Here is a 72089-nt window from a genome sequence, read left to right on the forward strand (position 1 = left end):
AAATTAAGGTGTATCGATACTCCTACTTCAAAAATCTTTAAATTAACTACTATTTTTATGGAATAAAGAGCTATTTGTTGATATTTATATTTTAGAAAATGTCATTTCATAAGAAAAACATCATTTCATTGTTTATAAAAATCATACTATTTTTTTTTACATTTTATTGTAAAAAATAATTAAAAATTCTCTATTATGAGTACTAAAAATTCAGAAAAATTAAATTTTATTTCGTCGACGTTTTTGGTTAATAAGATTTAATTATTATAATTATAGGTGATAGAAAACAATTTTTCTCTTCAAAAAATAACATATTTAACTATTAATTTATTGATTTGGTGTACCAATACACTCAGGCTTTGTCTGGGAGTTTGGAGGGGAGGGGAGGGGAGGGTTTTGGAAAAAAGGAAGGAGCAAGTGGAAGAAATAGAAGACATTGGAAGGAGAGGGCTTTGGAGGTTAATTTTTTACTCATAATAAAAAATCTCCCTCATTTGGGGGAACTCAAAAATTGTATTGGGGGAGGGTTTTGGGGGGTTATGGAGGTTTTATATGAATTTTTCAAATCCAATCTATGTTTTTTTTTTGAAGGAAAATCCAATCTATGTTGTTATTATATTCTTAAAATTAAAAGTATATTAATCATAAGTATTAGTTTATCATTCTCTAAAAAACTGTTCTTTCAAAAAATGTGAATTTTTTGTCCATTTTTCTATATATTTCCAACCTCCCAAAACCCTCCCCCCCCTTCCCCTCCAAACTCCCAAACAAAGCCTCAAATTTTTGGGTGTACCATAGAATTTACCAAAACATAAACTATTACGGCCTAAAAAAACACACACACACACACACACACACACACACACATATATATATATATATATATATATATATATATTGACAAATCCTAAAACTTATTTAAATCATTAGAAAGAGTAAAATATATGATTTAAGAATGTTTAAATCGGTACTTAAAAAAAAAAAAGAATGTGTAAATCGGTAGGGTCAAAAACTTAGCCTTACAATTTAAAGTATAAATTCCACTAGAATATACCCAACTCAATAGGTTAGTCTCTGCCGCCGTTACACAGAGGATATATGTTCATTAAAAAAAATTAATTTTTAAAATTGATACTAGTAAGTCATATGTACATATGATTGTTCCACTAGCAGAGGGCGGCAATGGCATATAAAAATGCGTTTATCTTACACTTTTAAACATTGCATCACGACCAAGCATTATTCGAACCTAGACTAACTTGTCTATGTTGTTGTCATCACTTTCCTTGAACTTAGCCTATGTTGATTTTTAATTAAAATATCACAACACAACTTGCATGTTTCAACTTACTTACAACTCTCCCCTTAACTAAAACCTGACTACGACTTTCTTGCAGCCCCCTGATTACAACTTGTCCAAATGGATCAAAAATCATTTTTTAAATTTGAAATAATAAATAAGATCAATCCTTGTATAAAGAAAGAGTATGGGAAGGAGAAATGATATGATTGGAGGAGATGCAATGCAAATGCAAATGCACCGGAATGGGTTTCATGACTTGGCTTGAGGTTCTAAACCCAATAAGGTGGGACCCAAATAACAACCAACCATTAAACGGATAATACTTGGGTGACATTGTGGTTGGTGACATTACCAACCACAATGTTACAAGTGTATAAAACAACAAAAAAACTTTGTGAAAGAAAAAGAAGAAAGCCACATGTGACATTGTGGTTGGCCAATGTCACCAATGTCACCAACCACAATGTCATCCAAGTGCTACCCCCATTAAACTTGCATGGATTGATACTCCATCCGCCTCAAATTATTATAGTTATAATGAAGGAAATTGTTGGTTTTAGCGAAAAGTAACCAAGTGAAATTTTCACGAGGCATATTAAAGTTAATATTTGCCCTAAATTACACCCATGATATCCCTTGTTTTCCGGTCATGATGCAATTGTATTGGCTAAATTAGTTGTCGTGATCTGCACGGGACAAATTCCCTCGGGAGAAATAGCAATGCTCTATAATCAATCCCTTCATTTTTTTTTGAAGGAATCCCTTCATTTTTTTTTTAAAATTATTATTGATGTCTATAGATCAATGTCTATTGTTGTATGTGTCGGTGTATGATTTGTACTTTGTAGAGTAAGACCCATAAAATTATAATAACCAAAACAAAAATCCCACTCCCACCCACGATGAAGCCAGCAAACCAGAAACGTTGGTGTTGGGGCAAAGTGATTGGAGAGCTAAAATTAGAGGGTCATACTCATATTTCATGAATCTGAATCAAATTTTCATGAATGCAAATAACTGGGTCCCTATTTCTCTAAAACTTTGATATTTTAACAAATTTTAGCCTATCATTGTCCATAATCTACTGGGCCCACTAATAATAGAGGAATGAATACAATGCAACAAACTTGAAAGAACCTTGAAAATGTGCAAAATTGACTACAAATGAAATCAGCCCCCTAACTTTGTTTGTTGCATTGCACCAACAGGAAAAATGACAAAATTCACTCATGTGACCTTAACTTCAGTACCCTTCACATCAATCTAGAGCCGTCAAAGGATTGTTACATACAGAAAAATTCACTATCATATCATTTGCGGGTCCGTCTCCAATTGCCACCGTCGGCCAAGAAACTTAAGGAATTATAAACTAATTTCATGATCAACCATCTAAACAGGCTATTCATCCAAATAGTATTGAACCAATGATGTCTTAACTATTTTATTATCATGGTGTCGGTGATTTTTTTTTATCAAACTATAATTTTTTTTTTAAAAATATTGTATTTAAGATACGTCGTAACTGTCAAAAGGAAGTGGTATCCACTGTGACAATCCGACTTGACTTTACTTACTAGGTCGTGAATGAGAACAACAACTTTACTTTTTAAAAAAAGGAAATCGTTAATATTTACATCCATTTTTTATATTTCTTTCAAAAATAATAAAATACATCTAATATCTACGATTGCATGGGATTAACCAAAATTTTACGGTCTCAAATCAGCATCATAGGCAAATGCATACACGAGACAACTACAACAATGACAATCGCTGTATTTTTAGCATGGTTATATCACAACGACATTTTTGTATGGTCTATATTGCATCAACTGCTTTGTATGGTTTAGATTTGAATAGACAATTTACATAATCTAGATTGCACCGATAAATTGTAGGAAAATTCTATGGTGAAATCATGAAAATGACTTTTTTAGTAAAGTTAAATAGCAAATTATTGAACGTTTGTGTATTTAATCCATGTCACACCAGATTATATTGTGTACTGCACATTTGCCCATAAGGTGTGTCATTATATATTTACTTATTGCAATTGTGTCCCTGATTAAATCAAAATTAAACATAGATTCCCATTTGTGCACTAAGATTGAAATTCCCCTTAATATTTTGTATGAGGATTGATTTGTATAATAAGATAAATTTAGTTTTAAAGTGGTCAACGGCAGGACACTAGCTAACATGACATCGGTTGTTATACTATTGACTAAACAAAATAACTTTTCCAAAACTGCACCGTAGAAGCCCCTAATTTGTATCATCTAGATTGCATTGATAGTTTCCATGGTCTAGAATGCATTTTATAAATTGTAGTTTCATTCATTATGCTATTCACAAATATTCATGTTAAAATGGGTCTAAACTACTTTTTTTTACTATAACGATGGGAGTCCAAAATCATTTAAGATCAACCATAATATCTCAACTTTCTGATTTTGAAGAGAAAATTAATTTATGTGTTCAAATTTGGTGGTACAAGAAGGGTGGTGTCCGTATTGACTATCATTTTTTTTTTAATTTTGCTTAAAATTATGTCAACAATTAGAGTTTTGCCTAAAAAAATGTAATTGGGCACTTATATCAAATGAGCGCTTATAAATTTTATAGAACTTTCTGAATACATGTGGAAAAGTTTGTCGTCTATTGCGATTTTATCTTGCTCTATACACCATATTTATTAATTAAGGAATCAAAAATAAATAAATTTTGTATTGAAAAAAAATATTTTTGATCTTTTGAGTTCGTTTGAAAATAATTTTTTTTACACTTATAAAAAATTGACTACAGTCTACACATAAAATGAAATCATTGTAGTCCAACCTCTCCCTATCCTAGACTGATCTTTCGAGTTCATTTGCTGGAAGAAAAGATTTACATCCTCCTATTCTAACACCTCATTTTCTTTGTATCACTACTTTCTCATCACTTCACTAATATCCTACATCACCCTCTTTCTTCATTTTTATTTTATGGGTTAATTATGTTTTTGGTCCCTACAAAATGGCGACCTTATAAGTTTAGTCCTTACTTAATTTTAATAGCATTTTTAATCCCTACAAAAAATTTCTGCACTCAATATTAGTCCTTATTCAATCCAAATTTGTTTAATTTATGCTTAAACTCTTAAGTTTTTCAACAATTTTTTATAGGCGTGTTAAGAACGTTATTAAAAGGTCCTCCGAAAAAAATATCGCAAAAATTTGATTTCTACGTCCATATTTTTGTTACTTATATCTTAAACTTTTGTCGTTTTAAAAAATTCATATTTAATTTATTTCATGTTAAAAAATTATAGATTTTAGTAAATGAACCTTTCATAATGTTCTAAACTTGTATAAAAAGAATCGTTAAAAAATTTAAGAGTTTAAGGATAATTAAACAAAATTTATTTTAGCAGGGACTAAAATTATAAGTAAATTTTTTTTTGTAGGGATTAAAAAAGCTATTAAAATTAAGTAAAGACTAAACTTAGAAGGTCGCCATTTTATAGGGATCAAAAATATATTTAACCCTTATTTTATTAGTGTTTATATTTTCCTAGTACTTTATTTGGAGTATACAACTTGTTTATGAAAGAATGAATAAAATAATGCACACAACTTGGTGGAATAAAATGTGCATTGGGATTGCAGAAATTAGAGGAAACATAAATGCGTACAATCCAATCCAATATAGGGTTAGGGTTACTTGATAGCACGTGATTGAGGTTTGGTACATGGAATCAGGATATACTTATTAGTTATTTATTACAACATAGAACTATGCTTTCTTCTAATAGATAGATCTTAGGGAGAAACAATCCATCGTTTCTTTCATATGTTAATTACACACATGAAATTAAATCATGAAAAGGCAAATCCAACCAACAATGCATGTACATTTTTTATAAAGAGGTTGAAAATTCCAAGTTTGTGTAAAGTTGAAACTCAACAAGATTGCGGTGCCAACAGAATTCGCCTGCCTTTATGTAACATTTTTTTTTTGAAGGAAGGATTTATGTAACATAGTAATTCTTTCATTTAACGAATTTTTTTAATTAAACCATATAAAAAATAGTTCATCCCATTTAGTTGATCGAAATCTAATAAAAAACTATGTTTATAGTGTAAACTATTCTTCATGTCTAATAAATTAGAGAAAATTTGGTTGAGGCGAGATAACTCACCTTACGTGTCTGACATGTTTCGATGGAGATTGATCAACCATTAAATAACGGTGAAAATTTCGTACCAATAATACGGTAAAGAAAACCATCCACAATGGTGAATGTACTAATTATACGACAATTATTTATAATATAATTTTCTATTCGTAAAATTCCAGAGCATGTTATATGGTGCTTGATTTGCAAGCAAGTTTGGTATGTGAATAACCGTAACTTTTATCAACATGCAAATTGACTATACTCTCTGTTTTGTGCAACTAGCTAGCGCCGCAAATCTAAATCTATTTCCAACTTCCAAGGCACCATTAATTTATAATACTCCTTTAATTTTGTGCAGTTAAATTATTCTTGATTTGGCCTATGTAGTAAACCAAAGCTGTCCAAGCATGACAATGTTCCCTTTTAACAGCAAAAATATGAAGTATGCATGACAGTGTCAGCGCATTATAAGGTTAATTAGAATTTTGGTGGAATTTGCCCATGTAATTGATTTATGATAGTAAGATAGAGTGAAGAAATTGAAAGGAAAAAAAATAGAAGAAGAGAGAAATAATAGAAAATAAGAGGATTGTTTTTGGTACATAAGGAAAAATGAAAATAAAGAGTGAGAAGAAAAAAAAAGTATAAAATGACTTAAATATCTCTAAATAAAGTCAATTTGAAAAAGATAATAATAATAATATATTCTTGAACTCAAAAAAAAAAAAAATTCTTAATAATGAAACCAAACAACACACCACCCATTTTAAAAAAACGTCAATATATTATTATTATTATTATTATTATTATTATTATTATTATTATTATTATTATTATTATTTTATTAATATATTCCTTTTTAATAAATTTATTTTATATATTAAATCTATTTTAATTAAATATTTTAGCATTTGATAAGCTTAAATTAACAATAAAAAATCAACTTGATTGACTCTTCTTATTTAGAAGAATATTATTGTAATTTCCTTTATTTTTATGGTCTCCCATGCCTTTCTTTGGAATGAGTGGGAAGATATTTGGTGCAAGACTTACTATTGTATCGTAATTTCTTCGATGCTTGCAAGTTGCAATGCTTGAACTTTCACATGACTTCAAAGCAGGGTAGTAGGATATGCTAAAGATATGTCTTCAACTAGATGTTCGAGATTCTTCTTACCTTCATGTGGTTGCCTTATAGAAATTAAGGTGATCAAGTTTCCTTCTTCTCCCAAAATTTATTAATACATCTATCTCTAAATAATGGGTCTCATTAAATAAATTATAAAAATTAAAAAAAGTCGATAGTTGTATTAAAAAAAAATTGTGAAGGAAGTTGTATGAAATTTTTTAACAATTAGCATTTTTTCTAAGTCTGTACTTAAGAGAGAAATTTGAATTATCTTTCAATCGTATAGTATTTATTTTTAAGAAAATGTTAACTAGTGCTAAAGGTAGTTTATGCACAACAATATCACACTCCTCCACCTATCGTGACCCTTTTAACTAAGGACTAACCCGTGTGAAGGTTTACACAAAAGATCCAGATAACAACATCAAAAAAGTGGTGTGGCGAACTTGCCATAACATTGGCGCTAAATGTGGAAGCCGAGAGTCTAGCCACACACGAGGGGTGACAGACTCTTTAGCGCCTTAGCCTTGATTGAGGGGTTATTGTTCCAGTGCACCAACAAGTATCACATGTTGCTTGGGATCGAAACTAATGTAAGTTTTAAAGTTTATAAACAACACTCACATTCCCATACATACCAATGTGCTTTTTAACTGTGAACAAAATGTAAGTCATACACACAAAATCTAAAACGAATAACATATTGAAAGAGTGTGTGGGGGACTTGAGGTTCAAACGTTAATAATGTGATCTTAACTTTTCACACTAATATTTCAACTATAAAAATTCGAACTAAACAAATGGTAAGGGTGTGTTTGGATTGAGGGTTTAGGAGGGGAAGAGAGGGGAGAATTTACTTTTTTTTTTTAAAAAAAATTACGGACTATATAACATATTTTTTTAAAATAAATAAGTGTGATTAAAGTATTATATGATCATTTATCATGTTAATACGTTAATTATTTAAAAAACATTTCATAATGTGTTTAATTTAAAAATGAAAAATAAACTCACCCCTCTCTTCCTCTCCTAAATCCACCATCCAATACACACTTGTTTCTAGTATTATTTATTAATAATAATAGTTAACTTTGTTTTGGTAAAAAAAAAATAAAAATACACCCTTAGGGCTTGTTTGTTTTGAGTGAAAGTGAAAGGAAAGATTGAGGTAGGATAGAAAGTAGAAGGATTGGGAATCTTTCCATAGTTTGGATCAACCTTAAAAAGAGTGGAAAGGATTCTGATAGCTGGGTCCCACAATAAAAATCTTTCCACTCTATTATGGACGGAAAGTATAAGGAAGACACTATTTTGAATAAAATTACATAAAAAGCCCTCATTCTCATGTTCAATCTACTCAAAAAAAGTAAGCTAATTTTTTTTTTCTATTTCCTTTTTCGGATGTTGGTGTGCTTCGCTCTCTGTTATGCCAATGTATTCTTAACATATATATAAAAAAACTATGAATCCTTTTCAGTGTGATATTAAAATATATTAAATAAAAAATTTGAATATAAATATTGAAAGTAAATTTTGACAGTTATAACAGTTCAACAAAAAAACAAGGCTAAAATATGGTTTTAGTCCCTGCAAATATGTTTCGTTTTGGTTTTGGTCCTTGGTAAAAAAAAAATTTGTTTTTGGTTCCTACCAAATTTTTTGTTTTTGAAAATAGTCCCTGGAGGGACTATTTTCAAAAACAAAAAATTTTGCAGGGACCTTTTTAAAAAACAAAATATTTTGCAGGGACCAAAAACTACAAAATGGGTTCACTCATCATGTGCCACGTATGTAAGTCATCACAAAAATGGGGTCAGGGACTATTTTCAAAAACAAAAAATTTTGCAGGGACCAAAAACAATTTTTTTTTTTTACCAGGGACTAAAACCAAAACGAGGCATATTTGCAGGGACTAAAACCATATTTTAGCCAAAAAACAATTACATATTTGTTTTTTTTATCTCCTTTCTATTAATTTTGTGTGACATGAATGTCTCTTCAATTTTTATTTTTTTTTAATAAGCCTCTTCAACTTTCTATATATAGAGTTATCGTAAATTTAATATTTGTTAGGCATGTGTGTGTGTATATATCAACGTAGGTTCTAAAAAAAAAATACCAATCTAGGGATATTTATGTCATTTAATAAAAATAGATCTATCTTTCCTTCAACTTTCTTTCCACTTTCTTTGATACCAAACAACTAAATAATCATCTCACTTTCCATTCACTTTCTACTCTCTTTCATTCCTTTAACAATCTTTCCTCTTACTATCTTCCCTTTTACTTTCTTTGATCATCCAAACATACCCTAAGTATCTCGACTTTATATAGCCGTAGTGGATTGATAAGTTTGAACACCCATATAACACATTTATTATTACTGATTCTTTACCTTGTTACCCTAATTTCTTCAAATAGCTTTGTTGCAGTTGTCGGTGTCCTTGTGAGTTTGATTATCTTGCAAGTGATGATAATCTAATTAATTAAGTGAAAGTCAACATCTTGAATTAATATTCCTTTTTCTAGTGTACTCAAATCCAACAAATGCGCATGCACGTTACAGTTCAAGCCAAGCAAACCGAAACCAATTCACTGCTGGTTTCACACCAGACATGCATCTTTCGATGCTAACCTTCTTTTTTAGAAAAAAACTGAATTTAGGCAAGAGTATATTGCACTGTCTGTTGGTGACCAACTTCCTTTCAATTCATACCTAGAGTTAGCTTGAATTTATCATACCCCAAAAAAGAAGAATCACATTGAAATATTGGAAGGAATTTCCCATAACATTTATATCTATACCTAATATAAAAGCGATGCTAATATGTGTCCCAAAGTTACATGTTAAGAAATTTAAAATAGAAATAGTTGTCTTAAAAGTTATGCATTCAACTTTTATAGAAAGACCCAAATTTAAAATGAATCATTGGTGTAAACCCGAGTTCAAAATCTCAACTGAGTAATCAATATTGACTAGATTTAAGTTACCTGTGACTGAGCTATAAATTACTAGGGCTTCATTTCCTTAAAATTTAAAGAGTTAAAGACAAAAAAATGGCAAAATTACGTTTTTAATCTCTTAACTTAATATGAGATAACAATTTGGTCATTTATCTTTTTTTCATTTCAAATTTATCCTTTTGGTCCATTTTTATATGAATTTTCAAGCTTCAGATCTAATGTTTTTATGCAAATATAGATGAAACCCATACATATGAAGATTGAAAGGCCATAAGAAAATAAAATCATGAATTTGAAGCTTGAAAATTCATATACAAATCGATCAAAATTACAAAATAAGGATAAAAGACCAAACCGTTACCTAAAATTAAGTTAAGGGACTAAAATGCAATTTTGCCATTTTTTTAAAAAAGAAAACCTATCATTGTGATTACATAACCTATAACATTGATTCATTTTGTATTTTTTTGTTTACTATATTTTTAAATTGAATTATGATAATTTGTTAACATTCATTTAAGGGTATCTAAGTAAATTTTATAGAGTAATGATTTTTTTTTTCTTCCATTGAAAGAACTAATTTTTGAAGGGCTTATTGAAGGAACTTGACGTGACAAAATGTGTTACATAAAATTGTAGAAGCTGTTTAAATAAGATATGATATCATCATTCACGTTTGGTTCTGCAAATAATATCAACAACTGAATTTGGTTTATAATTTTGGAGTGTGCTCCTCTCACTATCTCATGTTCGATTTCTTCCTAATATGAATTTTGGTGAGCTAAGTTCATTCAGAGTAGTTTGACTTTAAATGGAACTCACAAATAGACGAGATGATCGGCCCCTTAATACTAATCGGCCCTTGAACGAGATACCAATATCTGAATAACAATAATCTCTTTTCTTGGAAAAAAGATACAAATGCACGTTTTTTTTTCTTAAAAAAGAAAATAGCACACGTTTATAATATATCAATCAGATTAGTCCGCAAAAAATACAAACTTTTTCAAGTGTCGGTTGCTGATTTTAAAAATTCAGTTATTCAGCCGTATAATTCCTCGGTCAATGACTTTTACAACTAAATAAATTTCTCGGTCAAAAAAATAAAATAAAAATTCCAGCATACTTTAAACGCCCCTAAAATAGTTGTTGCATTTAATCGTCTGAATAAAACATTTTATACAAGCTTAAATTAACTTTTTTACAAAGTTCAAAATTGTTTTTATTGTTTTTTTTTAACAAGCTAAAATGAAGTCATGCATTAATCAACCGATTTTCTCCGGGCATAAGGAGTGCACAAAGAAAAACCGAAAACAAAGTATACAGAGTACAAACCAGTTACATCATAAACAAAAACAAAAAAACTAAAAACAAACAACAAACAACAGATTAACCGTAACACAACAACAGATTAATAATATACTAATTATGAATATCAAAATCAATAATATTATGATCAATAATATTGTAAAATACTAATAATTTATCTTATCTACAAAATAAAGTACTACTATATTTTTTAATATGTGTGAAATAATATTGTGGCATATAAAGCAAAATACGCTACTTTCTCTTTTGATTACCATTTTTTGTAGCTTAACCTAATTTTGTGTTTGGGAGCTATCACTTAGTATGTAATTTTCATTTTCTCTTTGTTGCATGTTCTATTACCATGACTTTCTAACATTTTGATTTAGCATTTTCTTCCTAGCACACCTTGTTCTGAGAAGTGTTTGCTTCTTCAAAAAAAAAAAAATATTGTAAACATATATTTGTTTTTTTGTCATAATCCTCCGATTTTTAGAAAAAAGAAATGATCATTTCTCTTTCACGTACAAAATTAACTATATTTCGTAATATGTATGAAAATAATAATGTGACATATATATTTTGTCATAACCCCTCGATTTCTAAAAAAAATGAGTAAGTTAAATTTCGTCCAAAAAGTAAGTAAAACACGTCCAAAATTCAATATGACATATAAAAAAATACCGGAGTGAGTAATTTTTTTTTGAAGAAACTAAAATGAAATATATTACTGTAGACTGGAAATTTCAGCACAAGTAGTGCAAAAACCCCAGCTGAAAGAGTATCAAATTACAACCACATAACAAAGGGTAACAAAAAAACAAGATCAAATGACAAAACCCCCCATTACAGATAAATACCCAGACAAGGTAAAGGGTTCAACCACCACAAATGATAGGAAAAAGCAAAGCTAGGACGGTTCGCTTTCAGCCACCAGTATGATTGAAGTTTAATTTTATCTAATAATTGATGTAACGGGACCTCTTTTTGATGAAAGACCCGAGCGTTTCTTTCTATCCAAATTACCCACACACAAGAAAGCCATATGAGATTAAAAGCTGAGCGGTTGCTTTTGGAAAACCCGCCTAAGGTGCCAAATTGATACAAATTGGAAAGCCATATGAGATTACCGGAGTGAGTAATTCTCTGTAACTTCTTAGCAAATCGTTGAATCGATCAGATTGAGTTGGAAGCATGAATGGTGTGAAGATCATGGTCAAAATTTATCCCTAAAATTAACAGATTTTTTTTGAGGGAATCCCTAAAATTAACAGATGATAAATGCAAAATACACTTTCGCATAAATTAACATTTACTAGGACTTTATGCAAGTGCGTGTGAAAGTTCACCAACGACCAAATATATTTTGTTTGCTAAGATACGCTGATATGACCCCAAATGCATAAAAACAACTTTATTACTCAAATAAGGATTCATACGAACCACCACCAATACCAATCCAATTTACCATATATTAGGAAACACAATGAAATGAATAGAAATGATTCTTATTGATGAAATGAGAGCTTACAACATGTTTATATAGTAAAATCTGGGCACATTCTAAGCTACCATGCGCTAGCTTTATGTAAGTAAAACCCTAGGGCACAGTTACTTGCGCAGCAAGTAACAGCTCTCTAAGTAATATTATCATCAGATATATCACTATGTAATATCCCCCCCACAAGTTGGAGGCTGATAAATGTTGATCAGACCCAACTTGGATATAAGAACATTAAAAGTCTTGGGAAGCAATGCCTTGGTAAAGAAATCTGCAACTTGGTCTTGAGAAGAAATAGGAAGCAGTTTAAGGATCCCAGCTTGTAACTTTTCTCTTATCAAGTGACAATCAATCTCCAAGTGTTTGGTGCGTTCATGAAATACAGGATTGGAAGCAATGTGAATAGCACTCTGATTGTCACAATAGAGGACAGGTAACTTGGAGCATGAAATGTGTAAATCTCTGAGAAGATATAGGATCCACTGCAGCTCACAAGTTGCTGAAGCTAAAGCCCTATATTCAGCCTCTGAGGAAGATCTGGACACTGTGATTTGTTTCTTAGTTCTCCATGAAATCATGGAGCTGCCCAAGAAGAAGCATTGACCAGAAATGGACCTTCTTGTATCAAGGCAACCAGCCCAGTCTGCATCAGTAAACCCTTGCAAAGTGAGAGAAGATTTTCTGGGAAAGAACAAACCCTTGCCTGGACAACCTTTAAGATATTTCAATACTCTTAAGGCTGCATGATGATGAGTTTGTGTAGGTTTAGATAGGAATTGACTCAGTTGCTGGGTGATGAAGGTAATGTCAGGCCTTGTGGTATTAAGGTAAAGAAGCCTCCCTACAAGTCTCCTATATGCAGCAATATCATCAAAAGGAGGACTTGAATCATGATAAAGTTTGATGGAGGGGTCAGAAGGAGTAGAAACTGGTTTGGAACTGACAGTGCCTGAATCATTGAGCAAATCCAAACAATACTTCCTTTGACATAATGAAATACCCAGTTTTGAATGAGCAACCTCAATCCCTAAAAAATATTTCAGCTTCCCTAAGTCTTTGATTTTGAATAAAGAATCCAAAACTGACTTGATATGATCAAATTCACTAAGAGAGTTTCCTGCAAGGATAATATCATCAACATAAACCAGAAGGATGGTGAATGATGATGAAGTTTTCTTGACAAACAAGGAATGATCAGAAGCTGCTTGGGAGTAGTCTTGAGCTAAAAGTGTAGAGGTTAATCTTTCATACCACTTTCTGCTGGCCTGTTTCAGACCATACAATGACTTTTGTAACTTGCACACTTGATTTTGCTTGTCAGTTTTAATACCAGGAGGAATCTGCATGTAAACATCTTCCTGAAGCTCTCCATGAAGAAAAGCATTGTTAACATCAAGTTGATGCACATGCCAACTATGAATAGAAGACAAAGCAATCACAAGTCTGACAGTGGTGAGCTTGGCAACTGGAGAATATGTATCAAAATAATCTAAGCCTTCAACTTGATTATATCCTTTGGCAACCAATCTTGCCTTATATCTCTCAATAGTGCCATCAGCATGGTATTTAACTTTGTAAATCCATCTGCATCCAATTGGTTTGACATTGGGTGGTAAATCCACAAGCTTCCAAGTGCCAGTTTTCTCAAGAGCCTGAAGTTCAACTTGCATAGCATGCTTCCAACAATCATATTTACTTGCTTCAGCATATGTGGTAGGCTCAGGATGAGAATGCAAAGACACAACAAAGGAAGAATGATTAGTAGAGAGTTTATGATGTGAAAGATAATGAGAAAGAGGATATGTAGATGCATGAACATTATTGCAGATGTAATCATTAAGGTAAGAAGGTGTAGTGGTGTTTCTGGTGGAATGTCTATGAATGACAGGTGGTGCAATATCTGTAACAATGGGAGGTTGTGAGGAAGGGATGGAAGGAACAAGAGGAGAGACAATATCATCAATGATAGGAGGTTGAGTAGTTGAAGGAGTATGTTCAATAATATCTGAAGGTGGAGAATGAGAGAAATACTCCCAATCAGGAGAAGTAGATGATGAAGAATGAGGATAGGGTAAATAATTTTCATGAAAATTGACATGTCTAGACACAAAAAGCTCTCTTGATTGAAGATCATAGAGAACAAAACCCTTATATCCAGACTTGTATCCCAAGAAAAGAGACTTCCTGGCTCTAGGTTGGAGTTTGGTTCTGTGAGAATGCAAGGTTGAAGCATAACACAAGCAACCAAAAACTTTGAAAAGGGCAATGTCAGGAAGTTTATTGTAAAGAAGAAAATAGGGAGATTGGTTTTGAAGTAAAGGTGTAGGTACTCTATTTATGAGAAAGACAGCATGAAGAATGGCATAAGACCAATATGAAGGAGGAAGCTTTGACTGATAAAGCAAAGCTCTACCAACATTCAGTATGTGTTGGTGCTTTCTTTCAACTCTCCCATTTTGTTGGGGAGTTTCAACACAAGACATTTGGTGAACTATACCATGTGAAGCATAAAAGGAAGGTAACATGAATTCAGGGCCATTATCAGTTCTTAGGAACTTAGGTGTAGTGTGAAAATGATTTTGAATCATGGTAATGAAATTCTTAACATGGGATGACACTTCAGCTTTGGTTTTTAGAAGTATGACCCAGAGAAATCTGCTGTGATCATCTAAGATAGTAAGAAAATATCTATGACCATGAACTGAAGTAATTGAGAGAGGACCCCAAATGTCTAAATGGAGAAGTTCAAAATTAGCATCAGCATAAGAAGAACTAGAAGTAAAAGGCAAATGTTTGTGCTTGGCAAAGTGACAAAGATCACAAGCATCTTTATTATTATTAAGAGTAATAGAAGGATACAAATTTGACATTACATGAAGTCTCTGATGAGACAAATGACCAAGTCTAAAATGCCAAAGGTCATGATTAGGTACATGATGAGTAGCTTTATTACAAGGAGGATTTAAAACTGCATTACAAGAAGATTGGAACAAATTAAGAGACTCAAAATTAGAAGTTTTGCATGATGGATAAAATTTGTATAGTCCATCTATCTGCTCAGCCAAACCAATCATCTTCAAAGATTGTTGGTCCTGTATAAGACATTTTTCAAGGGAAAAGTGAAAGAAACATGTTAAAGATTCACAACATTTAGCAACAGATATAAGATTGAGAGTGAAATGGGGTGAATAAAGAACATGACTCAAATGAAACTTTGAATTGAAAGATATGTTACCAGCAAAATGAGCTAACACAGAGTTACCATTGGGTAAAGAGACATAAACAGGTTTGATTCTATAGAATGAACTAAAAAATGCAATGTCACAACAAATATGTTCATTAGCACCAGAATCAACAAGCCAAAATGAAGGTTTGCTTGTTAAAGAAGAAACAGAAGCAGATATACCTGCTGAAGGATCAGGAGTGGAAATGCTGGCAGATGCAATGTGGTTTGATGTGGCTGGAGGAGAAGAAGATGCTGAAACAACCAAATTTGATTGTTGTAACATGGATACAAGTTGAGCTAATTGTTCTTGAGAAAAACTAGCAGAAGAAGAGCTTGCAGATGCACCCAAACCAGAAGAAGACATTGCACCAGTTTCAGAGTCTTCTTGAGAAACAGCATTCACTCTTGGTGAAGATTTGTTGTTGACATTAGGGTAACCATGTTTCAGATAGCAAAAATCCACAGTATGATTTGTACGGTTACAGAAAGTACAAAGTCTAGAAGGTTTATTGGATGGAAAACCTTTACCACGTCCTTGAGGCTTTCTATTGGAGTTGTCAACAGCATTGATTTGTATTGAAGTGTCTTCAGTTACACTCAAAGAAGTAAGAGCAGCATGATTACTCTCTTCCTGAACAACTAAAGAGTAGACTTTGTTCAATGAAGGAAGAGGATCAAGGAGAAGAATTTGAGTTCTCACAATGGAGAAATGATCATTCAACCCTGTAAGAAACTGCATGATCTGGTCCTCATTTCTGTGAACCTTAGCAACTCTAGATGCAGCACAACGACAAGGATGAATACATGAACAATTAGGAATAGGTCTATGTGAAGACAATTCTTCCCACAACGTCTTCATTTCAGTAAAATAATCCAAAACAGATTTTGATCCTTGTTTCAAGTTGTTGATATTAGAGCGCAAATTTGCAATGCGAATACGATCAATTTTAGAGAACCTTTCCTTTAGATCAAGCCAAACCTCAATTGCAGAATTGCAAAAAACGATAGTTTGAGCAATTGATTCAGAAACAGAGTTGATAAGCCATGATTGCACCAAATGATTGCACCGTTCCCATGCTGCACGATTCAAATCATCTTCGTCAGGCATAGGGATGGATCCATTGATGAATCCAAGCTTGTTCTTTGTGCCCAAAGAACGTTCAACAGTGCGACTCCAAGCAATATAGTTAGAACCATTGAGTTTTGGAGTAATAGCAAGAGAATTAGGACCTTCACTAGGATGAACAAAGTACACTGATTCAGTATCAGGTGAATTGTTCCGTGGCGCCATGGATGAAGCTCAAAATTCAGAAGAACAGAGTAGAACAAGATCTGAAATTGATGTTGAAGAAATTCAACAAAAATCAAATGTGATTGAAGAAATTCAATCAAACCGAGAAAAACGAGATCAAGAAAGAAGAATCAAGGTGTGAAATCAAGAATATTCACACACAAACAACGAGAAATTGATCTAAGAAAGAAGATCAATGAAGAACAGAGCACAGCGGAAAAACGGTTACAAAACCGTTATGGATCGTAACAAACTCTTTCTTTTGTGAAAGAGCTCTTGATACCATATTAGGAAACACAATGAAATGAATAGAAATGATTCTTATTGATGAAATGAGAGCTTACAACATGTTTATATAGTAAAATCTGGGCACATTCTAAGCTACCATGCGCTAGCTTTATGTAAGTAAAACCCTAGGGCACAGTTACTTGCGCAGCAAGTAACAGCTCTCTAAGTAATATTATCATCAGATATATCACTATGTAATACCATATTCATGTTTAAATATCACACATTCATACACAGAAGTCACTTTCGAAACAGCGTAATTATCTTTCACAAGCGTTATTCTCATCAACCACGTACATGATTTTGGTACGCTAGTTCATCCAAAAATAGGAAACTAAATCACTCTTTCCCTCTTAAATATCCTTGCCTATCACGTGCTTTAATTAATCTTTCACACTAATTTTATTATTTTATTTTAAGAATTCCAACCTTTTTTTACGGATACAATTCAACCTTATTTTTTTTTTTTTCCCTACACACCTTATTGCTTACGTCACACAATATCAACTAGTACACCCCCCACCCAATATATAAAAGGAAGAGTAGAGCTTCATGATTTTTGGAAGCCAGCCAAAGTTAGTTGTTCTCTCTACACTTTGCGTTTTCTTTCTTCTTCACAAAGCAAAAACAAAATCATCATAGAAACAAAAACAACAATTGCAACATGGATTGGGTACGAGGAGAAACTGTTGGAAGAGGAAGCTTTGCAACTGTTAATTTAGTTATACCTAAAGGAAATTCATATTCCACTCCGACAGCCGTCAAAACATCCGAGGTTTCAACCTCGTCTTCACTCAAAAATGAGAAACATGTTCTTCATCAACTTGGTTCTTGTCAAAGAATCATTCCTTGTTTCGGAGATGGTTACACTTTTGAGAATGGCAAAGAGTATTACAATTTATTTCTCGAATACGCCTCTGCGGGTACTCTCTCCGATCAAGTGAAACTCAATGGTGACCGGATACCGGAGCAACACATTCGTCGTTACACGAGGTCAATCGTCGAGGGACTTGATCATATTCATCGCAATGGATTCGTTCATTGTGATATAAAGCTTCAAAATATTTTGGTATTCAATGATGGTGATATCAAAATTGCTGATTTTGGTCTTGCCAAGAAAACAGGGCAAAAACAGAGTTTTGAATGCAGGGGAACTCCACTTTTTATGTCGCCGGAATCAGTGAAAGACGGCGAGTATGAATCTCCTGCGGATATATGGGCACTTGGGTGTGCAGTGGTGGAAATGGTAACAGGAAAACCAGCTTGGAATTTGGAGAAAGATTCAAATATGTGGTCGTTGTTGCTTCAAATTGGTGCTGGAGAAGAATCACCATTGATACCACAAGAATTATCAAAAGAAGGAAAAGATTTTGTTGAGAAGTGTTTTGTGAAAGATCCAAGAAAAAGATGGACGGCTGAGATGCTTTTGAATCATCCTTTTGTTGAAGAAGTGAAGAATTTCGATGAATCATCACCAAGATGTCACTTTGATTTCAATGATTGGGTTTCTAATGTGAGTGATTCGGTTCCGAATTCACCGGAACCAGAGGAGTTAAGTCCATGGGATTTTAATTCTAGTTTTGGTTCTGCGGTGGACCGGCTCAGGCAGCTTGTGACTGATGAACGGTTGGTTAGTTTGTCGGAATTAGATAGTTGGATTAGTGTTAGGTGAAATTGGAAGTTTTTTTGGCAGAGGTGAAACAGAGTAAATTAGAGGTAGAAGATGGATCATTGTGATTTTTTTGGTAACAATGATCGTTGTAATTAATTAGGTCCTGGTTTGATTTTGATTACTCGAATTCGTTTATTCTATAGAATGTAGTACATAGATTCTTGATTTGAGATCTTATTACTTGGTGGTGGAAGAGTTTTACTTGTGTGTTGGGAAGATTGTGGCCCTTTGTACATTGGCTGATTTTACAATACAATACTATATTTTTATCTTTACTCAATTACTATTATTTGATTGATTTTTAGATTGAATTTTGAAGAATTGTGGATAATTCATTCAACACTTAATAAAAATTAATTATAACGTAACGTTTTTCCCTAAAATAGAAAGAAATATTAAACTCAATTTAGTGGGGAATCACCTCTCCACATAATATCTCTGGTAATTATCAACTGAGTTACACTTACAAAACCATTAAACTTAATTTTTATTGTGTTAAGTATATCACTCACCCCATTTGCAAAAGTCAATCTAAAATTCATAGAGTAATACCATTTAAGTAAATTTAAGTTCTAGTTTTGTCTATGAAAAGACACGTAGATCAATGAATTCTATTAAAAATAGTCTGTCAATGTTTTCGACAAAGATTAGGTAAAAATAAAATCGATTGATAATTCACACTGATAGTATGATTGAAAACTACAATATTTTTACGATTTATACTTTATACAAGAATGTTTAATGGACACCCACTTGTCGAAAATTGTGTCTAATTCATGTAGTTGAATTCAACATAATTTTGACCGTGGAATAAATTAACTATCTACTCAAACAAATTGACCATTAACACAATTAATCAAATGTATGGGTACTACTATGAGATGAGAAGTTTTAGGAATTAATTGTATAGAATAGGGTCAGACTAAAAGGATGAACATTATTATTCAACGGATGATTGCTTGCTGGCACAAAGAGAGAATATAAACAAGGTTTATAAGTATAACCTTTCTGTTGGTTAATTCAGTGTCAAATATCCAAAGTTTATTCTTTTGCCTCAATCCACTTTGAAAAAGCCTACGACTCGGTAGACTGGAACTATCTAGACTTTGTGATGGAGAAGATGGGATTTTGTGTCAAATGGAGAAATTGGATTTCGGAATGCCTTCGATCAACTTTTATGTCAGTTTTAGTGAATGGAAGTCCTACCGAAGAATTTGGTGTTGGGAGGGGATTGAGGCAAGGCGACCCATTATCGCCGTTCTTATTCTTATTGGCGGCAGAAGGGTTCAATGTTATGATGTCAAAATCAGTGCAATTGGACTTATTTGAAGGGTATCAGTTTGGTGGTGACGGAATCAGAGTGTCTCACCTCCAATATGCTGACGATACTTTGATTGTGGGTAAAAAGAGCTGGAAAAATGTTTGGGCCATTAAGGCAATCATGCATTTGTTTGAATTAGTTTCTGGACTGAAAGTTAACTTTCACAAAAGTCTTTTAGTCGGGGTTAACATTCATCAATCGTGGATGGATGAGGTGGCAGGTGTGTTAAGTTGCAGATTGGGGTATTTACCTTTCAAGTACTTAGGTCTCCCGATTGGAGGTAATCATGGCAGAGAGGGTCTGTGGAAACCTGTGGTGGATGTAGTGAGAAATCGTTTGTTCAAATGGAATAATAGACATCTTTCTATCGGTGGTAGAATTGTCCTCTTGAAGTCGGTCTTGTACGCTCTACCTGTCTATTTTTTGTCTTTCTTCAAGGCTCCGTCGGGTATAATCTCTAAACTTGAATCTCTTTTTAAAATTTTTTTGTGGGGTGGGGGGGTAGAATCTAGGAAAATCAATTGGGTTCAATGGAATAAAGTTTGTCGAGTTAAAGAAGAGGGAGGGTTGGCAATTAAGAATTTAAAAGCGTTCAATTTAGCCTTATTGGGTAAATGGGAATGGAGAATTCGTTCAGAAAAAGACAGTTTGTGGGTTAAAGTTCTGTCCAGTAAATATGGTGAAACAAATGGAAGAATAAATAGGGATGGGAGACATTGTTCGGCATGGTGGAGAGATATTCAAAATATTGAGAGGGGAGTCTGGGGATTTAAACCAAATTGGTTCTCTGATAGATTGAGGAGGAATATAAGAAGTGGTGAAGAAACTCTTTTGTGGATAGATCCTTGGACAGAGGGTGGATCTTTGATGAATAGATATCCGGGGCTCTTTGTGTTGGCTGAAAATAAAGAAATTTCATTGAAAGAAGTGATGCAGGGGGGGGTAGACAAGGCTCTGTTAGATGGAGGAGGGGTTTGACGGAAGAAGAAAAAATGTTGGAGTTGGAAATAATAGAAAAGGTTCAAGGGGTTCGATGTAAAGAAGATGAGGAAGATAAGTGGGACTGGTCTAGAAATGGCTATTCGGTAAAGGAAGCATATTCATCGATCATAGAAGGATATGTGGCAGAAGATTCAAGCGAGCTTGCCGATGTTTGGAATGATTTAATACCTTTAAAAGTTTCAGTTTTGGTGTGGAGATTAATGCAAAATAGGATCCCGACAAAAGATAATCTAGTCAAAAGAGGAGTTCTGACTGAATCGCAAAAGTTATGTTCGTTTGGATGTGGAAAAGAGGAAAATGCGTCACATGTATTTTATGAATGCAAGTTAGCAGCTGAGGTTTGGCAACAGGTTCTAAAATGGTTAAATATATCCAGTGCATTACAAAACACAGCTCTGTCTAATTTCCTTCAGTTTAAGGGTCTGATAGCAAGTGGTAGAGTGAGGACAGATAGGTTCAGTGTCATCTGGTATGCTTGCATTTGGATATTGTGGAAAGGTCGAAATGAGAAAATCTTCAAAGACAAAAATGGATCGCTGGAAACTTGGCTTGAAGGAATAAAGTTATTGTCATGGAAATGGTTAACCTGCAAGCTACATGGGTTTAAATACAACTTTAATCATTGGTCTTTAAATCCTATGGACTGTTTGGGAATAAAGATCACTTAGTGTCGGGAAAGTAGAATTGGTTTTATCTTATCTGTCTTAGCAGAATTTGCTGCAGTGGAATGTTTGTTTGGTCTTTTAATGTTCATCGTCGATTTGGTGCTATCAATATGTTCCTTAGGCTGGGCTTGAAGTATATGTATAGATTGCTTTGGAGAGTATGTTTATGTGCTTCTGGTTTTAGCTTTGGCTTGGGCTTGTGCTTCTTCATCAATTGGGGTGGTTATTCCTTTGAGCTATTTCTGCAGTATCTGACACAATGGATTGCTGTGCTCACTTTATTCATGTTTCATCAGCATTTTACCTCTAATTGGTTCCAGTTTAGCAGATGTTTGAGCTCTTGTTCGGCTCTGATTGGTTCTTTTTAGGAGTGGGGCGAAGCTTGAGGACTAGTGGTTTTCTGTCATCTATTTTATGTTTCCATTATTATGTACTCCCTCCGTTTCAAAATGAGTGTCGTTTTAGGTGTTTACACACATATTAAGAAATGCAATGATTAAAAGAAAGAGAATGGTTATTTTACCAAATTATCCTTATTAACTATTGGTTAGTTTTAAAAGTAATACTTTGGAAGTTGTGTGCAGAGTATTAATTGGAGGGTACAATTGAAAAGAAAAAGTTATTATTGCATTGGAAACTGAAAGCGATATTCATTTTGAAACAATTTTTTTTGGCTAAAGCGACACTCATTTTGAAACGGAGGGAGTATATGTATTTCTGGGAGTAGCTTCCTAATTGTATTTGCTTTTGTAGTAGTTGTTAGTGGAGTTTGGGTGATTGGAGCTTGAAACTCTATCTTTTAGTGTTGTATTCACTTTTGGTGGTACCACTGGTACCATTTTAATATATTTAATAAATTTTCTTGGCCTTTCAAAAAAAAAACCCTTCGTTGACAAATATTTTGTCAATGGGTAAAAACTATGAATGACTTGGTGTTGGTTGACATTCGTTTCTTCCTTTTAATTATGATTTCCGTTAACAACGATGATTAGGACTTTCAAATTTCAAGTGTGAAAGTATACAGTCATGAAAATTGCTCTTCACCCTGCACATATTGCTCGCGCCCTGCAGCCGTCCCAATTATACCCTTGCGTAAGTTAACTAACGCAAGTGTAAATGTCTGCGTTAGTTAACATACGTTACACAACTTAAGTCACACAAGTGAAAAATACTGCGTGAGTTAACTCACGCAGCCATTAACACATGCGTGAGTTAACTCATGTACATTCTGTGCATGAAACCAGAAGAGGCAGAAACCTCCATTTTCCCTATTTTTTCAATCCTTCTTTCATACATTCATTCAAGCATACATTTTTCATCATTCATTCAAGCATTAACTCATAATTATATTACGAAAAATATCATAATTAAACAACGGAATAAAATAACGCATAATGTCATAAAAGCGCCAAAAAGCGCAAATGTAATAGGATTACAACCAAATCCTTCAAAATGTCATAAAAAACCTAGAAAATATCGTAAAACCCTACTCCCGTGGACTCCTACTCCTCCTCCGCAGAGTCGGCACTTGCTCCAGCATGCTCCACTCTGACTGTATGCCCTGCATCAAGCGCATAACCTCCTCTGGATCATGAAACACAGCAGGATGTCCCATTGCACCGTCCACTCTAGCTCTGATGTTGCTGATGATCTGGTATGGGTCTGGAGGTTGTCTGGCCCACTGCTGCTCAACAAGAACCTCCTCGTAAGGAGGGACGGGACGAGGAGGGGCAGCAACTGCGTAGTCAAGAATGGCCGCAGGGGGGTTCACAATAGGATGTGACACTCTAACGAACCATCTCATATACCCCTTAGTATGAGCCCACAACTGGTTATCCGGAACCGGATGACCCCTCTGCTGATGGCTGAGGACATGTAGAGCAAACTCAATGAAGGTCTGGGCCACATCATATGCCGCAAGAAGCTTAATGTCTGTAGGAGGCTTGGGAATAGTCTGGACATACCCGTACTGCCTAAGAACCCGCTCTGGCAAGTGACGGACCATCCTGTCGCTGCCGGCCATGATCCATCCGGAGTACCAACATATGTCCTGAAAGAGTGTGATGTGTCGTCGTCTCTCGTACGACATCCAGGTGACATGAGAAAGGTCCATCAAATCAATGGCAGTTCGGTAGTGTTCCGGATCAGAAAATCACCTGGGAGGTTTCCATTTACTCACAAGCGGGGAAACAGTAGGGTCGTACGCATTATCATCAATCCTCAGAATGATGTTCGAGAAATGCGCCAAAGTCCATCCCTGCAAACACAAAGAAACAAATATTTACATCACCACAAGAATTATACAAACAACTAAACATTTACGATCCAATAAGTAAAAAAAGAAGAAAAACAAATATTACCACAAGCAATGTCATGTAACCACCACAGGAGGCCACAGATGAGTCGGAGGTAAGAGATAGCTGCTCATATAGGAAAGCAAGTCTCATCCCACCCCATGACCAGCTGTCCAACATGTCCATATCTTGCAGCGCAAGCAGCCAAAGCAGATTAATGTTTTTGCTGTTCTTGCTGGACAAAATGGTCCAGCCAAGCAAGAGCAACAAAAAGCTTGCTCGTGTTGCTCCTCTAGTGTGTCAATCTCAAGAAGCTGGTTACACCTATTCAAGAGCTCCTCGTATCGCCTCTTCAGTACACTAAAACTGATGTGAGAACCACCCTGTTTTGTCAGCTCCTTAGCGGCATCCTCCTCTGTAAACAGTAGGTCCGCCTGCATCATCTCTAGCCCCTCCTCACGGGTTAACTCTTTATCCGGAAGGAGTCTCCTAGTGATGAGGATGCCTAGCAGACACACCACATCATCTAGTGTGATGGTCATCTCTCCAACAGTTAGACGGAAGCTGCTGGTCTCCTCATGCCATCTCTCTGTCATCGCACAAACGAACCCGTGAGATATGTTCTCGTACCCACTAGTCAGGAGGGGAGTCAGACCAGACATATTCACTTCATCCCAAAACCGCTCATTTTGTTCCCCCGGCATAGGCAATGCCAAGTTTTTAATGCTCAGCTTCTTCCCGTGTGAGATACCTTTCACCCTATGTTTTCTTCGAAACTGAAATACAAAAACAAAAAACAACAAACAACACCGTTAAATAAATAATAAGTAAAACAAACATTAAATATATGCTAACATAAATGTTAATTCTAACATTAAATAAGTAAAATAATAATTATAATAAGTAAAATAAACATTAAATTATACTTACATCGGCATCGACCCATATCCTGCATGCCACATGTCCACCAAAGTGAGGTAAAAGCCTGAGGTCAGAAGGCCCCCCTGCATAGCCGTCCGGGCCGGCCTCGTACACCACCCTTGGCACCCCCTGAAAACGAGCCCCACCATAATGCTGCTCAGGCTGCTCAGGCTCATCATGCTGCCGAGACTCCTCAATAATAGGCGGCTCCTCAACAACAGACTCCTCAATAACAAACATATACTGGTGAGGCTGAGGCTCCTGAAAATGATACGCATGATCCTGCGGCTGCTGATACACCGCATAATGCTGTTGATACTGCGTCGGGTCCACCGTCTGGGATAGGCCCGTTTGGGACGATGATCCCCCCGCAGCATCAACTCTAGCAAGTCTCGTTCCCCCACCTCTCCCTCGATCAGCCATAGGAGGGCGTTATGCTTCTTTCTCCCTCCGTGCACTACAAGTAGGGGCAGGCTTCCCTGCCCTAAATCTGTCACTCCTATCCTGAGGCGGTGGCTCAGGCGGTCTCTGAGATGTATTCCTCCAAGGCATATCTGCACAACATTTAACAAAACACAAAAATTCCAACAATGTCATTTCAAGGCTACATTTTCACACGCACATTGTGTCATTTCCAACAATTCAACAACAACACTAAAATTCCAACAATGTCATTTCAATCCGTAAACTACCACATTGCAGTCAAACATATTATAATCAAAATTAACAAACCATATGATAACTAATTTGATAATTCACAATCCAATAAAACAAAATAATTACCATTGAGACATTTTACCAAACACATAGTGTGCAATTTTCAAACAACTAGGTAATCTAACAATTTGTAAACCCTAAACTACCACATTCTACTCTAAACAACTTCTAAACAACAATTCCTAAATTAATTCGTCACTAACAATCATCAAAACTAACATGCAAGCAAAATTTATAAAAACCTAAAAATGTTATATTTCTTCAAAAAAACTAAAATTTCTACAAGTTAAATGCAATTAAGTAGAGTAATCATCACTTACTTGATAATGTGGGAGAAATTGGCTTTGAATGGCGCAAGAATGATGAAAATCGGATATGGGGGGAAAAATTCGAAGTTGGGAAGTTGGAGAAATGAGGGAAATGTGTCTCTGTTTTGCTGATATATGACTTAAGTAACGCGGCGTGAGTTAACACACGCAACTCTACTTAAGTCACGCCTAAGAAGCAACGTGCACAAGTTAAGATGCACAGCGTGACTTAACCTGCGCAGGGGTAAAAATGGAAACGCTGCAGGGCGCGAGCAATTTGTGCTGGGTGAAGAGCAGAATTCTAAAGTCATTGGAAACTTGGGCCTCCAGCTATCATTTGCCAGCGAAGAAACAACTTTTCAACATTTTGGAAACAAGGTATTTTTTAGTGTCAATCACTAAAAATAGAATTCGAGTGAAAAATTCTACTTTTAATTGTGTAAAAGATTCCTGGCCAATTTCTAATTGAGCACCATCTAAATTTACTCTAGCTCTTATGACAATGATTATGTTATCACATGCATAGGAATAGGAAGATGAAAACAAAAGTGATATGGTATGTGATTAGAATGTTGGCTAGAGTTGAGCAGTAACCGTCAAAATGCAAGTTGGGATACTTGTAAACACTATGACGCTCAAGTCAATAAAAGAATATGAGTGAGGGTTATTGAAAGCATAAAAGTAATGTATATTGTGTTGTGGTCTAGCGACCTATTTATACAGTTAAGAAATGAGTTATTTGGATAGTAGTTGAGAGGCACTTAGGAATTGTGGCTATTAGTGTTGAAACCGCCGTTGGTCATTCTGCATTTATAGGTGAAAATGTTACAGATCTACAAGGATCCTAAGCTTCCGAAATGTGAATACCTTCGTGTATTTCTTGGAGGATGTATTTGGTCTCCTTTATGTTGAGGCATTTGAGGAGGGGAATCGAGAAGCCTCTCAATATAAAGTGTCTAGTATGATAGAGTATGAGCATGCTCTTGTTTTAACTTTCGACACTTATTTTGGATCGGATAGAAGTTCTTCGATCGAAACCTACCAAATATGATAGGGGCCAACCAATTCTCGTTGAGAGTGAGGATGTTGATGATGCATATCATCTTGTTCCTTTTTACACTAGGTGTTGTTAATACCTCTTGTATCACATACTTGTGTTTCATTTGGGTGCTTTCTAGTTTTGACAGGATATAAGTTTGGGTGTTATGTTTGTGGGGAACATGTTGTACTTTGGCAGATTCGAATTCTCCCATTTTCTTTTTGACTAACTCGAGGTATATTGAAAGATACTCGTCACTGCCTTGGAATTATCCTTGTACTTGCGATTCTACTATTTGAAAAGTCTATACAAATTTAATTCTTTTACCCCCATGTCCTCTACTAGTCTATGTTAGACTATGAATGCTTCGTAATTCATTTGATTGTTGAATGTTGAGAATGACAACCCAAAGATACTTTGATGATGAATCTTTCTCCATTCTTGTGTATTATGCATGCACTGCTCCCTCAAGAGTCGGATGAACCATCCATGTAGATGATCCATATGTTGGTTTTTTTTTCGAGAGAAATTTTTATTTTTGCTATGAAGCCGGCAAGCACTTGGGCTTTTAAAGCTTTGCGCTCCTCAAACTTGAAGATAAATTCTGAGAGCTCGAGTGACTATTTCTTCATTTTTCTTGTCATATTCGGTCAAAAGAGAGTTTACCTGATTGGTTGGTCTGCTCGCAACATGATTATATGAGCTAAAAAATATTGTCAGAGTCTCCTAGAAGCCATGACTAAAGCAAGCGGTTATTTTTCAATCTTATGATATCGCAACTCCTACCCTTATTACATTGATAATTTGAGAATATGACACAACTTAAACAAATATGTTTTGAATCATTATTACATTGGTCCGAATAGAACTAGATTCAAATTCCTTAAACAATCTCTCATGTTTGAGTCTTGTGGATAAAAAATAATGTTGTTGGAAGGAAAAATCCTACGCAAAGCCGATAAATACTTTGACCAATAATATGGTTTACTAAAAAAAAAAAAATCAAGATAGACTCAGTTCCCTTGAAACATCCAATAAAATAGAGCTTTGTCTTCAAATTCGCATTCTCATTCAACTCTTCAAATTGGTGTTTTATAGAATTAAAATGGAAAAGAACAATGAACGTGTTTATAATTCATTTGTTTCCCCATAGATGACCATTAAGGTTGACTTTTTTTGGCTGTAACAAGATTAGAAGTCTGCGTTCAATTGGATTGACCAGGCCTAGAAGGCTAGAAATCTTGCACTTTCTTTTTATTTTGGATAATACATATTTGCCACTAATAATTTGATAATTAAGAGGAATTCCTAAAATAATATTCATCAATTGTTGGATAAAGTCAAATTTCACTCATATTGGTGGTTGAAGACATCTAATGTCGTTTTTGTATTAGGGGTTCATAGTTGGCCGGCGTACCCGCTTGCTTGTATGGATATTGGTTAGTCATTACTGTTTTGTGGTTTGGACTCTTTTGTAAACTTTAGTTGTTTTTTGGCACGTCTTGTGCTTAAGATATAGCTTAGTTGTTATTAGTATATTCCAATTTTTGCTTATTAAAAAAAAAGACTTCCTAAAACATATTATTATTTTTTGCAATCCTAAAATTATTTAATCATTTTAGACTAAAGTATAGTAGTCATATATATGATTGTTCCACTAGTGTAGCAGAGGGGAATGGCATATAAAATTGCGTTTTATCCAACACTTTAAACATTGCATCACGACCAAAGCATTATCCGAATCTAGACCAAAGTCATCTAATTGGTATCACTTTCCTTGAACTCAGCTTCTGTCAATTATTTTAATTAAAACTAGTTACAAACCCGTGCTTCGCACGGGGGTTCAGTAACGTATTTGACAAAATATTATATTGGAAGGATAGATTGTGAAATGACAGATAATTATAAACCATAATACAATATTTAGAGTACTCTTGCATTACGGATTACAAAATTAAATCTTTAAAATGGTTTGATCACAAGTAACAAATGAAAACATATTTTGTCAGCGGTAGAAACACTTTTCCAGTAATAATTGATATCTATCTATAAACCAATGAAAACCCTATTACCAAAGCTGTCTGATTTATATCATTTTGACTTTCAGCTTCAACATATATAAATCATTTCACATGATCTACAGCAAAGACAATAACTGCAATTTAGTATCCAGTTCTTTCAGGCGAACAAACTTCTGCATCAGATAGATAGCTGAAAGCCTCTCTACCTAATTTATATCAGTTTGTGTTTTAGCTTCAACGTATATAAATCTTTTCACATTATCTACAGCAAAGGCTAGGGATGTCAATGGATACCCATGGGTACGGATAATATGATACCTGTCCCCGCCCGGTTGGATAAGTATGATACCCGTGCCCGCCCCGTATCCTCGTGGGTACTCACTATACCGGTACCCGTGGGTATTGAGGTATCCATGGGTACCCATGGAGTTTTGAATTTATTTATTTTTTGGTACAAATAATAACTTTTTTTAATTACCAAAAAACTTCAACTTTTAAACATCCATACATAATCCACTCAAATTTCATTAATCATACATAATTCATAGAAAATTCATGATTCTTATATAATCTATATGTTTTATGATGTGAATGAAGTAGAAATGGTGAACTTAATAAGATGAATTAAAAAAATTTAAAATAAAAATAGGTTATTATTGAGGATTTTTAGGTGGGGGGTAAAATTTTCTTCAATAAGGTACCAACTTTAAGTAATAAGATATGATATATAAAGATATATTAGTAATTTACTTAATTTATTATCGGGTATGGGTACCCATAGGTATGGATACAATCCAATCCGTGTCTATGTCCATATAATAATGGGTAGTCAAATACCCGTTTATTATACCCGTGGATACCAGTTTAGCTACCCGCTCCATACCCATGACGGATTTTACCCACGGGTACCCATGGGCATGGGTATTTTTGCCACCCCGAGCAAAGGCAGATATTAACTGCAATTTAGTACCACATATATAAATCCTTTCACATGATCTACAACAAAGGTAGATAGTAAGTGCAATTTAGTATCCATTCCTTTCAGGTGAACAAACTTCTGAATCAGACAGATAGTTGAATGTCTCTCTACTTGATTTATATCATTTTGCCTTTCAGTTTCAACGTATATAAATCATTTCACATGATCTACAGCAAAGGCAGATATTAACTGCAATTTAGTATCGAGTCCTTTCATGTGAATTATACGCACTTTTAAAAACTTGTTTTAAAGGAGAGATGTTCAAATTACGGAATATTACCATTCTTAGTAAATTTGAGAATGAAGTTCGCATAATCCAAATATTTGTGATGCATGGTTTAAGGCATGGGGTTCAGTAACATATTTTGTAAAAAAATTGTTCCGAAGGAAAAATGAACAAATTAATGAATATTGCACAAAAATTAAAAAACTTTATCAAAATATTTATGAAAGCTTTATCAAGAGCAGGAAAACAACATAAATTACATAATAGTTAAAATTATAAAAGTGAGCGCTACTGTCATAGAGTTACCAAAAAGGGATTAACACCAATATTTACATGACACAAAATGAACGAAAGAAACACATTAAACTCTTTAGCGTCTTGTGTAGGAACTTGGTTATTAATATTTTGACCGTTAAAAAATAAAAAATCTCTTTGACATCAAAAAAGTAATATCAACTGAGCAATATTCAGTCTCTTCACATATGCTTAGTAATATTCAGTCTGAAAGATTACATTGAAAGGATAGATGGTAAAATGACGGATAATTGTGAATCATTATAATATGTCAAAATATAAACCTTAAAAACCATGAACCATCAACTTAGTTTTAAATAGTTAAAAATAAAAAATTGTAAAATAGTTAAAAGTTTTTAAAAATATAAAAATTGGAATATAGTTAAAAAAATTGGTGAGGTAGCACTTAACCAAGCAACACTAAAAAAATTACATGCATTAGCGTAACAAAAAAACAGACAGACGGACATAAAATATTACTCTAAAAGTTAATGTGTGTATATATTCGCGAGGTTGAAAAAAGAAGATAAAAATATTTGGGATCATTAAATGACATCGTGAATAAAAATATTTGTGAGATTGTGATGATTAAACGATATTGAAATTAAATATATAAGTGATAAAAAGATAATAAAATTCCTTTGAAAAAAAGGTAATAAAATTAAATGGAATCTCCTTAAAAAATTAATGGAACGGTTAAAAAAAAGTTAAATGGAAGAAAAAAACATAACGAAATATAATATTAAAAAATAAAGAAAAAGTTCCCGGCGTGAGTTGAAAAGAGGTGCTTGTGAAATAAATTGTCGAGAAGTAGTTTTTTAAAGTAACATTCAACAACTTCTGGTCAAAGCTCATTCCATTCAATTTTATGCGTTCAAAAAAAGTACTTTTTTTAGTAAGTAATTAATTGATATTGTATTCGGCCTAACTTCTCCTTAAAAATGTAGAGAAGTTTGAAAAAAGTCGGGTCAAACGATACCTTAATCTCCCACAAAGGCAATGTAGAAGCAATTGAATTTGGGAGAAAAAATTGAAAAATAGTTAAAAATATAAAAATTGGAAAATAATTAAATGTTATTAAAAATATAAAAATAAGAAAATAATTAAAAAAATTGGTTAGGGGCAAAAATGGAAATTCATAGGCAAAACCTTAAAAAAAAAAAAACTTGTCGAGAAGTAGTTTTTTAAAGTAACATTCAACAGCTTCTGGTCAAAGCTCATTCCATTCAATTTTATGCGTTCAAAAAAAGTACTTTTTTTAGTAAGTACTTAATTGATATTGTATTCGGCCTAACTTCTCCTTAAAAATGTAGAGAAGTTTGAAAAAAGTCGGGTCAAACGATACCTTAATCTCCCACAACGGCAATGTAGAAGCAATTGAATTTGGGAGGAAAAATTGAAAAATAGTTAAAAATATAAAAATTGAAAAATAATTAAATGTTATTAAAAATATAAAAATAAGAAAATAATTAAAAAAATTGGTTAGGGGCAAAAATGGAAATTCATAGGCCAAACCTTAAAAAAAAAAAAAACCACTTCTAATAATTGAATTACCAAAATGCCCCTCATAGGGGCAAATTGGTAATTTCAAGGGGCATTTCCTTTCATAAGTAGATATCACAATACAACACAACTTGCATGTTACAATTTACAACTCTCACCGCAACTAAAACCTGACTATGACTTTCTTGCAGCCCCCAGATTACAACTTGTCCAAATGGAGCAAAAATCATTTTAAAATTTGAAGTAATAAATAAGATCAATCCTTGTAAAAAGAAAAAGTATGGGTAGGAGAATTGATATGATTGGCGGATCAGAAACGCAGATAACAACCAATAAATGAATTTCAAGCACTCCTCAAACTTTAGTTTTTTTTTTTTTAGATTCTTAATAATTATTTATCACATTCAAAGTGGAAATCAAAGACTCGACTTCTTTTTACTATGTTTTCTAACTCTTTCTCAACCACCAAGTAAAAATCGAACCTACAACATAATTTCTAATCCTCGACGTGTTTGGTGTCATGCATGTGTCAAAGGATGCTAGTTAACATGACACGAACATATATATTTTCGAACAATCAGTTTGAGTTTTTTAAAATTATTATTGATGTCTTTGTACGAATGTTAGTGTTGTACCTATGGTATGTGTTAATTCGAGTTTGATAGATTACGACCCATAAAGTTGTAATAACCGAAATAAAAATCCCACTGAAGCCAAAAGCAAACAAATCAGAGACGTAGCTGTTGGTGCAAAGTGACTGGAGAGCTAAAATTAGAGGGTCATACTCACATTTCACGAATCTAAATCAAATTTTCATGAATGCATATATATAACTGGGGTCCCTTTTTCTCTAGAACTTTGATATTTAACAAATGCATAAATGTGGTATGCCCAAATTGTAGCCTATAGTTCTCCATGATCTATCGGGCCCACTAATAATATTGAAAGAAGCTTGAAAATGTGCAAAATTGATTAGAAATCAGCCCCCTAACTTTGTTTGTTGCATTGCACCAAAGGGAAAAGTGACAAAATTCGTTAATGTTTCATGCATGTTAGCTTAACTTAACCCTTCACATCAACAATCCTTTCAAATTTTTGTATTATATATGTAAGGGAAGGTGAATGATTTGAAGCCAGCTCTTCTTGATACTAGACGATGGACTATCTACGGTGTTGATACTCCAAATTGATTCAAAAAGTTGAAAACTAATGTGTATAGATATACCTTAAATAGTCTCTAAGTTTATTTCTAGGTTACCATTAATGGTGAGTAATTTATCAAACACCAATGAAAATTGGAGAACTGTATAATTCACAAACATGTTAATATTTGTTTTTTTTTTTTTAAATGTAAATATTTTTTACCAACAAGAAATCACATAAAAGTGACTTTTAGGGTACATCTTGACATGACTATCAACCACGACTTTGTTTATCTTGAAAGGAAGTGGTGGGTAACAATAACGACTTTACATGCAAGATCGTGAATGAAAACCACAAAGTTAATGTACTTTTTATAAAAGGAAGTCGCTATCGACATTAATGACTTCCTTTTTTTTTTATTTGTCAAAATAATAATCAAAAATTGGTTGTCATCCACAACTTTGGTGAAAATCAAAGAAAATGAAGGGTATGATATTGGTGGCACGTCTAATTTCTCCAATTACATGGGATAGGCCAAATTTTCAACATTCCCAAGTCAACATCGTAGGCGAAAACACACACGGGACAACAACAACAATGACAATCACTTGAATTTTTTACGGTTTAGGTTGCATCGATATTTTTTGTATGGTCTACATTGCATCAATATTTTTTGTGTGATTTAGATTGCATCGACTTTTTGTATGATCTAGATTTGCATCGTAAATTTAAATGTTTTAAATTGAATCGACAATTTGTATGGTCTAGAATGCATTCAAACTTGTATAAATTGGTGTCTTTGATTTATTATGTACATCATTCACAAAGTTTCCTGTCAAAATGGATCTGATTAAAATTAGGTCATCGGCTAGGTTTTGCTTAAAATTATAAATGGGCAAATATTTATTTTCTGTGTTAAGGAAACTAATAACTTGACTCACACTCACAAAGTGTATAGATTAGGGATTTGTAGACTTGAATCCACACCCCAATATATCAAATGAGCACTTGTAAAGAACTTTTTCAATATATATTCTATTGTGGAAAGTTTCGCTGTCTAGTGTGATTTTATCTTGCTCTAGAGGTTGAGATCAGCACAAATCACTAGTTCCTAAAAACCATACACTCAATAATAAAATGTAAATTTACTTATGGAAAAAAATCATAAAACTTACAAACTTATTTTATGTGGACTGGACTATACAACTTGTTTATGAAAGAATGAATAAAATAATGAACACAAATTGGTGGAATAAAGAGAAATGATATTCTAACAACCATTTTGTGACAACCTATGTGACAACTTTATCTCTCATACTCACATTATCTTTTTACTTTCTCTCTCTATTGCTTTGGTTTCCGTGTCACTATCTACTTTTCCTTTGAAAATTGGTGGTTGTCACAAAAGTTGTTGATTTTTGGTTGTTAGAATATCATTGCTCTGGAATAAAGTGTGCATTGGGATTGCAGAAATAGGATGAAACATAAATGCGTACAATCCAATCCAATCCAATATCAGAAATGATAAGTAAACACAAAAATCCAAACACAATACAGACACCATACATTACTGTAGCTTTATACATCCTTTTTCATTTACTTTTTAATTCCTTTCCTTCTCTCTTTCCCATTTCTCTGTTCAATACCATCTCTCGCCATCATCACCGGCGAAGTTTGCTGAACTTATCCGTCCCTACTGCCATCATCTCCACTTCTCTCTCAGTCATGCTCTCTCTCAATCACCGACGACCACCACCATTATCTTCTTTGACAAAACAGATTGGAATTCCGATGTGAGGTGGTGGTGAAAACGGGTATCCGACGAGAGGGAAAAGAGGACTTCAGCGGCGACATGTTCAGATCTGAACGAATTTCGTGAAAACGGGTGATAAGGACGATGGTGGTTGTGATGGTAGAGGATGCGGTGGCGATGACTACGGTGGGTGGGAGAGGCGGTGGTGTGGACTGTGGGGAGGAATAGTGAGACCGTAGGGAAGATGAGAAAGAAGATGGGTGTGCGGATTTGACAAAATTGCCCCTATTTTATGGTTGAAATGTCTAAACTGCCCATGGTGTTGTATTTGTGTCAAATATTTTGTGTTCACTTATCATTGCTCGTCCAATATAGGGTTACTTGATAGCATTGAGGTTTGGTACATGGAATCAGGATCTGCTTATTGTTATTACAACATAGAACTATACTTTCTTCCATTGTCATAATATGTCAACAACATACATGAAATTAAATCATAAAAATGCCCAAAAGAAATTAAAAGGCATATCCAACCGACCAACAATGCATGTACGTTTTGGATAGGGGAGGATGGAATTCAAAGCTTGTATGAAGTTGAAAGTTGAGATTGCGGTGCCAACAAAAATTAAAATTATTCTATAAAAAAAAAATAAGAAAAATAAGAAAACTTATTAAAAAAATACGTAGTTGATATTTATAAATATATTTGTATTATGTATTTTTTTAACCAGAAAACCTCTATCTCTATGCACAAATACAAAGATTGATCATTTGAACTGAATATGACTGCAACAGATGACAAAACTTATCCTCGATAGATTTAACATTATTGTATTTTCTAGATGAATTCAAACGAAATCCACTTATTAATATGAAAAAGATCTTAGTATAATATTCTTGAATTATGTCTTTTTTTAAGGATATTTGTTTACATTATCAAATATTATAAGAAAAATCCCGGAGTGTGGGTTGAGCATGTTATGTGGTGCTTGATTTACAAGCAAGTTTGGCATATGAATAACCATTACTTTGTCATCCAATGACTTTTATCAAGAGACCACTTGACTATACTCTCTGTTTCATGCAACTAGCTAGCGCCGCAAATCCAAACTATTTCCAACTTCCAAGGCACCATTAATTTAGAATAGTATTCCTTTAATTTTGTGCAATTAAATTATTCTTGATTTGGCTAATGAAGTAAACCAAGCTGTCCAAGCATGACAATGTTCCTTTTTAACAGAAAAAAAAAATTAAATGAAGAGGGATATAACAATGTCAAAGAAAGCATGAAATGCCAACGCATTGTAAGGTTGATTAAAATTTCTGTGGAATTAAAGCCAATATTTTGATATATCATAGTAGATGGAGAAAAGAAATTAAAAGAATGTGAAGAGAAAATGGTTAGAATATTAAACAATTGTTTAATGGTTTTGGTATGGACTGAAAATGAGTAGATTCAAATCGGATCGAACTCGTCTGAACTCGACTCGATAAAAAATGGTTATTCTCAAAATTCGATTTGATACCTTTTTTAGATTGAGTTTGACTCATTTAAAATTCACAAAAAAATTGGTGCAGCTCATTGGATCATAAATTCAAAAGTCATTTCTTTTGGAAGTACATAAGACCGTTGGAATAGGTTGGCAAAATCGCCTCGCGATTCACCTCTATCATGCAACGATCTTAGCATGGAGGAACTAAGAAAAAGTGTGTGGCGGACTTTAGGTTGAAGCACTAATCAACGTAGACTTAAGCACTAATCACGATAAATCGATTAGTTTAAACATACACTCTCTGATCACTATTATAAACAAAAATCATTTTTACGGTTCATTGAATAACTAATGTATCTGGTCTATAACTATCATCAAATACATCAGTTATTCATTTAACCTAAAAAATAATTTTCTTGCTATAATAGTGACCAGTAATATTTCCTAATTTCTTAACCTGTTACCCATGCCCCATACTTACTTGATTGCCCTCGGTTCATTGAATAACTAATGTATTTAGTCTATAATTATGATCAAATACACCAGTTGTTCATTTATCCTAAATAGTAATTTTTTTCCTGTAATAGTGACCGAAAGTCTAAATATCTTATTTCCTAATTCCTTAACATGTAACCCATGCCCCATACTTACTTGATTGCCCCCGGTTCATTAACCTAATTTCATCAAAATGCCTTGTGTTGCTGTTGTCGGTGTCCTCATGAATTATCCAATTAATTGTTATATGGATAATATGAAACTGAAGTGCCACTTTTTTTTTGAGAAATTATATTTTGACAACTTTTGGACAACTTTCTCTCTCATACTCACATGATATTGTTATCCTCTCTCTTCCTTTTTCTCTCTCCATTGTTTTTAACCAATAAAAAGTGAGAAAAACAAGGTTGTCAACAAAGTTGTCATCAAATGGATGTCAAAATATCATTACTCTTTTTTTTATGAATGTGAAAGTCAATATCTTGAATATTAGTATTTTCCTTTTATTAGTGTACTCGCTCAGCAAATGCGCATTTTAGTTCTGGTCAAATAGAAAGTTCACTGCTGGTTTCACACTGACTCTTCCAAATATACGCGTTCGTTCTATGCCGACTTCTTTTTTCTTGGAAAAATTGAATTTAGGTAAATAGTACTACCGGACCCGTTCATGTACATAATAGTACACACCGACTTCCTTTCAATTCATACCTAGAATTAGCTTGAATTTATACCCACATGAAAAGGAATTACCTTGAATTTATATTGAAGGAATGTAATTAATATAACATTTTTTATATTTATACTAGTATACAAAGAAGACCCAAGAGCACTTAGATGATAAGATAAATGATATTTTATTGTTTAAGTAGAAGTCATCATTCGAATTTATTCATTTATAAGAATACAACAATATTAAATCTTTTGAAAAAGGATTTTACATTCACTCGATTCTCAACGGTTACATGCGAAGGATACTCAAATTCACACGTAAAAAGAAGATACAATTTTTGTGTCACTTTTTCTTTCATTCTTCTTTACTCGATCACATAATAGAATTAATTCTAATTTTAAATATGATTTTCTTTCATTCTTCTTTACTCGATCACATAATAGAATTAATTCTAATTTACATATGATTCAAATTAGATCTTATCATAATTTAATTTTTAACTGAAATCAAATATAATATTTAAATCAAGCATAAACATACGGTGTATTTATATTAACATCAATCAATCAACACTAAAAAAAAATATATAAACATCAATCTGATTAGATCCGCAAATATATTAATTTATTATAGTGACAATCTGATTTGGGTTTTATCTGGCTCATAATACAATCATTTTTCAAGTGTCGGTTGCTGATTGAAGGAATTCTGCCCGTATAATATTTTAAATCAACGATGTGGAACATGAACCTTATTTTAGTCGGACTCGTACCTTTTAAAAAGAAATAAAATTCCAGCACACTTTAAACACCCTTAAAATGGAGGGTATATAATTATGAATTGATTACATTTTTTTAATCAACGATAAGCTTTTTTTATTAAATTAATGAGCAATAAGTTGATAGATTGAGCTTAGCTCAGTTGTTAAGTATACGCAGGACTGATGTTCGAACTTCAGACATCCTACTTATTCACCTTATTAAGGAGAATTTCTAGTCACTAGGTTACTTGAAAAAAAAAGTTGATAGATTGAGCATTCTTTTGGATATGTGTTTCGACTCCAAATATCGCGTCTCGAGGTTTTCTATCGTGAATTTCTTGAAGCTACAAGTTGTACCGTCAGCTGGACATGCGCTGAACAGTTTGATGGGCCTAAGGTTCAACGGACGTTTCTTAGACTTTTGTTGTTGTTCATGCTCCTACACATGTTGTTATTGGTAGTGAAATGCAACGGAGATTGTGATTCTTCTTTATCTGTTATTGATGAAGAAGAAGATTGTGTTGTTCTCGCTTCTTCATCAGTTTGAAAGCCTTAACCTCTGGATAATGATCTCAATTTCCCTCCACCATTGAATGAGGATGACGATGAAGTGATCCGCGTCACCGCCTTGCACCTCTGACTCTCCGATGCTGACCAATCTATCTCATTTGCTGTTGAGAAATACTTATATTTTTATCTTCTAATTTGTTGTTGGCATTGCAGTATAGATTCAGGCATAAGATACACAATAAGAGGCCTCTATCATATACTATCTACTGAGGAGCAGGTTGATCGTTCTGACATCACTAATATTGTTTGAAATAAATATGTCCTCTTGAAGGTTTCTTTGTTTGCTTAACGATTACTTTGCAATCGCATACCAATGAAGAATAATTTCATTCGGTGTAGAATTCTACTGTCAAACTCTAATATGTCTTTGAGTGACTGTGAGATGGAGGAAAGCACCAATCACTTATTTTTGGGATGTGATTATTATGGTAGCATTTGGTATCTCATGCGACAATAGATAGATATTCACTTAGCATGTGTGTTGTACCGTTATGATCATCTCATTCAATTTAGAAGTTTAGGAAAATGAAACTAGAAAATGTCGGTGTTCCTTACAATTCATTTGGTTGTTGTTGTGAGTGGTTTATTTAGATAGAAAGAAATCGTCGTATTTTTTAGCAAAAAAATTGTCTCTAAACGAACTATTTGATAAAGTGAAGCTTCAATCTCTTTGGTGGTTGAAAGTCAAAAACAAAAACTTAGCTTATGTTTTTTTTTAATCTCTGGTGGACATATCTTCTTCGGTGTTTGAATTTTGTTACTTAGCTAGTGATGTTGTATGTCTCCTAACTAGTTTTTTGTTATTCTTTGTTAAGTTGGTGTTCGGTTTGTAATTCTCTTTATAATTGTAACTACTTTTGTGTAATTCTCTTTATAATTGTAACTACTTTTGAATCCTCGTCTTGCACTATTTGTGCAGGTTAGGATTTCATTTTAATTTAAGCTTAATTGAATATTTGGTCAACTTATTCGTTGGTTTCATTTTGGTATCATAACTCAAAAATTTCTTTTCGGTCCCTTATTTATGCTTCTGTCAGTCAAATTGATCTTCTCTGTATGCCTAATTTTTCAGATATGATTTCTGCCATTAGATTGCAGGTCCATTATCTGTAATGGTGAACCATCTGCACATAATTTTTTACCTGTCTTCTTCTCTTTTCCTCTTCATCTTTTTTTTTCTGCAAAAAAAAAAAATGCAGGGCAACAAGAAAATATAACCATAATTTTTTTTCCTGCAAAGACAACAAACCTCATAACCCCAAATCGAAATCCAGAAACAACAGCAACAACGCCAAACGTGAATTAACATATCCAAACACCAAACATGAATTAACACAAAATCTCATGACCCCAAATCGAAATCCAACAACAAATAAAATCAGATTTTTTTTTACAGTTCAAGAAGAATCGATCATCGACGAGTCTTTCGTGTTTGATTACTTCTCCGACGCAACCGACTTCAGAAAATCCGGTAACGACGTCGTTGTATACGACGCCGAATCAGAGATCGGTGTGGAGAAGTGTGTGCATCATGACGTGGTAGTGAAACTAGAAGATTTGGAGGGGGAGGATTGTTTCGGGGAAGAGAACCAGAGGAAGAGGAAACAGAGGGAGTTTTGTTACGTCGTTGGAGTTAGAAGACGACGCCAAGCATCAGAGAAGAGAAGTAAAGTTACAGCGGCTACAATGTTGGTCCACCTAATGCATTTGGGGTTAAAGTTAACTGACATGAACCAAACTGACTGACGAAAACATATTTAAAGGACCGAAAAGAATTTTTTTAGAGTCACAGGACCAAAATAAAAACATCAAATAAGTTAGAGACCAAAAATTCAATTAAACCTTTAATGTAATAAATATCATTTTAACTGCTTAAACAAAAAATTTACTTTGTAAGATTATTAATATTAAGATAAGATTATGGTGATATATAATTATGATGATGCTCTAGAGTGTTTTATATTGGTTTTCGGTTGTCGAACATTGATTACGTTCGAACCTTTAGAACCTTTGATATCTCATTTTTTCTTGGGAAGGGAAAAAAATAAGCAAAACCCTTGAGAATCGAGGTCCGGGAGTTGTTTTCGCTACGGGAAGGTGTTAGGCACCCATAACGACTATAGTAACCTATAGGAACCGTCTTTACTTTCTACGCGCGCGCTTTATTTTTAAATGCTATTTGGAAAATGATATTTACACCTAAGAGTTTACTAAGTCAAGAATTGGAGGGAGAAGAATGTGTTTGAATTTTTATTTTATTTGAATTGAAGGAATTTTATTCCTTGCCTACGTACCCGATTAAGGGATCAAATCCACCGTAGTTCTCTTCCAAAAAATATTTTTGTTTTTGTTGGTTGATTTTAAGTTTGAAAATAGAATTTTGAAGAATGGAGATTGAGAGGCCTTAAAGGCATGAGATTTAAGAAATTGTGAGGTTTGATTAGTGATTTTGAAAAAGAAGGTCAAGTATGATTAATTTTTATTGAAATTTGATTAAGAAAATAAAAGAGAAAATCAATGGGATTTTGGATCCCAAGGTTTATTGCGAAAATGATTTGAGTGATGTTGTTCATATTTGTTTAAAAAAGATTTTCTCTAAGTGTAAATCCTAAGCATTCATCTAAACATGCAATCCTAAACATACATCTAAACATGCATATCCTAGCCATACATCTAAAGTATCTATGTGATGTGTGTGCATGTGTCGGTGCTTGTGTCGGTGTACATCATTAGAGTCCATTGTCCTTTACATCATTGGCCTAAATACATGCTATGGTCTTGCAAGAATTTAAAATCATTAGGAAAATTACAAAATATCCAAATTTTTACACACTAAGTGTTGCATGGATTTAAATGGCAAGAAGTGGGATGGAGATGGGATGCTTATGTATGAAACCAATAGATGAAATGGTTAGTAATATAGGGCATAAAAGAATAGAGATATAGGCAAGTAAAGCTATCATAACAAAAAGGGAGAAAATGGGTATAAAACAAGCAAGGGTAATGTGTAATAGACCTAAAATCCTTCACCAAGGCAAAGCTTAACTATGACTTATAACTCTCATGGTTTAACATATTTTTAAGACATGAAATCCAGGGTTTAAAATGAGAATCTAAGAGTTATAGTAAGCCTTACATTTTAATGTGAATTTAGACCTATTTACACTATTTGTTCACAAACATTACTTGCAAAGCAAGCAAGTGACCAACACATGCACATTTTCAACACAAACACAACATTCAAACAGTGACAAAACCTCACAAGATCATATATCATGAATCCCAAGCATCCATCAAGAAAAAGAATCCAATCATGCAATTTTTCAAAGGCTTTTTAATATGAAAGTCAAGTAATAAAACAAGAAATGTCACAATATTTTTTTATCAAATTTTTTAGTAAGCAAGTACCACAAAAACATCACAAAATTATCAAGAAAATACATGTATATTTCATGAGGTTTTCTAAAAACAAATTAGTCATGACAGGGGTTCAATTAGCAAGGAAATAGTGTGGAAATAGCAAAAACAAGTGAGGAAACGAAAGTTTGCAAAGGAACAGATCCAAGCCCAATGCATGGATGGGTCTGGATCATCCAAGAGCCTCAGAGGCGTTGGATTGATCCAGATCACCTGAAACCCTAGATCTAAAGGTCAAAAGCACGCAGCACACCATAAGGTGGTTCAGGCACATGGAAGCAAAGCATCTGGATCATACACGTGGCGAACCAAAGATCCAACGATGTGGATCAAGAAAGGAATGAACCAAACTGAACCAGACCGGTTCATGTGTTTATATAAACACAAGACGACCGGTCCAGCTCATTTCCTTCTCCCCTTTCTCTCACTACAACGTTTTTATAGAGAGATGCTCTGCAACCTCTCTTCATCTTCTCCGATGAACACAACGACGGAGGTGTGATGGTTCGCCGGCGGCGCCGCCACACCTGAACGTTTTCTGAATTTTTTTACATCATTGTGTTCATATGAGTCTCCTCTTTATGATTCTGAGACTGGTTTTTCGAATCGAAGCTCAGGTATGAGCAGATCTACACGTGAAACCTTCGGTTTCTAGGTTTTCAAACTTTTTCAAAGCCTCTTGAAACGAAATCCTAATCTACTCTATTTCTTATGCTGGTTACGAATATGAACGTGGATTCAAAAATAAACGGTGAATCTGTGTAGATTTGTATCTTAGGGTTTCGGTTTCAAACCTTTTCAATCTTTTTCAAACTTTTTCGAAAGAACAAGTTTTACACTTGTTAATCCACTTCGTTTCACCGTTTATTTTTTGTTTACGAGCCTTCGATGAAGATTTGAAACAAGAATGAGAAGGTTCTTTGAGTTTACCTGGATTTGAATGGAGATTCGTACAAAAATCCTCAAGAAAGCTTTTGATTCTTCTGGTAAATGCTTGAACCGAAAATAAATCGGTGAAAATCTCTCTTCCTTCTTCACTGGTTCGGAACTTGCTTCGATTCTCTCTTCTTCTCACTCCTCTCAAACCCTCTGTGATCGTACCAGATGAATTGGTGCTGGAATTGCAGAGGTCGTAGTTCAATGATGAAGATTCATCTTCGAATCGCTGAGAACTGCGAAGAAATTGCTTCAATTTTGACTTAACTCTGATTCTGGAAAAACTAGGGTTTCGTTGAGTTCTTCATTGTTCTTGATGATTTCTGAATTTTGATCTAACTGTCAAGAGAGAGAAGATCTTGATTCTGTTTCTGTGATTTGATGAGTTGGCGTGTGATTATTGCTTCTGCCTCTGTGCAATCAGTGATGTGGCCTTTATATAGGTGACATGTGTACTTAATAGCCAATGGAATATTGACACCTGTATTTGGACTGAAAATGGCTCGGCCTTGAACTTGAAATTCTGACTTGGACCTTTCTGCAATTTTTGAAAGTTTGGGACCAATCTGTAAATTTAAAAAAGGACTACTCTGTAATTTTTTAAGGCTTTGGGACTGAAATGCAATTGACCTAAAAAAGGGCTTAAAACAAAAATTGACTTAAAGGACTAAAAATTAAAATAAAAACCTTAAAAGAAATAAAATGACATAAAAGGACCAAAGTGCAATTTCTAAAAGTTTGGGGACTAAAATGAAAATAACAATAAAATTGGAATAAAATTGGTAAATTGGAAAAAACGTAAAGTGAAACCAATAAAAGACACAAAATGGACTAAAATGAACCAACTACTAAAATGAGGTACTTCAAAGTAACCTCTCTCTGCCAAAATTTTGTGTGAAATGACCAAAATGCCCCTGGGGACTAAAACGACTCAAAATGACTCAGATGCAATTTTAAAATGGATTTTTAACAGGGAATTGAAGCAAGAGCTTTATCTAAGCAAATTAAAAGACTCAGAGACAAATTTTAGAAATTAAACAGGGTTTTAACATGTGAAAAGACTAAAATGCCCCTAGGGGCTAAACTGACCCAAAATGACTTCAACTACAATTTTTTGGAATGGATTTTGACATGGAATTGAAATAAAGATTTATTCAAACCAATTGAAAAGACTCAAACGATTTTTTAAAGGACTAAAATGAGTTTGGATACAGGAAATGACTAAAATACCATTTTTCATGAATTTTGCAAATAATATTGAAATAAGATGCAGAGAAAGATGCAATTGATCAGAGATAATTTCAAATGACTTACAATGCAAGAAAACATAGACAAAAACACAATTGGAAAGATTTTTTGAAGCCAAATTGAGAGATAAAGCAGAGTAAAATGTCAGTGTAAACAACAACAAATTGGCAATTCTTCAAAAGTAATAGACATATATCAAAGATGAAAGGAAATTTTGAACAAGTATTTTTAGGTCCAAAATTAGGGTATGACATAGAGTATTAAAAAATAGGGATTAGCCATCTTAGTTATGTTATGTGGTAATTGGAGGTTGAATTTTGCTCTTTACCCAACACATTTTGCTCATTCTCAACTGAAATTCAAAAAATACTCTCGCGTGAGTTAACTCACGCTAGTGTTAAATCTGTGTGACTTAACTCATGGTGCATGAATTAACTCACGCAAAGATTTACATTAGCGTGAGTTAACTCACGCAGGGACATTATAGTCATTTCAGTTGGGAATGAGCATTTTTGGTTTTGTAAAGAGCAGAATTCATGGAGGTTTATGATCAACTTGATGGTTTATGTCAAAAAGAAAGAACTTTTGTAGTGATTTTCCAATTAAATGGCTAATTATGTACAATTTATTGAGATCACGTCTTATGGCTATAGTTGTGTTTACCTTGGTTTTTGGTAAACAATCGCTGGTTTAAAAAATAGTTATTTGCAAAATCAACCAGTAAATCTTAGGACATATTGTGTTTGTTATTTTTCAAAAAGTGATGAATGTTCTTGATATTGTTGTATAGAAGTATGAATATAACCGTCGAAATCCATCAAAGGTTGAATGAGTCGAGATTATCTTCAAAGGAATAAAGTAAATTACTATTTATACTAAATAACAACCTACACAGAAACGTTCGAACGTAACTGCTAGTAACTAACTATAGACCTATTTGAATCTCAAATAAGATCCTTCGATGATAACTGCTGCATGACTTCTTCGTCTGGCACCAACTTCTCTTCGACTCCTACCTGTTTGTCGAACCAATCACCATGAAGACCACAAACCTCTTTAAGTCCAAGGATTTGACAACGTTAGCGAGTCGAAACTCATTAACTCTCTTCAAAATCTAAGTCAAACTTCATTGACTGCATTTATTGTAGCCTATCAAAAATACAGGTTAACAAGTTGCCATTGTCATTTTTTTTTTGTGATGAGGTATTTCTTTTAAAAAGTTGCATTTGATATTCGAAAGTTGTTTTAGATATCTTATTTTTATTTGACCGCAGACATCTTATTTTTATATTGACCCTTAATTTGTTAAAATATCAGTAAAAAAAAGTAAGTATAAGAATATGCCAACAGATACTAATTTGTTAATTGTTGGCAAAAAAACTATCAAATCGTTGAATTGATAAGAATGAGTCGGAAACAATGAATGTTGTGAAGATGATGCTCAAAATTTATCCCCAAAATAAATTGATGATAAATGTGAAACACACCTCGCATAAATATATGTATTTTTGATTTATTAATTTAGGACATTATGCAAGTGCACCAAAAATACTTAATATTTTTTGAAAAGGTGGTTAAAAACAACGTTTCCTCAAATTATACCATACCATATACCCAATTTACCATATTTAATATTAGACGCTCATATATAGAAGTCACTGTCCAAGCAGTGTAATCTTTCACAAAGATCTTTGAGTAGCGTTATTCTGATCAACCACGTAAATGAGTCTGGTACGCGAGTTCATCAGAAACAGAAACTATATCACTCTTTCCCTCTAAAAAAAAATCCTTGCCTATCACGTGCTTCTGTTTTCCGGTGAATATCACATGCTTTAATTCATATCACATCCCCTCTTATTCTTTAATCATATCAAATAGTATTTATTTTTGAGGGGAAATAAAATTTAATTTAATTTTCCCAAGACACCTTATTGCTTATGTCAATTAATCAACTAGTAGATTTGTTTCCCCCATACATAAAGGAAAGGGCTTCATGATTCTTGGAAGCCAGCCACATTTAGTTGTTCTCTCTACTTTGCGTTTTCTTTCTTTCTTCTCCACAAAGCAGAAAAAAAAAAATCAAAACCATAGAAAACAAAAACAACAATTGTAAGATGGATTGGGTACGAGGAGAAACAGTTGGTAGAGGAAGCTTTGCAACTGTTAATTTAGTTATACCCATTGTTATCAAAAACGCGACTTAAGTCCCAAAATCCTGGTTTTTGCGACTTTGCGTAGCTTCAACGACTCAAATCCATAGCAAAGACCTAAAAACAGGCAAAATCCTATCAAAATCGCATAAAATCGCACAAAATCGTGAAATCTGTTCAAAATCGCGGGATTTTGATGGATTTTGAAGGATTTTGTTCATTTTTTGATAAGGGTCAATTTTTGACCCGGTTCGTAAATTGACCCGATTTGAATCCATTACTCGGTTCTATAAATACCCTAAAGGCCAAAAATTTTCATTTTTTCACTTCCCCCACACTTTCCTTCATTCTTTGTAACTACTAAAGAATATTTGTATCTAGGCTTTGAGTCATTTATGTATATGTATTTTGTGGACTTTGAACTTTAGTCATTTATGACTATATGCAATTTATAACATATATTTAACATTATTTTTGCTTTGGTAGAATCCTCGATTTTGATTGCGATTTTACGAGTCCCGACTTTGCTATCCTATATCGATTCTACAAAAGTCCTTGAGTAAAATCCTTCGATTTTAATTGCGATTTTACGAGTCCCGATTTTACTACTCCCCTTCGACTTGAAGTAAAGTCCCGATTTTGATAACCTTGGTTATACCTAAAGGAAATTCATATTCCACTCCGACAGCCGTCAAAACATCCGATGATTATTCATCCACGCCAATTTTATTTTTTGTATTTTTTTTATTTTAATAATTTCACATTCTTTTACGGAAACAATTCAACCTTATTTCTTAAGTCACAAAATATCAACTAGTATATTTTTTTCCCATATATAAAGGAAAGGGTTTCTTGATTCTTGGAAGCCATCCACAGTTAGTTGAGTTTTCTTTCTTCTACACAAAGCAAAAAAACCAAAACCTTAGAAACAAAAACAACAATTGTAAGATGGATTGGGTACGAGGAGAAACTGTTGGAAGAGGAAGCTTTGCAACTGTTAATTTAGTTATACCCAAATTTGCAAATTCATATTCAACTCCGACAGCCGTCAAAACATCCGAGGTTTCAACCTCGTCTTCACTCAAAAACGAGAAACATGTTCTTCATAAACTAGGTTCTTGTCAAAGAATTATTCCTTGTTTCGGAGATGATTATACTTTCGAGAATGGCAAAGAGTATTACAATTTATTTCTCGAATATGCCTCCGCAGGAACGCTCTCCGATCAACTGAAACTCAATGGTGGCCGGATACCGGAGCAACACATTCGTTGTTACACGAGGTCAATCGTTGAGGGTCTTGATCATATTCATCGCAATGGATTTGTTCATTGTGATATAAAGCTTCAAAATATTTTGGTATTCAATGATGGTGATATCAAAATTGCTGATTTTGGTCTTGCCAAGAAAACAGGGGAAAAACAGAGTTTTGAATGCAGGGGAACTCCACTTTTTATGTCGCCGGAATCAGTGAAAGACGGCGAGTATGAATCTCCGGCGGATATATGGGCACTTGGGTGTGCGGTGGTGGAGATGGTGACTGGAAAACCAGCTTGGAATTTGGAGAAAGATTCGAATATATGGTCGTTGTTGCTTCGAATTGGTGCCGGAGTAGAATCGCCGGTGATACCAGAAGAATTGTCGAAAGAAGGAAAAGATTTTGTAGAGAAGTGTTTTGTGAAAGATCAAAGAAAAAGATGGACGGCTGAGATGCTTTTGAATCATCCTTTTATTGAAGATGTGAAGAATGTTGATGAGTCGTCACCAAGAAATCATTTTGATTTCAATGATTGGGTTTCTAGTGTGAGTGATTCGGTTCTGAATTCACCGGAATCAGAAGAATTAAGTCCATGGGATTTTGATTCTAGTTTTGGTTCCGCGGTGGACCGGCTCCAGCAGCTTGTGACTGATGAACGGTTGGTGAGTTCGTCGGAATTAGATAGTTGGATTAGTGTAAGGTGAAATTGGAGGTAGAAATGGATCATTGTGATTTTTTGGTAACAATGATCGTTGTGATTAATTAGGTCCTGGTTTGATTTTGATTATTCAAATTCGTTTATTCTATAGAATGTACATAGATTCTTGATTTGAGATCTTATTACTTGGTGGTGGAAGAGTTTTACTTGCGAGTTGGGACGATTGTGGCCCTTTGTACATAGAGGCTGATTTTACAATACAATACAATACTATATTTTTATCTTTACTCAATTGCTATTATTTGATTGATTTTTAGATTGAATTTTGAAGAATTGTCGATAATTCATTTAACACTTAATAAAAAAATTTAATTATAAGTAACTTTTTTCCCTAAAAAAGAAAGTAACTTTTTTTTTAGAGGTAGTTATAAGTAACTTCTAAATTTGTGAACAAGGTGCAGCTAATTTTTATTGTGTTAAGTATATCATCACTCACCCCATTCGCAAAAAACAACCTAAAAGGATGAACATTATCATTCAACGGATGATTGCTTGCTGGCACAAAGAGAGATATAAACAAGGTTTATAACCTTTCTGTTGGTTAATTCGGTGTCAAATATCCAAAAAGTTTATTCTTTTGGCTTTAACTCTTCGTTGACAAATATTTTGTCAAAGGGTAAAAACTATGAATGACTTGGTGTTGGTTGACATTTATTTCTTCCTTTTAATTATGATTTCCGTTGACAATGTTGATTAGAACTTTCAAATTTCAAGTGTGAAAGTATAAAGTCATTGGAAACACTTGGGCCTCCAGGTTGATAACAATACAAGAGTGAATAACAAAGACGGCTAGAGTTTCATTAGAATGACAATGCTTAACATTATAAAAGGTTACTAGAGAATATATATATATATATATATAACCTAACGAACTCTAAATTAATAGGCCCAATAACATAGTCCGACTCTAAACTAACAGACCCGATATTTTATTATCTAACACCTACCCTCAAACTCATGATGCATCACAAAGAAGCATTGTGAGTTTGTCAAACAAAATACGAAAAACATACTAAATAATATAAAGTTCTAACACTACCCCTCAAGCTAAAGCTTACTAAGCTTTAAGCTTGTTACAAATTAACCCAGAAAAATAAACCAAAGCTATCAGCAAAACCAATGGAGAGCAGCAACCAACCAAAGTAAGTTATCTTCGTAGAGAGCAGCAAGAACCATCACCATCAACCAAACAAAGAGAGAACCATCCAAACAATAGAACCAGTAGAGAGAAGCAGTCATGCATAAGAACCAATAGAGGAGTAACCAAAGAATCATCAAAAGTGGAAGAAGTGCAATCAGAAGAATCAACGGTGAGAGAAATGCAATCAATCAGAAGAACCAAAGGGGGAAGAAGTGCAATCAATCAGAAGAACCAAAGGGGCAGAAGAAACCAAATTGTGAGCACTCGACTCACTAAACAACCAAATGTGAGAACTAGACTCACCAAACAACCAAATTGAAGAATCAAACGGGGGGGGGGGGGGGGAAGAAACCAAATTGTGAGCATTCGACTCACCAAACAACCAAATTGAAGAATCAGACAAGGAGAGAAGAAACCAAATTGTGAGCATTCGACTCACCAAAGAACCAAATGTGAGAACTAGACCCACCATACAACCAAATTGAAGAAACAGAAGGGCGGAGAAGAAACCAAATTGAACAAAACCAAACGAATCCAAATCAAACCGAATGAAAGTAAATTGAGATAAATTAAAGAGCCAAAATGAACCGAACCAAACGAACCAAGACAAGCTGAACCAAAGCAACCAGAGACAGACAGAGACGAACAACCAATTAACCAAATACAAAGAAACACACAAAGACTGAAACAACCCACAATCAAAGAACTTGACTCAAACAACCAACACACAAGGAAATAGACTCAAACAAATAAACCAAAAACATAAACTTGTCTGAACAAAAATAACACCCACAAACATACCATGACTCGAACAAAAATAGAAAATCATAACTAAGGGTCACAAAGGAAGAAAGGATCATAACAGTTAGCACACGCAAACAAACACCCAAACGAAACAATGATATTCTTTAAACAAATTCCAAATTGCATGCTAAATCCATTTTTTTTTGACGGCAGGTATCTAAATCCAAATAAGAAATGAACTAAAGAACTAATAATCAACAATTTGAATCTTTGACCAACCAATGAGAAACAGGAACAAATGTCACAACTCATCAAACCCAAAAATAGCTGCCGTATGTAGAGAAGAGAAGCGAAGTTGCCGAATTGAAAACCATCGTAAGACCCATTAAGCGAATTCCCAATCAACAAACAAATAGTCTTCGGTGCAACAGACGAGAGAACAAAGAGAACGGAGCAAATTGCAAACCAATTTTCAAAAAAATCACCAATCAAGAAATCAAATCAAACAAACAACATTCCCAAACTTTTTGTGTTGGGAATTCAACAGCGGAAGCGACGAGTGGTTCAAGGGGGATCGAACCATGCTCTGATACCATGATAACAATACAAATGCAAAATAGAGAAAGAGTGAATAACAAAGACGGCTAGAGTTTCATTAGAATGACAATGCTTAACATTCTAAAAGGTTGCTAGAGAATATATATATATATATATATATATATATATATATATATATATATATATATATATAACCTAATGGACTCTAAATTAATAGGCCCAATAACATAGTCCGACTCTAAACTAACAGACCCGATATTTTATTATCTAACACAGGTATCATTTGCCAGCCAAGAAACAACTCTTTCAACATTTTGGAAACAAGGAATATTTTAGTGTCTATCTACTAAAAATAGAACTCGAGTGAAAAATTCTACTTTTAATTGTGTAAAAAGATTCCTGGCCAATTTCTAATGGAGCACCATCTAAATTTACTCTAGCTCTTATGACAATGATTATGTTATCACATGCATAAGAAATGGAAGATGAAAAGAAAAGTGATATGGTATGTGATTAGAATGTTGGCTAGAGTTGAGCAGTAACCGTCAAAATGCAAGTTCGGATACTTGCAAACATTCTGACGCTCAAGTCAATAAGAGAGTATGAGTGAGGGGTATTGATAGCATGGAAGTATTGTATATTGTGTTGTGGTCTAGCGACCTATTTATACAGTTAAGAAATGAGTTATTTGGATAACAGTGGAGACGCACTTAAGAACTGTGACTATTAGTGTTGAAACCGTCGTTGGTTTACTAAATTAAAAAAAAAAAAAAATGTTTTCTAGATAGACTCGGTTCCCTTGAAACATCCAATAAAATAGAGCTTGTCTTCAAATTGGTATTCTTATTAAACTGTTCAACTTTTGTGTTACATAGAATTAAAATGGAAAAGAACAATAAACGTGTTTATAATTCATTTGTTTCCCCATAGATGACCATTAAGGTCGACTTTTTTGGCTGTAACAAGATTAGAAGTCTGCGTTCAATTGGATTGACCAGGCCTAACAACCTTACATTTTCTTTTTGTTTTGGATAAATATTTGCCACTAAAAATTTGATAGTCAATTAATTAATTATACACGTAATTTATAATTAAGAGGACTTTTATTTTTTAGTCTTAGATGTGGTAATCCACTGAAATTAAACTCACACACAACTGTGAGATCCCGGGTTCGAACCCGGATCACGACGTCTGGCCTTGCAATTTCGGCATTTGTCAGGTGAGCTAAGACTTCTAGAAAATTAAGAGGACTTTCTAAAACATATACTCCCTCCGTTTCAAAATGAGCGTCGCTTTAGCCAAAAAAAATTGTTTCAAAATGAATGTCGCTTTCAGTTTCCAATGCAATAATAACTTTTTCTTTTCAATTGTACCCTCCAATTAATACTCTGAACACTACTTTCAAAGTATTACTTTTAAAACTAACCAATAGTTAATAAGGATAATTTGGTAAAATAACCATTCTTTTTCTTTTAATCATTGCATTTCTTAATATGTGTGTAAACACCTAAAACGACACTCATTTTGAAACGGAGGGAGTATTATTATTTTTTGCAAATCCTAAAATTATTTAATCATTTTAGACCTGTGAAGCCCCGATACTTCAAAATGGATGACGCATTGTATCCCCTGCGTATCCTGCATCGATACCTGCCCGATACTTCCTGATACGTATCAGAAGAGTATCCAAAGATTAAATTTTATTTTTTAAAAAATAATTATCTAATACTTCCCGATACGTATCAGGAGAGTATCCAATAATTATCCTGCACTGATACCTGCCCCAATATTTCCCAATTAATGTTAACTAAAATAACTTAACTCCTGAGTACTGATGTGTTCTTTTTTGGATATAGTGTTTATTTTTTGGATAGATTTAGTATAACACTAACAATGTTCCTTTTGGATATAATATAGCAGTGATGGTGCTCTTTTTGGGATATATTGTTTATGGAATTAACTAATCATACTCTCTTAATTGTCAATATTATTTATATTTATGTTGATGTGCTACGAGTCTATGACTGGTTTCTTTTGTTTGTTAATATATTTGCATATTAAAAAAATGGTTATAATTATATTGTTCATTTAATTATATAAGTTTTTTTATTAACGTATCCCAGCCGTATCGTATCTTGATTTTTAAAATTTTTCCGTATCGGCGTATTGGTGCAGTATCGTATCCGTATCGTATCTCGTATCCGGGCTTCACAGTTTTAGACTAAAGTATAGTAGTCATATAGTATATGATTGTTCCACTAATTGCATTTTATCCAACACTTTAAACATTGCATCACGACCAAGCATTATCCGAATCTAGACCAAAGTCATCTAATTGGTATCACTTTCCTTGAACTCAGCTTCCATCAATTATTTTAATTAAAATATCACAACACAACATGAATGTTACAACTTACAACTCTCTCCTTAACTAAAAACTGACTATGACTTTCTTGCAGCCCCCAGATTACAACTTGTCCAAATGGAACAAATATCATTTTAAAATTTAAGTAATAAATAAGATCAATCCTTGTAAAAAGAAAGAGTATGGGAAGGAGAAATGATGATATGATTGGAGGATCAGAAACGCAGATAACAACCAATAAATGAATTTCAAGCATTCCTCAAACTTTAATTTTTTTTAATTTTTAATAATTATTTAAAGTGGAAATCAAAGATTTGACTTCTTGTTACTTTATTGCTATGTTTTCTAACTCTTTAACCTCAGCCATCAAGTAAAAATTGAACCTTCAACAATCCTCAACGTGTTTGGTGTCATGTCCGTGTCAAGGGACACTAACATGACACGGACATACATATACCTACAAACAATCACTTCAACTTATTTAAAATTATTATCGAAGTCTTTGTACGAATGTTAGTGTTGTACTTGTGGTATGTGTTAATATACGAGCTTGATAGATTAAGACCCGTAAAGATGTAATAACCGAAAAAAAAATCCCACTGAAACCGAAAGCAAACAAATCAGAAACGTGACTAGAGAGCTAAAATTAGAGGGTCATACTCACATTTCACGAATCCAAATCAAATTTTCATGAATGCAAAATATATAACTGAGGTCCCTTTTTCTCCTAAAACTTTGATATTTTAACAAATTGTAGCCTATCATTTTCCATAATCTATTGGTCCCACTAATAATAGAGGAATGAATACAATGCAACAAAGTTGAAAGAAGCTTGAAAATGTGCAAAATTGACTAGAAATCAGCCCCCTAACTTTGTTTGTTGCATTGCACCAAAGGGAAAAGTGACAAAATTCGTTAATGTTTCATGCATGTTAGCTTAACTTAACCCTTCACATCAACCTAGAGCCGTCAAACGATGGTTTCTTTGTAAATTGTATCTAACAACAATCCTTTCAAATTTTTGTATTATTTATGTAAGGGAAAGTGAATGATTTGAAGCCAGCTCTTCTTGATACTAGACGAGGGACTATCTACGGTGTTGATACTCCAAATTGATTCAAAATAATATTGGTGGTTGTCATCCACAACTTTGGTGAAAATCAAGGAAAATGAAGGGTATGATATTGGTGGCACGTCTAATTTCTCCAATTACATGGGATAGGCCAAATTTTCAACATTCCCGAGTCAATATCGTAGGCGAAAACACACACGGGACAACGGCAACAATGACAATCACTTGAATGTTTTACGATTTAGGTTGCATCGATATTTTTTGTATGGTCTACATTGCATCAATATTTTTTGTGTGATTTAGATTGTATCGACTTTTTGTATGATCTAGATTTGCATCGTAAATTTAAATGTTTTAAATTGAAACGACAATTTGTATGGTCTAAAATGCATTCAAACTTGTATAAACTGGTGTCTTTCATTTATTATGTACATCATTCACAGAGTTTCCTGTCAAAATGGGTCTGATTAAAATTAGGTCATCGGTTAGGTTTTGCTTAAAAAAAATTATGACGAATGGTTTTGCTTCAAAAAAAATTTGACTCACACTCACAAAGTGTATAGATTAAGGATTTGTAGACTTGAATCCACACCCAAATATATCAAATGAGCACTTGTAAATTTTAAATAACTTTTTCAATATATATTCTATTGTGGAAAGTTTCACTGTCTAGTGTGATTTTATCTTGCTCTAGAGGTTGAGATCAGCACAAATCACTAGTTCATAAAAACCATACACTCAATAATGAAATGTAAATTTACTTATAGAAAAAAATCATAAAACTTACAAACTTATTTTATGTGGATTATACAACTTGTTTATGAAAGAAGGAATAATGCACACAACTTGGTGGAATAAAATGTGCATTGGGATTGCAGAAATTGGATGAAACATAAATGCGTACAATCCAATCCAATATAGGGTTACTTTTTTTTTGAAGAAGCCAATATAGGGCTACTTGATAGCACATGATTGAGGTTTGGTACATGGAATCAGGATCTGCTTATTAGTACAACATAGAACTATGCTTTCTTCCTCTGTCATATTATGTCAACAACACACATGAAATTAAATCATGAAAATGTCCAAAAGAAAAGGCATATCCAACCGACCAACCATGCTTCGGATAGGGGAGGTTGGAATTCCAAGCTTGTGTGAAGTTGAAAGTTGAGATTGCGCTGATGAATAGGCAATTACCTCTCTAAAATTGTAACTTTCGTCATAATCTTTCCCTGACTTTTATAAAACTTTAATTATATTTATAAATATATTTGTATCATGTATTTTTTTAACCACAAAACCTCTATCTCTATGCACAAATGCAAAGATTGATCATTCGAACTGGATATGACTGCAACAGATGACAAAACTTATCCTCAATATATTTAACATTATTGTACTCCCTCCGTTTCAAAATGAGTGTCGTTATAGGTGTTTACACACATATTAAGAAATGCAATGATTAAAAGAAAGAGAATGGTTATTTTACCAAATTATTCTTATTAACTATTGGTTAGTTTTAAAGGTAATACTTTGGAAGTAGTGTACAAAGTATTAATTGGAGGGTACAATTGAAAAGAAAAAGTTATTATTGCATTGGAAACTGAAAGTGACATTCATTTTGAAACAATTTTTTTTTGCTAAAGCGACACTCATTTTGAAACGGAGGGAGTATTATCTAGATGGATTCGAACGAAATCCACTTGTTAATATGAAAAAGATCTCTTAGTATAATATTCTTGAATTATGTACTTTTTTTTTTAAGGATATTTGTTTACATTATCAAATATTATAAGAAAATTTCCGGAGTGTGGGTTGAGCATGTTATGTGGTGCTTGATTTACAAGCAAGTTTGGCATATGAATAACCCATTACTTTGTCATCCAATGACTTTTATCAACAGAGACCACTTGACTATACTCTCTGTTTCATGCAACTAGCAAGCGCCGCAAATCTATTCTACTTCCAAGGCACGATTAATTTAGACTAGTATTCCTTTAATTTTGTGCAGTTAAATTATTCTTGATTTGGCCAATGAAGTAAACCAAGCTGTCCAAGCATGACCATGTTCCTTTTTAACAGAAAAAAATTTAAATTAAATGAAGAGGGATATAACAATGTCAAAGAAAGCATGAAATGCCAACGCATTGTATGGTTAATTAAAATTTCTGTGGAATTAAAAGCCAATGTTTTGATATATCATAGTAGACGGAGAAATGAAATTAAAAAAATAATGTGAAGAGAAAATGGTTAGAAAATTAAGCAATTGGTTAATGGTTTTGGTATATAAATAGGACTGAAAATGAGTTGATTTAAATCGAGTCGAATTCGTCTGAACTCAATTAAAAAAGAATTTGTTATTCTTGAAATTCAACTCGAGTTTGAAGCATATCTTTTTCAGATTGAGTTTGGCTCACTTAAAATTCACAAAAAAATCGGTTCAACTTATTGGATTAAAAGTCAATTCTTTTGGAAGTACATAAGACAGTTGAAACAAACTGACAAAATCGCCTCGCAATTCACCACTATCATGCAACGATCTTAGCATGAGGAACTAAGAAAAAGTGTGTGGTGAGCTTTAGGTTTAAGCACTAATCAATAGGGGTGGGCATGATTCGGTTAACCATATTAACCGAATCGAACCGAATCGAAGTGTTGAAATGGTTTGAAATAACCGAACCAAACTGTTTAAAGTTTGTAACTAACCGAACTGAACCAAAGTTATAGTTCGGTTAACCGTTTGCTTGCTTATTAATCGAACCAAAACCAAAATTTTGAACCGAAATGTATTTTTTTATCCTTTTGCTAATTTAATTGTTTTTTTGTTTTTTTTAAATTTAATTGCAGAGTATTCGAAACATTATTATTATATTAAGTATAATCCATTGATAAACGTTTGTTTGTGAATAATGGTGGTGATGAGAGCAAACGACAGTGTAAACTAGTAAAGGTTACAGAAGGGGAAGCATGTTGCTGCGAGTAGAGATTATATATAGTATACTGCAATTTGATGGCTGATGATGATTCGCAACAATGTGAATGTAAATAGTTTAATTTGTTAAAAGCCATAAATTAGATTAATTTTGGCTAGTTTTGTTCAAAGCACTATTGGACGTCATTGAAATAAATTGGCTCCAATACCCTCTTAAATTACAATGATAATCAAAATTGAGTACAGTTCATAATGGATAATAAAAAGAAGAAATGCCAAAGTTTACTGCTATCACACAAGTAATTTACACACCATTTTGTGACCATTTAATGATATCTGATCATAACTTTCATGATAAATCTTGAAACACATGCTTCCTTAACAATAAAATCAACTTCAGTTTAATGTATAAAGATGCACAATCATTCCTTAGTTACTATTTCAAAAATAAGAGGTGTTGTGTAATTGTGTTATATGGTTATGGTTCGGTTCGGTTCGGTTTGGATAACTGTGGTTATTAATGGTTCAGTTCGGTTAACTAACTGTTATCAAAATAACGGTTCAGTTCAAAAGTTTGTGAAATGGTTCAGTTAATTTTGATATGGTTCGGTTCGGTTATGATCAAATACATCAGTTGATCATTTAACCTAAATAGTAATATTTTTTGTTGTAATAGTGACCGGAAGTCTAATATCTTACTCCCTCCGTCTCACAATTATTGTCTCTTTAACATTTTTTCTTTTTCTCAAAATAATTGTCACTTTACAATACCAATGCAGTATTTATTATTTTTTCCCACTATTATACCTTTATTTATTGAATTTCATCAAACTTAACTATTCTACTAACTACAATTAATAAGGATGTTTTAGTAAATGCAACTAATTTTACCATTGAAATCAACACAATTAATCATTTCCTTAATAATCGTGCCCAAACCTTAAACGACTAATATTGTGAGACGGAGGGAGTATTTCCTAATTCCTTAACATGTAACCCATGCCCCATACTTACTTGATTGCCCCCGGTTCATTAACCTAAATTCATCAACCCATGCCCCATACTTACTTGATTGCCCCCGGTTCATTAACCTAAATTCATCAAAATGCCTTGTGTTGCTGTTGTCGGTGTCCTCATGAATTATCCAATTAATTGTTATATGGATAATATGAAACTGAAGTGCCACTTTTTTTTGTGAATGTGAAAGTCAATATCTTGAATATTAGTATTTTCCTTTTATTAGTGTACTCTCACTTAGCAAATGCGCATTTTAGTTCTGGTCAAATAGAAAGTTCACTGCTGTTTTCACACTGACTCTTCCAAATATACGCGCGTTCTATGCCGACCTCTTTTTTCTTGGAAAAACTGAATTTTACGCAAATGTATCTCAAATAATTCAATTTTTAGTATATAGTAGTACCGGACCCGTTCATGTACATAATAGTACACACCGACTTCCTTTCAATTCATATCTAGAATTAGCTTCAATTTATATTGAAGAAATATAATTAATATAACATTTTTTATATTTATACCAGTATACAAAGAAGACCCAAGAGCTCTCTCAAAAAAAAAAAAACAAGAAGACCCAAGAGCACTTAGATGATAAGATAAATCATCTTTTTTTGTTTAAGTAGAAGTCATACATTCGAATTTATTCATTTATGAGAATACAACAATATTAAATCTTTTGAAGAAGGATTTTGCCATTCACTCGATTCTCAATAGTTACATGCGAAGGATACTCAAATTCACACGAAAAAAGAAGATACATAATTTTTGTGTAACTTTTTCTTTCATTTACACTTTCATTCTTCTTTACTCAATCACATAATAGAATTAATTCTAATTTTAAATATGATTCAAATTAAATTAGATCTTATCATAATTTTTTGTTTTTTTAAGTAGCGTGATTCAAATTAAATTAGATCTTATCATAATTTTTTGTTTTTTTAAGTAGCGTAGTGGCTAGATTCACACACATTATGTGTGGATCTTATCATAATTTTTTGTTTTTTTAAGTAGCGTAGTGGCTAGATTCACACACATTATGTGTGGAGAAGTGGGGAATCCGGGATTCGAACCCCGGCCCCTGCACAAATTATCTCTGGTAGCTACCAACTGAGCTACACTTACGGGACATCTTATCATAATTTAAATTTTAACTAAACTCAATCACATAATAGAATTAATTCTAATTTTAAATATGATTCAAATTAGATCTTATCATAATTTAAATTTTAACTAAATCAAATATAATATTTAAATCAATCATAAACATACAGTGTGTTTATATAAACATCAATCTGATTAGATCCGCAAATATATTAATTTATTATAGTGACAATCTGATTTGGGTTTTATCTGGCTCATAATACAATCATTTTTCAAGTGTCGGTTGCTGATTGTGCTGTTGTAGGAATTCAGCCCGTATAATATTTTAAATCAACGATGTGGAACATGAACCTTATTTTAGTCGGACTCGTACCTTTTAAAAAGAAATAAAATTCCAGCACACATTAAACACCCTTTAAATGGAGGGTATATAATTATGAATTGATTACATTTTTTTAATCAATGATAAGCTTTTTTTGATTAAATTAATGAGCAATAAGTTGATAGATTGAGCTTAGCTCAGTTGTTAAGGATACGCAGGATTGATGTTCGAACTTCGGACACCCTACTTATTCATCTTATTAAGGAAAATTTATAGTCACTAGGTTACTTGAAGAAAAAAGTTGATAGATTGAGCATTCGTTTGGATATGTGTTTTGACTCCAAATATTGCGTCTCGAGGCTTTTCTATCGTGAATTTCTTGAAGCTACAAGTTGTACCGTCAGCTGGACGTGTGTTGAACACTTTGATGGGCCTAGGGGACGTTGTTGTTGTTCTTGCTCCTACACATGTTGTTATTGGTAATGAAATGCAACAGAGATTGTGATTCTTCTTTATCAGTTGTTGATGAAGAAGAAGATTGTGTTGTTCTTGCTTCTTAATTAGTTCGAAAGCCTTAACCTCTGGACAATGATCTCAATTTCCCTCCACCATTGAATGAGGATGACGATGACATGATCCGCGTCACCACCTTGCACCTCTGACTCACCAATGCCGACCAATCTGTCTCATTTGTTGTTGAGAAATAGTTATCTTTTTATCTTCTAATTTGTTTTGGGATTGCAATATAGATTCAGGCATAGGATACACAATAAGAGGCCTCTATCATATACCATCTACTGTGGAGCAGGTTGATCGTTATGACATGACTAATATTGTTTGAAATAAATATGTCCCCTTGAAGGTTTCTTTGTTTGCTTGACGGTTACTTTGCAATCGCATACCAATGAAAGATAATTTCATTCGGCGTAGAATTCTACTGTCAAACTCCAATATGTCTTTGAGTGACTGTTAGATGGAGGAAAGCACCAATCACTTATTTTTGGGATGTGATTATTATGGTAGCATTTGGTATCTCATGCGACAATAGATAGACATTCACTTAGCATGTGTGTTGTACCATTATGATCATCTCATTCAATTTAGAAGTTTAGGAAAATGAAACTAGAAAATGTTGGTGTTCTTTACAATTCATTTGGTTGTTGTTGTATGTGGTTTATTTAGATAGAAAGAAATTGTCGTATGTTTTAGCAAAAAATTGTCTTTGAACCAACTATTTGATAAAGTGAAGCTTCAATCTCTTTGGTGGTTGAAAGTTAAAAACAAAAACTTAGCTTATGTTTTTTTTTTTTTTTTTTTTATCTCTGGTGGACATATCTTCTTTGGTGTTTGAATTTTGTTACTTAGCTAGTGATGTTGTATGTCTTCTAACTAGTTTTTGGTTATGTTTTGTTAAGTTGGTGTTCGGTTTGTAATTCACTTTATAATTGTAACTACTTTTGAATCCTCGTCTTGCACTCTTTGTGCAGGTTAGGATGCCATTTTAGTTTAAGCTTAATTAAATCTTTGGTCCCCTAACTTATTCGTTGTTTTCATTTTGGTCTCATAACTCTGAAAATTTTCTTTTTGGTCCCTTATTTATGTTTCTGTTAGTCAAATTGATCTTCTCCGTTAGTTTTTTATTGCCTAATATTTCAGATATGATTTCAGCCATTAGATTGCAGATCCATTGTCTGTAACGGTGAACCATCTGCACCTAATTTTTTTTACCTTCTTATTCTTTTTCCCTCTTATTCCTCTTCATCTTTTTTCTTTTTGCAAAAAAAAAAAAAACGTAGGACAACAAGAAATATACCCATAATTTTTTTTCCTGCAAAAACAACAAACCTCATATAACCCTAAATTGAAATCCAGAAACAACAGCAACAACGCGAAACGTGAATTAACAGATCCAAACACCAAACGTGAATTAACACAATCTCGTGACCCCAAATCAAAATCCAACAACAAATAAAATCAGATTTTTTTTTTGCAGATCAAGAAGAATCGATCATCGACGAGTCTTTCGTGTTTGATTACTTCTCCGACGCAATCGACTTTAGAAAATTCGGTAACGACGTCGTTGTAGATGACGCTGAGTCGAAGATCGGTTTGGAGAAGTGTGTGCATCATGACGCGGTAGTGAAACTGGAAGATCTGGAGAGGGAGGATTGTTTCGGGGAAGAGAACCAGAGGAAGAGGAAACAGAGGGAGTTTTGTTACGTTGTTGGAGTTGGAAGACGACGCCGAGCATCAGAGAAGAGAAGTAAAGTTACGGCAGCTACAATGTTGATTCACCTAATGCATTTTGGGTTAAAGTTAACTGACATGGATCAAACTGACTAACGGAGACATATTTAAAGAACCGAAAATAAATTTTTTAGAGTCATGGGACCAAAATAAAAACATCAAATAAGTTAGGGACCAAAAATTCAATTAAACCTTTAATTTAATATATTTCATTTTAACTGCTTAAACAAAAACTTTACTTTGTAAGATTATTTATTTTTTATTTTTTGGTCAAACTTTGTAAGATTATTAATGTTAAGATTATGGTGATATATAATTATGATGACGCTCTAGAGTATTAAAAAATAGGGCTTAGCCATCTTAGTTATGTTATGTCGTAAATGGAGGTTTATGATCAACTTGATGGTTTATGTCAAAAAGAAAGAACTTTTGTAGTGATTTTCCAATTAAATGGATAATTATGTACAATTTATTGAGATCACGTTTTATCATGGCTATAGTTGCCATTGTCATTTTTTTTTGTGTGATGAGGTATTTCTTCTAAAAAGTTGTATTTTTTATTTTTTTTTGGAATTCTAAAAAGTTGCATTTGATATTGTTGTTTTAGATTTTTTTTTTTTTGTGGTGACCGGGGTTTGAACTCTGGACCTTGCATATTTTTATGCATTATCCAAACCAACGGAGCTATGCTTACGAGGACAAATATCTTATTTTTATTTTTTTGGTAGTGATATCTTATTTTTATTTGACCGCAGACATCTTATTTTTATATGGAACCTTAATTTGTTAAAATATCAGTACAAGAAAAGTAAGTATAAGAATATGCCAACAGATACTAATTTGTTAATTGTTGGCAACAAACTATCAAATCGTTGAATTGATCAGATTGAGTCGGAAACAATGAATGTTGTGAAGATCATGCTCAAAATTTATCCCCAAAATAAACTGATGATAAATGTTAAACACACCTCGTATACATATATGTATTTTTGATTTATTAATTTAGGACATTATGCAAGTGCACGAAAAATACTTAATATTTTTTGAAAAGGTGGGTAAAAACAACGTTTCCTCACATTATACCATACCCTACCCAATTTACCATATTTAATATTAGACGCTCATATATAGAAGTCACTGTCCAAGCAGTGTAATCTTGGTGGGTAAAAACAACGTTTCCTCACATTATACCATACCCTACCCAATTTACCATATTTAATATTAGACGCTCATATATAGAAGTCACTGTCCAAGCAGTGTAATCTTTCATAAAGATCATGATCCATTCAAAATGAAAAAAGATCTTTGAGAAGCGTTATTCTGATCAAACCACGTAAATAAGTGTGGAACGCGCGCGAGTTCATCTGAAAATAAGAAACTAAATTATTTCCCTCTAAAAAAATCTTTGCCTATCACGTGCTTTTTTTTTGGGTGAATATCACGTGCTTTATTTTATAATCCACGCTAATATTATTATTACTATTAATTATTTTAACACTTCTACCTTATTCTTTTTTCTGTAAGGCTTTGTTTGTAAGTTTGGAAGAAAATGTTTTGAAAAAAAAAAAGAATAAGAAGTGGAAGAAGTAGAGGAAAATAAGAGGAGAGTTTTGGGGTAAATTTTCTTCATAGTACAAAACTCTTCTTATTTGTGAGAATTCAAAAATTGTATTAAAGAAGAGTTTTGGAAGGTTTATATGAATTTTTCAAATTTAATCTATGTTGTTAAAACATTCTTAAAATTTAAAAAAACATAGTAATCGGAAGATTAATTTATTCATCTCTAGAAAATTACTCTTTCAAAAAATGTGAAAATTTCTCTATTTACCCTTATATTTTTGACCCCTCAAAACTCTCTCTTCTCATCTCCTCCAAACTCTCAAACAAAATATCCCAAACAAAATATAAGGGACTTTTACCTTATTCTTTGTTACAAAAGTCCATTCCAATTGAGTGGCTAAAAATCCATTGTTGAGGTAAAAAATGGAAAATATACGTCGTTGCCCGACATATAAAATCGAATATCCTTGCAATTGAATTAAGGAAAATGCTATTTATCTAGAAAAATAGCATCAAGAATTTTTCAAGACACATGTGGCAAGTTTTAATTGCATGATTTATTTGTCCACTTCCTATTTTTTAGCCACACCTCCTTGAATTGTGGCAAATAGTGCATTGTGATTGGCTACTCTTTATTCTTGAAGAATTCTTGATGTTTTTTTTCTTGATAAATAGCATTGCTCTTGAATTAAACTCTTGGTCACACTTATTGCTTACGTCATTAAATATCAAGTAGTAGATTTGTTTCCCTCATATATAAAGGAAAGGGCTTCATGATTTTTGGAAGCCATCCACACTTATTTGTTCTCTCTACTCTTGCGTTTGTGTTTTCTTTCTTTCTTCTCCACAAAGCAAAAAAAAACAAAACCATAAAAACAACAATTCTCAGATGGATTGGGTACGAGGAGAAACCGTTGGTAGAGGAAGCTTTGCAACTGTTAATTTAGTTATACCCATTGGAAATTCATATTCCACTCCGACCGCCGTCAAAACATCCGAGGTTTCAACCTCTTCTTCACTCAAAAATGAGAAACATGTTCTTCATCAACTTGGTTCTTGTCAAAGAATCATTCCTTGTTTCGGAGATGGTTACACTTTTGAGAATGGCAAAGAGTATTACAATTTATTTCTCGAATACGCCTCTGCGGGTACTCTCTCCGATCAAGTGAAACTCAATGGTGGCCGGATACCGGAGCAACACATTCGTCGTTACACGAGGTCAATCGTCGAGGGACTTGATCATATTCATCGCAATGGATTCGTTCATTGTGATATAAAGCTTCAAAATATTTTGGTATTCAATGATGGTGATATCAAAATTGCTGATTTTGGTCTTGCCAAGAAAACAGGGGAAAAACAGAGTTTTGAATGCAGGGGAACTCCACTTTTTATGTCGCCGGAATCAGTGAAAGACGGCGAATATGAATCTCCGGCGGATATATGGGCACTTGGGTGTGCGGTGGTGGAGATGGTGACTGGAAAACCAGCTTGGAATTTGGAGAAAGATTCGAATATATGGTCGTTGTTGCTTCGAATTGGTGCCGGAGTAGAATCGCCGGTGATACCAGAAGAATCGTCGAAAGAAGGAAAAGATTTTGTTGAGAAGTGTTTTGTAAAAGATCAAAGAAAAAGATGGACGGCTGAGATGCTTTTGAATCATCCTTTTGTTGAAGATGTGAAGAATGTTGATGAGTCGTCACCAAGAAATCATTTTGATTTCAATGATTGGGTTTCTAGTGTGAGTGATTCGGTTCCGAATTCACCGGAATCAGAAGAATTAAGTCCATGGGATTTTGATTCTAGTTTTGGTTCCGCGGTGGACCGGCTCCGGCAGCTTGTGACTGATGAACGGTTGGTGAGTTCGTCGGAATTAGATAGTTGGATTAGTGTAAGGTGAAATTGGAGGTAGAAATGGATCATTGTGATTTTTTGGTAACAATGATCGTTGTGATTAATTAGGTCCTGGTTTGATTTTGATTATTCAAATTCGTTTATTCTATAGAATGTACATAGATTCTTGATTTGAGATCTTATTACTTGGTGGTGGAAGAGTTTTACTTGCGAGTTGGGACGATTGTGGCCCTTTGTACATAAGAGGCTGATTTTACAATACAATACAATACTATTATTTGATTGATTTTTAGATTGAATTTTGAAGAATTGTCGATAATTCATTTAACACTTAATAAAAAAAATTAATTATAAGTAACTTTTTTCCCTAAAAAAGAAAGTAACTTTTTTTTAGAGGTAGTTATAAGTAACTTCTAAATTTGTGAACAAGGTGCAGCTAATTTTTATTGTGTTAAGTATATCATCACTCACCCCATTCGCAAAAAACAACCTAAAAGAATGAACATTATCATTCAACGGATGATTGCTTGCTGGCACAAAGAGAGAATATAAACAAGGTTTATAACCTTTTTGTTGGTTAATTCGGTGTCAAATATCCAAAAAGTTTATTCTTTTGGCTTTAACTCTTCATTGACAAATATTTTGTCAAAGGGTAAAAACTATGAATGACTTGGTGTTGGTTGACATTTGTTTCTTCCTTTTAATTTTGATTTCCGTTGACAATGTTGATTAGAACTTTCAAATTTCAAGTGTGAAAGTATAAAGTCATTGGAAACACATGGGCCTCCAGGTATCATATGCCAGCCAAGAAACAACTCTTTCAACATTTTGGAAACAAGGAATTTTTTAGTGCCTATCTACTAAAAATAGAACTCGAGTGAAAAATTCTACTTTTAATTGTGTAAAAAGATTCCTGGCCAATTTCTAATGGAGGACCATCTAAATTTACTCTAGCTCTTATGACAATGATTATGTTATCACATGCATAAGAATAGGAAGATGAAAAGAAAAGTGATATGGTATGCGATTAGAATGTTGGCTAGAGTTGAGCAGTAACCGTCAAAATGCAAGTTGGGATATCTGCAAACACTCTGACACTCAAGTCAATAAGAAAATATGAGTGAGGGGTATTGAAAGCATAGAAGTAATGTATATTGTGGTGTGGTCTAGCGACCTATTTATACAGTTAAAAATGAATTATTTGGATAGCAGTTGAGAGGCACTTACGAACTGTGGCTATTAGTGTTGAAACCGTCGTTGGTCGTTCTGCATTTATAGGTGAAAATGTTACAGATCTACAAGGATCATAAGCTTCCCAAATGTGAATACCTTCGTGTATTTCTTGGAGGGTGTATTTGGTCTCCTTTATGTTGAGGCATTTGAGGAGAACCGAGAAGCCTCTCAATATAAAGTGTCTAGTATGATAGAGTATGAGCATGCTCTTGTTTTAACTTTCGACACTTATTTTGGATCCGACAAAAGTTCTTCGATCGAAACCTACCAAATATGATAGGGGCCAACCAATTCTAGTTGAGAGTGAGGATGTTGATGATGCATATCGTCTTGTTCCTTTCTACGCTAGGTGTTGTTAATACCTCTTGTATCACATATTTGTGTTTCATTTGGGTGCTTTCTAGTTTTGAGACTTGAGTGGATATAAGCTTGGGTGTTATGTTTGTGGGGAACAAGTTGTACTTCGACAGATTCGAATTCTCCCATTTTCTTTTTGACTAACTCGAGGTATACTGAAAGATACTCGTCACTGCCTTGAAATTCTCTTTGTAATTGGGATTCTACTAGTTGAAAAGTCTATACAAATTTAATTCTTTACCCCCATGTCCTCTACTAGTCTATGTCAGACTATGAATGCTTCGTAACTCATTTGATTGTTGGATGTTGAGAATGACAACCCAAAGATACTTTGACGATGAATATTTCTCCATTCTTGTGTATTATGCATGCACTGCTCCCTCTAGAGTCGGATGAACCATCCATGTAGATGATCCATCCGTTGGTTTTTTCTTCGAGAGAAATTGTCATTTTTGCTATGAAGCCGGCAAGCACTCGGGCTTTTAAAGCTTTGCATTCCTCAAGCTTGATGACAAATTCTGAGAGCTCGAGTGACCATTTCTTCATTTTTCTTGTCATATTCGGTCAAAAGAGAGTTTACCTGATTGGTTGGTCTGCTCGCAACACGATTATATGAGCTAAAAAATATTGTCGGAGTCTCCTAGAAGCCATGACTAAAGCAAGCGGTCATTCTTCAATCTTATGATATCGCAACTCCTACCCTTATTACATTGATAATTTGAGAATATGACACAACTTAAACAAATATGTTTTGAGTCATTATTACATTGGTCCGAATAGAACTAGATTCAAATTCCTTAAACAATCTCTCATATTCGAGTCTTGTGGATAAAAAAAAATAATGTTGTTGGAAGGAAAATTCTACGGAAAGCCGATAAATACTTTGACCAATAACATGGTTTACTAAAAAAAAAAAGTTTTCAACATAGACTCAGTTCCCTTGAAACATCCAATAAAATAGAGCTTGTCTTCAAATTGGCATTCTCATTCGACTCTTCAAATTGGTGTTTTATAGAATTAAAATGGAAAAGAACAATGAACATGTTTATAATTCATTTGTTTCCGGTTTTCCCATAGATGACCATTAAGGTTGACTTTTTTGGCTGTAACAAGATTAGAAGTCTGCGTTCAATTGGATTGACCAGGCCTAGAAGGCTAGAAATCTTGCACTTTCTTTTTGTTTTGGATAATACATATTTGCCACTAATAATTTGATAATTAAGAGGAATTCCTAAAATAATATTCATCAATTGTTGGATAAAGTCAAATTTCACTCATATTGGTGGTTGAAGACAGCTAATGTCGTTTTTGTATTAGAGGTTCATAGTTGGCCGGCGTACCCGCTTGCTTGTATGGATATTGGTTAGTCATTACTGTTTTGTGGTTTGGACTCTTTTGTAAACTTTAGTCGTTTTTTGGCACGTCTTGTGCTTAAGATATGACTTCGTTGTTGTTAATATATATTCCAATTTTTGCTTATTAAAAAAAAAAACTTCCTAAAACATTATTATTTTTTGCAAATCCTAAAATTATTTAATCATTTTAGACTAAAGTATAGTAGTCATATAGTATATGATTGTTCCACTAGTATGGCAGAGGGCAATGGCATATAAAATTGCATTTTATCCAACACTTTAAACATTGCATCACGACCAAGCATTATCCGAATCTTGACCAAAGTCATCTAATTGGTATCACTTTCCTTGAACTCAGCTTCTATCAATTATTTTAATTAAAATAAAATATCACAATACAACACAACTTGCATGTTACAACTTACAACTCTCCCCGCAACTAAAACCTGACTATGACTTTCTTGCAGCCCTCAGATTACAACTTGTCCAAATGGAGCAAAAATCATTTTAAAATTTGAAGTAATAAATAAGACCATTCCTTGTAAAAAGAAAGAGTAAGGGAAGGAGAAATGATATGATTGGAGGATCAGAAACGCAGATAACAACCAATAAAAGAATTTCAAGCACTCCTCAAACTTTAGTTTTTTTTTTTTTTTTTTTTTAAATTTTTAATAATTATTTATCACATTCAAAGTGGAAATCAAAGACTCGACTTCTTTTTACTTTATTACTATGTTTTCTAACTCTTTCACCTCAACCACCAAGTAAAAATCGAACCTACAATTTGTACCAAAAAAAAAAAAATCGAACCTACAACATAATTTCTAATCCTCGACATGTTTGGTGTCATGCATGTGTCAAAGGATACTAATTAACATGACACGAACATATATATTTTCGAACAATCAATTTGAGTTTTTTAAAATTATTATTGATGTCTTTGTACGAATGTTAGTGTTGTACCTATGTGTTTATACGAGCTTGTGATAGATTAAGACCCATAAAGTTGTAATAACCGAAATAAAAATCCCACTGAAGCCGAAAGCAAACAAACTAGAGACGTTGCTGTTGGTCCAAAGTGACTGGAGAGCTAAAATTAGAGGGTCATACTCACATTTCACGATTCCGAATCGAAATCAAAATTTCATGAATATTGAGAAGATGAAATTCAGAGAAAAAAAGAGAAAAATATGAAGAATGAAGAATAATTCTCATTAGCCTTGAATCAGTGATACAACAGCCTTATATAGATTTATAAAATGAAGCTATACTATAAGCTACTATGAACCATCTCGCACAGGATTATAACTAACTAATTGACAGCTAAGCAAGTTAGTTACAAGAAACTTGGGCTACAAGTTAGCCATATAAGCTAGTGACTTGAGCTAACAAGGCTGGTAACTTGAGCTGCAAGTTATTGAACAGCAGCTTCTGGAGTACAGCAGCTTCTGATCATGTGCTTCTGAAGTACTGCTTCTGAAGTACAACTTCTGAACATGTGCTTCTGAAGTACAGCTTCTGAACAGCAGTTTATTCAACTCTAGCTTGTTTCTGCTTCTTCTTCATTTAACAGATGCATTTCTATCTTTTTCATATCTTCTTTCAACAGCCTCCCACAAGCTGGAGCATGATATATGTTGATCATTCCCAGCTTGCATATGAAAGAATTAAACTTTGGAGGTGGAAGTGCTTTTGTTAAGAAATCTGCCAGCTGCTCATTGGTTGAAATGGGTAGGAGCTTAAGAACACCCTTATGTAATTTTTCTCTAACTAGATGACAGTCAATTTCAAGATGTTTTGTTCTCTCATGAAAGACTGGATTTGATGCTATGTGAATAGCACTTTGACTATCACAATAAAGAACTGGCTGCTTGACACATTTAATGTTGAGATCCTTCAACAAGTACAGTATCCATTGAAGCTCACAAGTTGCCACTGATAGAGCCCTATATTCAGCTTCTGAAGAGGACCTGGAGATAGTTGGCTGTTTCTTTGCCTTCCAAGATATGAGTGAAGAACCCAAAAAGAAACAGAAGCCAGTAGTTGACCTTCTAGTGTCCACACAACCTGCCCAATCTGCATCAACATACCCCAATATTTGTACTTCTGACTTTCTTGGAAACAGAAGACCAAGGCCAGGAGCATTTTTGAGGTATCTTAGAATTCTACACGCAGCTTTATAATGAGTAGTGGTAGGAGCATTGAGAAACTGACTCAGTTGTTGAGTGGCCAATGAAATATCAGGTCTTGTAGTGTTTAAATACAACAGTCTTCCAATAAGCCTCCTGTAGCAAGACACATCTGTAAAAGGTTTACTTGTGTCTTGATGCAATTTGACTGAAGTGTCTAAAGGTGTAGGAGCAGGTTTGGCACCTAAAAGACCTGATGAATCAAGCAAATCAAGACAGTATTTTCTCTGTGAAATAGAGATTCCTTCCTTGGAATGAGCTACCTCTAATCCCAAAAAGTATTTAAGAATCCCTAAATCCTTGATTTTGAATTGATTATCAAGAATATTCTTGATTCTCTGAAACTCATCAAGTGAAGTGCCAGCTAGTATAATGTCATCCACATACACTAGAAGTGCTGTGAAATCACTACCATGTTGAAGGGTAAACAAAGAGTAGTCAGCAGTGGATTGATTGTATCCTTCAGCTAAAAGCAATGTAGTTAGTTTCTCATACCATTTTCTACTAGCTTGCTTCAAACCATAGAGGCTTTTCTTCAATTTACAGACTTTGCCAGATGAACATGAGACACCTTCTGGAATTGTCATGTAAACAGTTTCTTGTAGCTCCCCGTGAAGAAAAGCATTGTTCACATCTAGCTGGTGCAAATGCCAATTTTGAATAGATGCAATAGCAAGAAGGGTCCTCACAGTGGTTAATTTGGCTACTGGTGAAAATGTATCAAAATAATCAAGACCCTCTATTTGATTATATCCTTTAGCCACCAATCTTGCTTTGTATCTTTCAATAGAACCATCAGCTTGGTACTTGATTCTATACACCCATTTACAACCAATAGGTTTCACATTTGGTGGTGTATCAACAATGCACCAGGTGCCATTATTGGCTAATGCCTCCAATTCAACATTCATTGCTTTTAACCAATGATCAGACTGACATGCTTCTTTATAGGTTTTTGGCTCAGTACTTTGTGTGACAGAAGTAGAAAAAGCTTTATGTGAAGATGATAAATGAGAAAAAGAATGAAAAGAGGAGAGTGGATATGGTATACCTGAGTTGACTGATGATGGTGATTGAGCAGATGAGCTGCATACAAAATCTTTCAAATAAGCTGGTTGAGACCTAAGTCTTGTGGGTTTGGGTGAATGAATAATGGAAGTGGTGGATGGGGATGTTGATGTGGATGTGTCATTGGTAGTGGGAAGAGAGAATTCAATGGATAAAGGTGAAGTATCAGAAACAGGTTCAGTACTAGGGGAAAAAGAAATGTCAGAAACAGGTTGTATGTTGGTATGATAGGTCCAAG

The 72089-nt window shown here is 33.6% G+C and overlaps 2 protein-coding genes and 3 pseudogenes across 5 annotated transcripts; 4 read left to right on the forward strand and 1 right to left on the reverse strand.

Annotated features, from left to right (window-relative positions):
• The first annotated feature begins 17735 nt into the window (after positions 1-17735).
• LOC146901047 (mitogen-activated protein kinase kinase kinase 20 pseudogene) lies at positions 17736-19124 on the forward strand (annotated as a pseudogene). The gene has a single exon (XR_015023159.1). The product of XR_015023159.1 is annotated as a mitogen-activated protein kinase kinase kinase 20 pseudogene (transcript).
• Positions 19125-21157: 2033 nt separating this feature from the next.
• On the forward strand, positions 21158-21835 carry LOC146901048 (uncharacterized). Its single transcript, XM_085737011.1, has one exon. It carries the CDS (start codon positions 21158-21160, stop codon positions 21833-21835), a length of 678 nt encoding a protein of 225 aa, XP_085593137.1.
• A 1483-nt stretch (positions 21836-23318) lies between these two features.
• On the reverse strand, positions 23319-23855 carry LOC146901049 (uncharacterized). The gene has a single exon (XM_085737012.1). The coding sequence runs from the start codon at positions 23853-23855 to the stop codon at positions 23319-23321; it is 537 nt and encodes a 178-aa protein (XP_085593138.1).
• Positions 23856-47624: 23769 nt separating this feature from the next.
• On the forward strand, positions 47625-48969 carry LOC146901050 (mitogen-activated protein kinase kinase kinase 20 pseudogene; annotated as a pseudogene). The gene has a single exon (XR_015023160.1). The product of XR_015023160.1 is annotated as a mitogen-activated protein kinase kinase kinase 20 pseudogene (transcript).
• Positions 48970-64575: 15606 nt separating this feature from the next.
• Positions 64576-65935, forward strand: LOC146901051 (mitogen-activated protein kinase kinase kinase 20 pseudogene; annotated as a pseudogene). The gene has a single exon (XR_015023161.1). The product of XR_015023161.1 is annotated as a mitogen-activated protein kinase kinase kinase 20 pseudogene (transcript).
• The last annotated feature ends 6154 nt before the right edge of the window (positions 65936-72089 follow it).

This window comes from Medicago sativa, chromosome 8 (genome assembly GCF_051527215.1).
Source record: "Medicago sativa cultivar Bolivia chromosome 8, Bolivia_mono, whole genome shotgun sequence".
Classification (NCBI taxonomy): domain Eukaryota; kingdom Viridiplantae; phylum Streptophyta; class Magnoliopsida; order Fabales; family Fabaceae; genus Medicago; species Medicago sativa.

Bases quoted from the DNA above. Each gene is read 5' to 3' on its own strand.
- LOC146901048 (XM_085737011.1), top strand. From the start codon at position 21,158: ATGTTGGAGTTGGAAATAATAGAAAAGGTTCAAGGGGTTCGATGTAAA.
- LOC146901049 (XM_085737012.1), bottom strand. From the start codon at position 23,855: ATGGCCGGCAGCGACAGGATGGTCCGTCACTTGCCAGAGCGGGTTCTT.